Consider the following 71,597-nt stretch of genomic DNA (forward strand, 5'->3'; position numbering starts at 1 on the left):
ATAAGAAGGAAACACATCTCAACTCTCCCTTTTTTTGGCATCCTTTTGAAAGCAATAAACAGCTACTATGCTATTTCCTGTTAATCATAATACAAAGACTGAAAAAGAAACTGCAGTAAACACCCCCATAACATATATTGAGGTTTGTGATTCATTTCAGTTTTAAAGATGACATTTTGTGCTCTGCAACAGAAGGAAGTCACATAAGACTGGGGAGGATCATTTGAGGTGCTTAAATAGGTAGTTTGTTCCTTGGTTCTTGCTGTATTATGTGAGGTGTTGTTAAAAGGAATTTTGCCTGTATCCTTTCCCTCTCTCCCCAAACAGAGTATTTCACTGGTGATTTTTGCCAAGAGCAGGTTTTGTTCAGTGTCCAGGGTCAGCCAGCAAGTTCAGTTGTGGGGGTGAGGGAGGTGATCCTTGTCCTGTGTAGCCGGCTGGAAATCTTGGATGTATTCCTAAACTGGTTCTTTATTGCTACTTTTTATAGATCTTAGAATATTATAACTACATCTCTCAAGAGACTGCATCAAGTAATAGCAAATACTGCAAACTAAGATTAGATGCTAAGGAGAAATTCTTTACTATAGGTTTGGTGAAGGCCTGGCACAGGTTGCCCATGGAGGCTGTGGCTGCCCCATCTCTGCAAGTGTTCAAGGCCAGGTTGGATGTGGCTTGAAGCAACCTGGTGTATTGAAAGGTGACCCTGCCATGGCAGGGGGTGGGACAGGATTATCTTTAAGGTCCCTCCAACCCAAACTATTCTGTGATTCTGTGAAACTTACCTTTTGAAAATTGTCTATTGTTCTGTCTCAGCAAAACGTAATTTTTGCATTAAAATCAGCGTGTTCTGGCCTTGTTTGTGAACTACGTTTGTGTCGCTCCTGCCAGGCTGGACGAACGCTGCACAGCTATGGAGAATGAACCCAACACAACAACATGTTCTGCATCCACAACCACCGTCACCACCACCTCCACCTCCCGCACGCCGCTGCCACAGATCTCTGTCTACAGCGGCTCTGACAGACATGCTGTCCAGGTATTGGGCTCTGGGGTCTTCCTCCCTGTCCTGTACAGAGCTCTAAATACAGGCATTGTGCAGTACTTTACACAGGATTAACTCTTCATTCCTAATTGCTGTTGTCTTTCTCAATAGCTGACTTGCTGGTTTTCAGGAGATGTTTACTGGAGGGTATCAGACCACTGAAGCATAGTCTCCCAAATAAGAGACGGAGAAATGCTATGATAGAAAGTCTGGTTTGTTCACCATTTGCTGAGGGTGTGGATTATTAACATAAACCTTTGCAAAATAAAGCTGTTTTTTTGACCAACTTTGACTACAGGGATCCAAGGTATTTGTGTGGGTTTAAGTGCTATGTGGGATCCAGCCCCCTCTTGCTGTTCTTGAAATTAGGTCTCCTTGAACTCTGTACAGTCCATTCTGTTGTGTTTGATAACTGGATTTCTCACACACTATTCTGATCTCTCAAAAAGCAGAACATGGTGTAGGATGTGTTGACAAGCAGCTGAGAGGCTGGGATGATGTGTTGGGAATGATGCTGTATTGTCAGGCTGTCCTTGAGAATGTGAATATATTGATGTTGACAGTACTCTGTGACTTGGTCAAGAACAGTGAGGGAGCAAGTTCAGTATTTCATAACTGATGTGAAAAAAATTTATTTGGTTTTATTTCCTTGTAAGGGTAAACTTCAACATCATGTCAGCATGGTGTGTGCTTTGTAATTGTAATTAATTACCTACTGATTCATCACAGGTTATTCAGCAGGCCTTGCATCGTCCTCCTAGCTCAGCTGCTCAGTACCTCCAGCAGATGTATGCAGCCCAACAGCAGCATCTAATGCTGCAGACTGCTGCTCTGCAGCAGCAGCACTTAAGCAGTACCCAATTTCAGAGTCTGGCAACTGTTCCACAGGTGAGAGTGAAGATTGCTGAAAAAGAACCGTGTATTATCTAGAGCAGGGCTACAGTCGTTGTCAAACGTAATAACAGCTTAAGTGCCTGAGCTTAGTGCCTCATAATTCACTGTTATATTTTAATGACGTTGTTATTTTAAATTGTATCATCCTCCAAACTGTTGGGAGGATTTTGTCCAGTGGTATAGATGCTCCAATAGGCAACCATTCCATGCTTTATTGCATACATTATAATGCATCATGTAAATCATCAAGCAGTAATAAATATTAAAAATAGACTACTTCAATCTTCATCCCATGATTTTCTCTAAAAGTTGATGGGGGGAGCAATGAATAGCATTGTATCTTAGTGAAATAAAAAATAATGAACATCTGGCATCTTAGTGTTTTGCCTCACATCTGGCTGCATTATAAGTAATGGTAAAATTAAATTTTAACCCTGAGTGTGAAAATGTAGGAGGTAAATGACATTTCATATCTGAAACACAGCTTTTAACATCAGTGATCACTGGAGGAGGCCCATTTTGAATTCAAGCAGTGGCAAGAATTCCTTTGACCTCAACTGGCCTTGGATTGAGAATATGATCTTGCAGAGAGGTGGTTGTTAATGATTTTACACAGGGAAATGCTAAATGGAGTTAAAGACCTCAGGGATATGGCTGTTTGGTGTCAGAGCTGGACTGACTAATTTTTGCTCCTGGCTTTTTCTTCTATACCTTTTTCATTAGGTTGTGGTAATATGTTGATTTGTCTTTTTTGTTGTGATGGATTTCTATATGGACATATAGCTACTGAGACAGAGCAAAGAAAATCAGATTGGGAAAGTTTTGGTTCTGTTCATACATAAACCTAAATCACTGTCCTTGTTGTTCATCTGAAGGGCTGGAATAGAATCCAGTGGTAGATGCTAGATGTGCATACATAAGTTACCATTCCAGAATATGAGGCTGTTCTCTACAGCATTTATAAAGTTTGCTTCGTTTTAGACTATTCTAATCACAATAAAATTATGATGTGAGTTTTAATACTAACATTTCTTAATGATATTGCATTTTAAGTTCTAAGCACCATAGGCAGGGAGGTGATCACTTAGCTACATCATTAGCAGTTTGGCAGACTTTACCTCTGATTGTTTTTCTTCAAGTCTTGATCTGAAAGAATTATATGCCTGAAATTTGGTAGGACTTCAAGGAATTTTGCACCTTGCAGGTAGCATCCCATAGTGCAGAGTGCACTTTGCTGAAAACTATTTCCACCAAGTAAAGCATTCTTATTGTTAACTCAGAGAAAATGTGAAGGTAGAGAGGGCTGTTTCTCATGGTTTATACAATAAAATGAACATCACTTAAGCACTTTCTGATTTCATTATTTGACACATATTCTTGCTATTTAGGCAAGCCTGTCAGGTGGGAGGCAATGTACTTCCCCCACTGGGAGTGTCACTCAGCAGTCAAGCATGTCGCAGACCTCGGTACGTAACTGCACCAAGCCCTCCCTCCATTCCCAACCCCGCTTGGTTCTTATATGGCTGCAGGGAAAAGCAGAAAGTATTTTAGCATTTCAGCTTGTGTTGTTAAAATCAGTACTACAGACACAGTGAACAGAAGTATGATGACTCTGAAATAAGTGTCGGGTGCTGTGTGTGACTGTTGCTGGCCGCTGTTGGCTTCCCCAGTCCCAGACCCCTCTTGGTTCTCTCAGGGGCAGCTGCTCACTCCACAAGCACCAGTGGCTGTTCAAACTCCTGTAGAAATCACTCCCTGAGCTCTCATCTCTTACATGATTTCTTACTGGATTTTCTACATTAGTTTTTTATTCAGGGCACTACTGTAGGTGAAAATTGTAACTGTGTATCAGGGATGAAATAGCACTAAATCTAAAGAATCCAAGTCAATGCTCACATATATTTATGAAAGTGATTAAGTGTTTATAGCATTCATTCTTTTATTGATTATCATCTTTTATCATGCATCTTTTTTGCAGTTTCACTTCCCATATTCTAGGCATGTGCTCAGGTTTCAGTTGTGAGTGGCTCTGTGTTCAGTTCATGCTGTATTTCTTTAAGTGCCATTATCAGACATGCACAGTCTCTTCTGTACACTTTTACAGTTGTGTGAAGTAGGATTTTTTAGTCCTACAGACATCCTGCTTATTAATCACACCCTCAAGCTGTTCATGACTCCAGTGCATAGCTTCAGTGATTTAACTGTGTATTTTTTTTAAGCTCTCATAGCTTGGCTTGGCTTACAGTTGTTAGAACTAAAACCATTCATTCATTAAATTTAGGAGGGAAAGTCTATTAAGATGTCTGATGTTAAACTTAACAAAATAATTGGGCTGGGGTTTTTCAAGGAAATCTTTTACGTAAGTGATGAAAAAGAGCTGGGCACTTAACTCTGTTAGACTGGTTAGAAAAAAAAAAGGAAAAGCAAAACCACAACAGCTTCTTTTTTTAAGAAGATGCTAAAGAGTGGTTCTTGAGGAGCATTTAATATGAAATTGGAGAAGGTTTTAGTCTTCAGTCATTTTTTAGTGTGCACATATGAAATGAGGATTGAAAGTCCATACGTGGTGGCACAAATGAGCGTCCTGATCAGGTTGCATAATGGAAGATACCAGTCCAGGCAGTTAATATAAACATTTAAAGATCTTAAATATGAAAGTTCAGGTGTTTTTCTTAAAATGTTGAAAACTCATTCTACATATTCAATAAATGTGTGTTTCTATGAGGCATATTTTACAGACTTCCTATAACTGTTTATATTTGTGACTGCTTATTATTATTTACTGCAAAGTGGTTGCTTGCAGTGTAAGAATAAAAACGTACAGTCTTGCCAGAATCCAATTTTATGATGATTGGCTCAATATATTTTTGATACCTTTACAGTTCAGAGATTCCAACTGCCCCTGCCATTTTTGTCAAAGGCTTTCTGGCTTTAGACCCTAGGGTGACGGAATTTCCATGACAGAAGCAATATTTTTGTTTCCTTAGATTAACCTCTCCACCTCTCCTACACCTGCACAGATAATAAGCCGTTCTCAGACCTCCAACACCACCAGCAGCAGCATCACCCAACAGACGATGTTGCTGGGCAGCACCTCTCCCACCCTGAGTGCAAGTCAGGCCCAAATGTATCTACGAGCTCAGATGGTAAGTTTTGACTGCAGTCCTTACAAAGTTTGGCTTTGGTCTGTCCTTATTGGAAGATCTAAGCTCTCTTTCTTAAATATAATAGATATTGGGCTGTTCTCGTCTTTTTTTCAGTAATTTGTAGTATTGAAGGGAAAGTTCTCTTAAGTGCTTGTATGAAAGATCATAGATGTGTTTATTTATCTCAAAGATTTTTCTCAATATGCAGAACAAATATTATATTTGGTTTACATTATTCTCTTTTAGTTTTGTTTATTTAAATTATCATGATAAATAGTTCTTTAAATAAATTAATCTAGAAGTTAAAAAGTAAATTTTAGAAGCTGTACATCAGTATGTGTAAGTTATGTATCTCTTTAAGATACTGCATTTCTTTCACAGATTTTAAAAATTTCAGTCTGTTACCATGTACCTTTTTTCTTGCTTAACAGCTTATTTTTACTCCTGCAACCACTGTGGCTGCTGTCCAGTCTGACATTCCTGTTGTCTCCTCATCCTCCTCATCTTCCTGTCAGTCTGCAGCTACTCAGGTGAGCTTGTGTAAGCTTACTAAAGGTCCGTCCAGTCGAGTGGGACAAAACTGAGAAGTAAAGAAATATTGCGCTTAAGTTTTTCTAGCTTTACTTGCACCCCAGACCAGAGAGCAGATGAGCTGCTGGGGTGGGTCTGCCAAGCTCCAGCTGAGTCACCTTACCTGTGAAGATGTGCTGAAGGTTGATTTGTCCTCACTGGGACAGAATGGCAGTGAATGCCTCCTGCATGCCAGTGAGGAAACAAGTTGGGTTTGAATGTGCCCTGTGGTGACACATGGAGCAGTGAGAAGTGAAATGTAAACTAGCTGTTCATTACACAGGTACTAACTGCTGAGTGGGGAAGGGATTATGTAATCAAAATAGGGGATGGTGATAACAAGATAACAATTAGTCTTCTTTTTCATGTAAAAGATGATGTGAATTAGTGCTTTGAGGGTAGGCATTATCCTTGAAAATGAAATTTTAGCTCAGCACGTAGGATTGGAGATCTGGGATCGTTATGTACAGAATCTGGGTGTGATATAACAGACTTCAGGGAAAATGATCCTGACTGATTTACATTTCAGAAAACAAAACCTTTTGTTTCATGTGATATTGGAGGTATCATGATGAGAAGGGAGGTTAATATTGGTGTAGAAACAAAGGTCTCCATTTTGTTAACACACAGATAGTAGAGGAGACTCTGGTCCCACTGACCACCCAAGCCTCTAGCTTATGTTGGTGTCTGGAAGCTCACTCACAGACCACTGCACTTCTGCAGTATCTGTGTGAAAATAAAATTGCCTTTGCTTAAGATGCCTTGTGTCACTTACTTTGAAGGCACAATAAAAGAGAAAAATAAAAGTTTTAATTCAAATTAATTAAAAATTTCCATTTCTTTAAAAAATTCAATAAGGGAAAAAAGACTTCTGTATTTATCACTGAAGTAATAAAGATCCCTATCCTTCTCTAAATTTTATGGCTTTAAAGATACTTTGATATGCAGATTTTTAGCTTCTTGTGATCACGTGGGATGAGAAGCATTACAAAATGTAATTTTTTTTGCTGTTTTTGCCTGATATTTGTCATAGGTATTTATAGAGTTTGGGTTTTTTCACGTTTTGCTCATTTCCCAGGTTCAGAACTTGACGTTGCGCAGTCAGAAGCTGGGTGTGTTGTCAAGTTCACAGAATGGCCCACCAAAGAGCAGCAGTCAAACTCAGTCCCTGTGCCCCAGTAAACCTGTCAGCAGTTCCAAGGGCAGCCAGCCAGATCCCTCAGAAAGCAATAGGAAAGGCGAGAGCCCAGCTCCGGAGTGTCGGAGTACGCCGGTCACACGGACATCCAGCATCCACCACTTAATAACACCAGGTGGGATGAAAACAGAGCTATAGGAAAGTTCCTTTACTTAAAACTGATTTGTATATCACAGTTCTGTCAGAGTTCAGTGCTCTCTGGCCATGTTATTATAGATATTCCACATGAACAGAGTTCGAGTTTTCTTAGTAAATTCACTTATTTGTTGGTATTGGATGCTGCACAGGATATTGATTAAGCAGAGGCAGGAATTTTCTTAAATCACAATACAAGCACAATATAGCAACTGCAATATCCTGTTGAGTCACAGCACAGACATGATTCTCATTCCTGGTCTCTGTGTGTTTGTTGTCAGGACATGCCTGACATCTCCGGGCAGCAAAATGTGGGCTGAAACCATCTCAAGCCTCTTGCTCCCATCAAAATCCATTTTGTTGGTGGTTTGGTTTTTCTTTTCTTGTGTCGTTTGTATCATGAGAACGTTCTTATATTGGGTACTTTTATAAACCCATAGGTAACAATGCTCAGAATTTCAGTATTTTGTATTGAGAGAAATCCAAATAACCTGCACTTGGTTAGAGTGGCACTTGCACTGCATGTAGCATATTTGCATCCTAGCTTTCTTATTTTGAAGAAGTGATGGTAGTCTAGACAATTGTTTTGAATTCTGTGGAATGTAGCTTGGCTTAGTGACAGCTTTTAGAGAAAGAGTGGGACTTGGAGGCAGACATTCTGGAGGTATTGAACCCTAATGCTCTCAGAACTCAAATTGGTAAGAAGAAAATCTGTCCTTAGTAGCAGAACAAATAAAAAAACCTACACAAATGAGTCGTTTCTCAAGTGGACAAGACTAAAGCAAGAAGAGATTTGCGTGTGGAAGACAATATATATGTGTGCTGTAAGAAATGACTGGTGAGTCACTGGTTCACTTAAAGGTGATGTGATTTCTCTGGAAGCTGGACTATTTTTAGATTTGTACCTCTCAGTTGCTGTGTTCAAGTTCAGGCAAATGCTTTCAATGGTTTAAATTTATACTGAACTCTTGGAATTTTGTTTGGTATCTTAAAACAGTATTATCTACACTTTAACTTAGCACTTATCTGCAAAACCTGTTGATTGTGATGTGCTTATCATTTCTATTCAAGTCTGTTTCAAAGCAAAAGTTAAATCCATTTAAAATTGCATTAAATTCTTAAATAAGGCTGGATCAGCAATAATCTTAGACCTAGCACCAAAAAGATACGTTTAGATACTTCTTTATAGAAAGTACATATATGTAAAAAGCATGGCCATATTCCTTTATTCATTTATGCATTTTACTTTGGAAATTGATATACTTCCCTGATAAATTGTTCCTGTGTTCTATATGCTGTCAAAGAAGATATTTCTAAACAAATATATTTTTAAAATATTAAATGTTTAAAAAATTGTACTGATCTTTAAAGTGAGAATTTTTGAGGTGTTTTATAATATTTTCAGAACTTGAAGAAATAAATACTAATTGTCACTTTTTTTCCCTTCCCTCACAGCTTCATATTCTCCATTGCAACCTCATTCTCTAGTAAAACATCAGCAGATCCCACTTCATTCGCCAGCTCCAAAGATTTCCCATCATCAGCTGATCCTGCAGCAGCAGCAGCAAGTCCAGCCGATTGCACTTCAGACTCCTCCGGGCCAGGAACCGCCTCCATCCCAGCACTGTCTGCCCCTCCCCAGCCATGCGCTGCCTCCGGCTCCCAGCGGCGTCCAGTCCCACTGCTCCCCTATCCACATCCATCCTCCGCCTCTCACGCTCTCTCCTACCCCATCCCAGTCAGCTCAGCAGTCAGTGGTGGTATCCCCTCCGCCATCGCACTCCCCGAGTCAGTCACCCACCATAATCATTCACCCTCAAGCCCTTATCCAGTCCCAGGCCAGCTCCCTGGTGCCGGCGGCTCTGCAGCCCGAGCCGGCCGCTCCCCAGGCGGCTGCCGCCAACCCCGTGCGACCGTCGCAGCCGCTCAGCCTCCCGCCGCACCTGCCGCTCCCGCCCTCCCCCGCCGTGCACATCGGGGCCGTGGAGCCGCCCAGCTTGGTTTCCCCGGGCCAGCAGCTCGTGTCCTCCACGCCACACCAGCAGTATCCAGCCCTGCAATCCGCTCCCATCCCTCTGGCAGCTCCGCCTCAGCTCTCGGCATCCTCAACCCAGATTCAACCGCTACCCTTGCAGTCTGTGCAGTCTTTACAAGTGCAGCCTGAAATTCTGTCCCAGGGCCAGGTTTTGGTTCAAAACACTCTGGTTTCTGAGGAAGAACTTCCTGCTGCAGAAGCTTTGGTCCAGCTTCCATTTCAAACTCTTCCACCGCCACAGACTGTCGCAGTAAATCTCCAGGTGCAGCCGTCAGTTCCGATTGAAACTCCAGTGGTGAGTGATAACATTGCATCCTTTATTCTTTCCCTGGGCTTCTCCAGAGCTGTGAGTCTGGCTCGTTGACTTAAAAGGGAGCTAAATCAGGTGCTAGACAGAGGACAAGAAACCTGTTGATTACAGAACTGAGTTTTAAAATAGACATTTTTCTTCTGTTTCATGTTTTGATTTGGGTTTTTTTTTGTTGGCTTTTTGTAATGGATCGTCAGTTGAGAATATCAACCAGGAATTGTGAAAGTGCAGATTTAAGATCTAAAATCTTGTTTCTTAATGAAATTACAACGCATTTGAAGTTAAAAAATATAAGTAAATATATGACAATGCTTACATAAAGAATTTGGTAAATGTGACATGGACTGTAAGCTTTTACCTCAATACAAATAGATTTTGATTGGGAGAATCATCTGTATTAGGTGGAAGATGGATAACAGGCTAAGGTGATAGATTTCTGGATAAAATTAATTTTGTACTAACATTAAAAATATCCTCCTCATAAAAGAACAGGGGAATTTTCGTACTGTACCCATCACTGCCATTTAATTTGGTTCAGTGTTTGTCTCAGATGTCTGCAGTTTGTAATTGAAGGTTTTGGCTTCAATCGCTGGATTAAAATACTGTATGGGAAAATAAAGTGATATGCAGATAATGCTGACATTTAAGATGGTGTTGCTGGGCTTTAGCGGTAAAATGCTAATGAGATTAAGTTGAGCAAAAGAATCAGCAGATCTTGTAGGCTTTTTTGAGGCTATCAACAGGTTAAGGAAGGAGGTGTGCTGTTCATCTTTGATTTATTTTAAGAGGGTAATAACCTCAACTGATATTTCATGGAGAAATTGGGCAAAAGAGTAGAAGCCAGGTTTGCTTTTGACAGGGTAGTGTTTTACATTTTAATCTGCTAAACTGGCTGTCAGGAATTTATGTAAATTTATTTCAACACTTTTGAGGAAAAAACCTTAAAATCTCTTGCAACCACTAATGCTTGATAGTCTTGGTGTACTCCTCTGAAATAGTCAGTTTGATTACACTGCTGTATAAGATAGAACAATTTGCAGACTTGTCATTAAACTTGCATTTTGCAGATGTGTTTAAATAACATCAGATGTATGTATAAATAAAAATACAGTAAACGATACACATAAGATACCAAAAAAGTCAAGTTCTCTGATCTATTTGATTGGAGAACTGTGCTTCTTTATATATTGTGGTTTGTAACAAAATATTTTAATTTTACTGTCATAGATACTGTGATGTCCTCAAAGTTCATTGTTTGGTATGGAGTTTGGAAACAAGTATTTTATTAAAAGATTAACATATTTTAACTGGTAATTTATTTTTAAAACTGTATTTATGCAACTCTTTCAAGGTATTAAGATAGAATGGAAATCTCTCTAAAGCAATAGTTTGTTGGATGCAGATTTACCAAGTGGAGAATGTATGTGAAGAGGAGATGCCCGAGGACTCAGATTGCGTCCACATGGCAAGAACACCTACACCACCCACCTTGTCTCCCCCAGCCATAACCTTGGGCAATGGAGAGGCTCTTAATTCAGAAGATCCTTTGTCAGGTGAGGACAAATGCCAGACTCGGGTAGCTTTTGGTTTTATGGTTTGTTTAAGTAAGTAATGGCCAACTGTCCTTGTAGTTAGTAGGTACTGAGTAAAGGAAACTGTTTGTATGAAGAGGGTGTGTTTGTGGAATAGTCTGTCAAGATAAAACATCTTCTTTTAAAAGTGGAATCTATAAAGCCTAGGGAAGAGCCTGCGTTAGGGGTTGATGGATGGAGAGATGGGTCTTGGGGATTTATCACCTCTTACTTCCAGAATTCTGAGCCCATTAGGTTGGATATGAGTGATAAAACATAACATGCTTTGTTATTTTTTGCAGAACACGGGGGACTGCCTTCAGTGACATCATCAGTCAGTGCCTCAGTAATTAAATCTCCATCTGATCCTTCACATGCCTCTATTCCACCACCACCTCTTTTGCTTCCAGCAGCAACGACAAGGAGCAACAGCACATCCATGCCCAATAGCATTCCCAGCCTAGAAAATAAACCTCCACAGGCTATTGTTAAGCCCCAGATCCTGACCCACGTCATCGAAGGCTTTGTGATTCAGGAGGGGTTGGAGCCGTTCCCTGTAAGTCTAAAAGTTGCTAGGAATTTTTTACTACTAACCTTTGAAATAAACTCTTTGTAAGAATGATGTTATTTGTGGCTAGTAGATATTTAGATCTTGAATTATGTTTCAGATGTTGGTTTTGACCTTTTCTCCACTGATTGGTGACTTGAGTAGTAGGCAGTATCTGTAGATAACTACAGAGAATGGTTTTAGGCTACCTTTTGGGATTTTTTTACATTTTTCTGTCTCCTAGATCCCTCAATTAAGTGATACGTTAATTTAATCCTCAGAACTAAGTCTGTGTTAAAATTCTAAAATGCTACAATTTGTTGTTTCAAGCACTGGCAACTTGTAACTGGGCTAGTTGTAATTAGTTCCACGTCTGGTAAGAATTACTGTGGAAAATTTTAAATCACAAACTGACAATTTAAAACTTGTCTTACTAATTTCTTGTGTGTCTCATTTTCCCATTCCTTCATTTCTGTAGATATAATGTGTTTCTTCCTTTGGTAAATGTAATTGCAAACTCTGCAGAACAGGAGTGAGTCTTAATTTGTTTGAGGAATGAGCTTTGGCACGATATAATTACAATTCATTGATATGGAGTAGAACCTGATCATCCTCTTAGTTACAACTGTTAAATCAGAAATACTGTTTTTAATTATTCACTGTTGTGAATAATGTTAGTTACTCACTGTTGCTTTGCTTTTATTGCAATAGGTCAGTCGTTCATCTTTGTTGGTGGAACAGCCTGCAGAGAAGAGATTGCTGGTGGAGGGTCAGATCATGAGTGTGGTGTGTGTTGAATCAGACTTGCAGAACACAAAACATGCAGACAACTCCTCAGACACGGAGATAGAGGATATGATTGCAGAAGGTATGTAGTTTTTGTTTAAATGCTCATTTTTCCCCTCTAGTTCTGTGTGCTATGAAGTGGGAATCAAACTGTGGCCTGGCCCAGAAAAGCCAAATTATTCTGTGAACACACATTTTGTATAAATTCATCTAAGATTTGAAAGTTCAGAATTTTTTAGCCACCTCTGGGTTTTCTTTCCCACAGCTTGTATCCTTACTGCACCAGAGCTGGTTTTGGTGGTCTGTTTAAATGTCTTAATGCAACTCTTTCTTTCATTCTCTTAGAATAGTTCTATTCCCTCTTCCGTACCAAAACCCTTTGCAGCAGTTATTTTGTCCTTAATTTGTTTCACTAGATGTTAATTCAATTTTCTTTTCAGTATTAACAATATACTGTGTCTGAGATTTCAGACAGCTTGTCTGTTTTGTGGAGTTATTCAAATGTTCATGGTTTTTGTTTTAGTTGTGTTCCTGACAGCTGGTGTTAGGTTTATGTAGAGAATTGGTAACTACTCATTGGATAAGCTGGTAGGAAACATCCACATACACAGAAGTTGAGTAGAGGAGATTTTTTGGTAGTAAACCAGGGTATGATTGTGTGTGTGGTAGAAACACCCTTCAAATACCTTTCTCAGTATTTCCAGCTCTTTGCTGCACTAGTGCAGGAAAAGGGCCATCTCACCTCACCAATAACAGAAAAATACTCTGTAACAATAAGCTTCAAATCAGCAGATGCCATAATCCTTTTCTTTATTGTGTGCAGCTTATCTTTTTCATAGATTGAATGTTATATATATGTTCAAGATTCAATGTTTTCCTTGCTTTCACAAGTCCCTTTGGTTGTAACAGCTGCTTATTCAAAGAAAGTACTTTAAAAGGTTAATTCATTATGTCATTACAGGGGAGTTTGCATTTAGACTGTGGAAGGCTTGGTTCTCTTAATGAACTCTTTATAAAGCAATTCATGAGGACTGTAACCCTTCTTCTTAAATTGCTTGCTATGTTTGAGGGCAGACCTGCTCATGGATGGCTTGAAATTCAACAAAAAACTGATTAAGTTCATTGAATAACTTAATTGAAGATTCATTAAGGTTCAGTTTGCTTAAGATCTTTTCTAGACAGAATGAAATCTATGACTTGCTTAGCTTTGCGTAATTGTCTGTTAATCAAAGTATTTAATTGAATGTGTTAAATATTTGAAGATCTTCTGCCTGCTTGAGGTGAGAGATGTGAACATAATTTTGTCATTGAAACTGATTTCTGTATTCCTCATTCCTTTCTTTAGAGGGACTGGATGAAATTGAAAATGATCTTCTGAAGTGTGAATTTTGTGGAAAAATGGGATATCCCAATAAGTTTCTGCGGTCAAAAAGATTCTGCTCCACATCCTGTGCCAAAAGGTAACGCTATGTAATTATTGTTTATCATTATCTGGTTAATGGATTAACCTCTCCTGGTTAAGAGAGCAAGAATTCACAGTCAACATCTGAATGCAAAGTCTTCCATTATTACAGTTGGAAAGTTGATGTTTAATACCATAAGGTTTAGAAATGGGGAATAGCTTTCCATTTCTAGTCACCACTTAGCTCTTTTTTGGCATCAGTGTGTCTGGACATGACCTGTCTCTTATGTCTGCTACATTCCCATTTAAGTAGTGGGAATACATGTTTTTGGTTTGGTACTTCTTGGGACACCACAAGCAAAATTATCTTAAAGGGATTTAGCCCTTTAAACTTAACATGGGATTTTTGCCTCTATCCTCCTTTGATGGGGTATCAGCTAGGTAGTGAAAATGAAAACAGAAAATACAATGTGATTTTAGATTTTCAGTGGACATTTTAGAGCAGAACTGTACTAGGTGATAAAATACAAAGGTATTTCTATCAGAGAAAATTTTTAAGAATCGTAAGGACAGACATCTTCTGGGGTAATCTAGATGTACTTGATCCCACACTGAGATGAGGGTTTTGAGTAAATGGCCTTTGAGATACCTTTCTCTTATATTTTTGTGACAGCTGTTGTTGTAATTAAGCAGCATTTCTACAACACTGTGATTTTATGGTTACTTGATTGAATTCAGTCCAAAAAACTACTAGTGCATTATTGAATATATCTTACTTCTTTAGGCACAGCCTTAGTTGCACTAAGAAATTTGGGCTGTTTCCATCAGACAAGACCAGTCGTTGGAATCGGAAGTCAGATAGCCAAAGTCTTGGGCGACGCGGGCGTCGGCCGAGCGGCCCTGAGGGGGCGTCACGAGATCATTTTCTTAGACAGGTCTGTGGAATATTTGCTTAAAACTATGACATTGCTTTGGGAATTGCAAATATAGCCTAATACTGTAGTGTATTTGTACTGCATTTTCCAGCTTCCAATTACTTATCCATCTGCAGAAGAAGATCTGGCTCCTCATGAAGATGCTGTTCCAACAGCCATGACCACGCGCCTACGGAGGCAGAGTGAGAGGGAGAGGGAGCGGGAGCTTCGGGAGCTGAGGATGCGGAAAATGCCGGAGAGCATTGACCTCTTACCAGTGGTGCAAACTGACCCCTCAGTATGGACTGTCGATGAAGTTTGGGCCTTTATACATTCTCTGCCTGGTATGGAATGGACAATAACTTGTTCTCTTGGTGTTAGCAATGAAGTTCCTTGCTTTATAGCAGCATTGTGATGAGGAGGTGGTGTGGCAACAGCAGCAGTGTTAGCTGGTGATAGAGACTGGAATGTGATTTGTTTCCTCTTGCTTGTTCCTTCAGCACAAATCCCATGTTGATAGAACTAGTCCCACTTCTGCTGTTGCATCCCAGCTGATGGAGATTAGAGCTGTTCCTTCCTTCAGTCTGACTTCTCTCAAGAGGTCAGTAGAGAGATCAGACACACTTCCTTCCTGTTACACTGCTTTCTTCTCTTCCCTCCTCCCTTACTGCTTATTCAGTAGAAAAAGCAAGAGCAGTGTTACTTCCCTTGATACAACTGTAAAGTTTGAAAGACCTGTCACGATACAAGTCATTAAAAAAGAATAAGCAAGTTTCTGCTATAAAGTTAAACTTTATTTTGCATAGCTTTGCTCAGAGATCTTCTCCCTAGAGACTCTGCATACTGCTAGTCACAGTTTGTTCTCAGAAAAAAATAATCTGGTTTCTCCTTGTTCACAAACTTTTTCTGTAGCTTGATATTCACAGTTACCTTTTTGTCATCTTCAGGTTATTTGACATTTACCATTTCCTAACTATCATAACCTTTAAAGCTTCACTCCCCACCTTTTCCCAAGGATGTCATTTTATCTGATCAGACACTATAATCCCTACAGATAACAAGGCAGATCTCCACAGTAGCAGTCATACCAGAATTTTTGTTGCTTACCTATTAAAACCCAGGCTACATTTGTTCCTAATTTTCTACTTTTTCCGGAATGCTATACCCTTTTTTTGTGACTCCCATTTGACTAATAGCCTGTAAGGAGTAGATCTTCATTGCTAAGTTATACACATGCATTATGACAGTCTTTTGTAGCAAGTCAGGCAAAGAATTGAGTAAGAGATGTCTAAAATTGGCAAAAGACATCCTTGAAGTACCTTTCTTCTGCTAGTTTATTGCAATTCAGTAACAGTATCTGCTTCTGGGAACCTGCAGTGATGTCTGTAGAAACAAGCAAAGCTCCTTAGGTTTAGGATGTGGTCATTCCTGTTTCTGTACTTGAGCTGTGTTATGGAGTGTAGCTATATCACTGCTGTTTTCAGTTACTGTTTTTATAGATTTGAGGCACTAGTTAATTCAATAACTGATTCTAGGCTCTCAATAAACGGTAGCTCCTGTGCTAGAATAATTGAAGTGCCGCATAAACCCAATTCACTTCCAAGTATAAAACCAAAAATCTTATTCTTAAAATGTGGTTTCTGTTTTGAAACCATTACTTTTACAATATTTCACCAGCTGCTGGATCTGGTTTAGTTTTTTGTATTCTATAAATAAGGTGATCTTTGATTTTAAACAAACTTTATATTTGTCTGTTTTTAATGAAAATTTATTATAATTACTCATTCCTATCCATATGAATGCCTAGTTTCTCAAATACTTTTTTTTTTAAGTTCAATAGATATTTAAAGTTATATTCACAACCTGCCAGAATTTTTATTGCTACGTTGCTGCATTTGGGTTTTTTGGTAATTTTGGGGTTTCTTCTTTTCAGTAAATTCCCAAGTCCCTCTCTTGTAAAAATATTTTATCATATAGATTGATTAATACAGGAAATAATATAGATGATTTTCATTATGGCATTTTATATTATATATCTATTTGGTGCAGTCTGTGCAGACCATCTGCTGTTTTATAGGAGATGGTGATTCATCACTTTTCCATAAAGATTAGGGACATCTGTTTTTGTTTCTGCACAATCTGTAGCTGAAATGGACTCGTGTCCTTGTCAGGCTTTTCCTGAGTTCCTCTGGAGCCTTTTGGAGAAGTCAGTGTCCAGGACACTTGCACTGTTAGCTGCTTCTTCTGGGGGAAGAGACAGAATGGCTTAAGCTGAGCAGAATTGTTCTCCTTTCACTCTTCAGTTGAAAGATAAATGACCTTTTACCCACTCCCCACCTTTTTTTTTTTTTTTATTGCACAACAAACAATTGCAGAAGTGCTTAAGAATACACCCAGATGTGCTTGGATGAGGGAGCTGCAGTACCTTCAACTTCCATCCACTGCTTTTCCAAAAATGACTTTGATAAAAAGTATTTTAAGAAGTTGAATGGATATTCTTCATGTCCTGCTTAAAGGAAAAAGCTGGCAACAACAAACATCCAGTTTCCTATTTCAATAGGACCAGTTTTTTTCTTAAATGTAAGAACTTCTCTTCATCTCTCAGATTGTTTGTAAATAGTGTGGTCTGACAATCACAACATTCAGGTCTCCAATCAGACATGCCATGATACCTTTCCCAGAAATACTCAATACTTGACTTACAGATGTTTTATCTGTTGCCAGCACTTCAATAAGAAAACCTTTATGATGATGTCAGAGCTAACTGTTGTGCAAGGTCTGTTTAACAAATCATTAAGGAAAAAACAGTGCTTTATTCTTTGTGAAAAGCTAACTTTTTCCAACCTTGAATGTTACAACCTTCACACAGTAATAATTCAAATGAATTCAGGTTTGGATGTTGGTACTTCCTTCCACATTTCCTTTCCATTTGCCTTGTACACATTTGTAAATCCATCAGGAAATTAGACTATCAATTCTTTATAGAGTTTAAATCTGAACACACAAGAGAATATGAAATTAGTTGATGTCATCTAGGTAGAAAAGCGCTTCACAGCAATTTTGTATCTCTGTAATAGCGTACTTTTAAAAAGGGAAAATGTAAAAATGCCAAAAAATAAGCTTACTTGAGGAATAATCGAAGTCAGGAATGGAAGATGGGGCACAAATTCAAGTGTGTCTGAAAGTCTCAGACAGATGGAGAGACTGCTGGATTGAGAACACAAATGTATTAAAAACCCCCATTAAAAACATGGCTGGGAGAAAGAAGCTTCGAATAAACAACTGACAGTGAGTGCTCTCATGGACATTGTTAGAAGACATCTATCCATCTAACAGAGCTGCCACAGAGCAAGGCATAACTGGATGATTCTGCTCAACACATGTCCAGAACATCTTTGGAGAAACCTTCATTTCCACAGTGTTCTTCAGTGGAAAGGATCCCTCAGTTAGCTGGGATAGTCCAACCCATGTAGTCTTTTTTTATGTTGTAAGCTTTAGTAACCTGAGACTGGTATTTCACATTGAGAAAAGGAGTTTAACATGGAAAAAAGATCCAACCAGTTTAAATTTGCGCTTTTGAAGTGAATTACTGCTGTGTGTAGAATATTCATTTTGATAACTAACGATAAATATCTTCATGAGATGGTTGTGCCAAAGCCCATACATCAAAACTTTGTTTCCTTAACCCAGTGGTGTAATACACAGATGGAATTAACTCCTTTTGGAAATTGTAGCTATGTGAATGTTCTCATTGACTTGCACGTAGCAGTGTAATATAGTTATTTTTTATAGAATTAGATAATAGTATCTTTTTATTGCTGGAAAGAACCCACTTGAATTATGTTTCTGATTGCTATTTCAGTGCTGTTTTCCCAGTCTCTTCTAATGATGAGAGGTTGTTCCTCTTAATGAAATGAAAATTCTGTCTTTGCTGGGACTTGAAATTCCCGATGAGTAGTTCTCCAATAAATACAGTGTAATTAGAGGCTGTAGTAAAAATTACTTTCAGATTATTTCAGAATTCCCATCATAATATTGTACTCTTGCATGTAATTTAGGTTCAACAAGCTGAAGGGATGAGCACTGGAAAATGTGTAGCTGAAAAGCTCTAGTGTGGATAAAATCATTGGATCTAAGAATGGACATTTCTAAACCAGTAATCATATTTTTTATTGCCTTTAGGTTGTCAAGATATTGCGGATGAATTTAGAGCACAAGAAATTGATGGACAAGCTCTCCTCTTGTTGAAGGAGGATCACCTTATGAGTGCAATGAATATTAAGCTTGGACCTGCACTGAAAATCTGTGCACGTATCAATTCCTTGAAAGAATCCTAGGAGGTGAACACGAAGGTTTAAACAACAGTTTCTCAATGACAGAACCGACAGTAATATGCCAACATCTTCACTGTGGCATGTGTTACTGTGATGTTTTGTTAAATAGGTGGGGTTCTCCCCACATAAAGACTTTAAAATGTTCCTTTGATTATACCAGGAGTCCTCTGTGGTTTTCAACAACTAATAGGTTTATGGTAAAGCCTGAGTAATGCTTTGAGTTGAAATTTTTCATGGAAAAACATGAAGTGAAATATGCTGTGATAGGTTAAATATTCCCCAACATGTACTTCATTTTATGAGTTATGATTAACACCCCAGTCCCCACCCCAATCTAGACACCATTTAAATTGTGTTGCTGTATTCTGAAAGATTTTTCCCACATACAGCAGTGCTTTGACTGAACTAACAGAAGTGTCCACAGGCCCTGTGGAAGCACTAGTACCAGTAAAATGCTATGCATTTAGTTGTGCTCTCTGAGTTTGTTTTAGTCTTGAGCAAATTGTTTGTAAGGGGTAGGTTGGCAGCTGGTTTTCCTCATGTAGGTTTACCCTCATCTCTGCCACTATAGTATTTTCTTGAAGTCTATAAAATACTATAAACCATGTAGATGTCTCATCAAAATCCTCATGATCAGGCTACTGACACTCCTGCCAGAGGTAACTGAAGCACATGTTACTTTACTCTTTGAATGCTGCTATGCACTAAGGGGGCATTAAGTGTTAGGTTTGTAGTTTCACATGCTGCTAGTTAAGCTAGACCAGCAGTTCTCAAATGAGGGTTCAGAGTGGACCCTGAGGAGGTGTCTGAGCACTCAGGGCTCAGGTTCCCAAATGCCTGGGTGTGAGGAGCTGAAAACTGCAGCCAGGACCGGCTTGTGTTGAGACAAGTTACTTTAGAGACTGGGGGTAGAGAAGGGACAGCATAGCTCAGATATTCTTTATCTCAATACTTCTTCTAACATGTCTTTCCCTGGAGTGCATTCCCATTGCCCCACTGGATATTTCCAGGCACCTTTTACTTGTCCAGTGGCCAGTGTGAGCTGTGCTTGCAGTACTCTGAGAAAGGAGCAGTGAGGCCCCCTCAGAGCTTGTGCAGGAGCAGCTGCTGCTGCCATGAGGGAGCCTGGAGCTGCAGGTCAGCAGGGAGAATACCAACGTTGGCAACGCTGGGATAAATATCCAGGGGCCCTGCTTTGTCCCTCTGGCCGGAGATTTTGTCTTGGATGCTGCAGGTGGTAGGATTTTAGTGCCCCCTCCATCTTCCCTCTCTCACACTCTGTGGAACAAATACATTTCCCCAGTTACTGATGCTCTTGGCAGCTGCCTGGGCTCTGAGGCAGCAGCACCTTCTTGGCCTTTGCTTCCCCACCACCTGTGCACGGATGCTCATGGATGTATTCTGTACCTCTGTTCCCTCCCTTTTGCAGCTCCACTCCCCTTATGTACAGACCTGGATCCCTAAGCTCTTGTCTAGGGAAAGAAGGGTACGTGTGCTGATAGTCATTGTGTATATTTGAATTAAATATGTGTACGTGTCTGCAAATAATGTATTTTTTTGTATTTTATGCAAATTAATGCATAATATATGATTGTGTAGGGAAGTATTGAGGGGGACTGTACAGTATTCCTGAAGAGAGGAGGAACTGACCTAAAGTTTGAGAACTGCTGCCCTAGATCAAAAGGAGTCAATGCACATACACTGGCTAAAAGGCAGGTTTGTGACAGACAGATTAATATGTATATTATTTAACTGATGACCTTAAAGAGTAAATTTGGATTACAGAAAAATCTGTGCTTCATTTTCCTTTACTTAGACTATTGCTTTGTTTCCACTAACAGACTTTTCTACCATTACCTTCTGGAGATCAATATTAGAATCATTGTTCTTACTTACAACTGTTTGAGCTTGCTAATAGCAGATGTTATTAATGTTTTTATTAACCACTGAAGCTGCGAGTTAGGACTACACATTACAGCTACATGCTGGTATGTGGTGAGAGCCCTTATCCAAACGGCACCAAAGCTTTAGAGGATGAATTGATGCCTGGATTTATTTTGGAGGGAAGTTGCTAAGCACTTTCTAATTTGGTTTTTTTTTTCTGTTTTCAGTTACTGTTGTAAAATAAACTTCTTAGTTGAAGTTCCAACATTTGCTAATGTTCATTTGAAAGACATTCAAATGATGGAGACAGTGGGTTCCCATTTGTAGCATTTCTGTAAGATACACAGTGTAGCATAGCTGTAACATATGTTCTAAAGGATATGTTCTGTTTTGATGAGCTAACTGAAGACTAAAGATATCTTAGATATTTATCCTTTGGCTTTTGTCTTAAAGTTTTATTATTTTTATACAGAAATCTCACTGGCTAATTTTTAATCTGTCTTCTGATTGTACTGTTCTTAGGCAATGTAAAAAGTAGGGATACATAAATGTGGTTTGATAATGGCTTAAGGTGTACTAGAAAATGTGGACTTAGGGGTCTTATTTAGACCTGTAGTTAATCAGTGTTACCTGCATGAGAATTTCATGGCTGCTTTAATTTTGCTTTACTAGACAGCTTTGAGGAGAGCTTCTCCAGCTAGTGTTTGTGTCCAGCTCAGCCATAATCACTGCCAGGTGCTGGGAGCTCAGAGCAGACCCCAGTAAGGCACATCTGGTCCTGTTCTTCTGGTATGTAACATTCCCTGTGGGTTTGGGAGAACTGCAGATAATGAATTATGCTTTAAATATTCATGAATGCAACAACTTAGAATGTGGGCCTTCAGCATATTAAAAGTTTTTCTTCTTCTTCAGTGATTTTGGCAATTAACTGGAACTTAAAAGCAGACACAGCTATACCAACCTGTACTGATAGAAGTGCACTTGTATGGGAGTGTTTGCCAGTGTAGCCATGTCAATAAAATAAATTTTTAAGAAATTCACACTTGTATGTGAAAGTAGGCTGGAAAATTTCCAAGTGCAGCTGAAGTCTACTTGGGAAGTTTATGAATTTGCTCAAAAAACAATATAATACTTAGGGTAACAGTCCTCCAGAACCATTTTACGTACCAGCCTCTTGCTGTTCAGATAGGTGATGTTTTCCCAGGCTTATACTACCATTTCCCATGGCTTTCCCACACATTAGGTAGTACCCTCTTGCAAAAGAAGTAGTATTGAAGATTTTAACTAGTTTTTAACACTTGTTCCCACAGGATGCATCTACAAGAAACCTTTTTTATTAGCTTTATTTCCTGGGATTTTGCTTTCTGTATTCAGCCTTCTGGTGTTGCAGGCTACCCCTCACAGTAATGCTTGCAGTATTTCAGTTTCCATAGAAAGGAATGTAGGATGCCCCAGGATCTTAGCTGAGAAGGGAGATACATTCCATGGCTTTTCCCCTTCCTTTTTCTCTACCAGTCTCCGTCCTACCCTACTCCTTAATGGAAACTGCAGCGTTAGCTCAGGGCAAGGCCCTTTTGCAGAGCACTGGGCTGAAGGTAGCTTTCAAGGTTTCATCCAATAGAATTAAGAACTATTACACTTGTCTCAGTTTCAGGATTGGTTTGGGGTTTTAAAAATTGTACATGAATGATCTAATGGGTGTGCAGCCTCCCCTGATCCATCTGGCTCATGTCACTCAGCATCCCTGCCTTGCAGCAGGAGCAGGGCACTCCCCTGAGGAAGCTTGGCTACCTCCACTGACTTGAAGTGCCAGCTGTTTTGGATAACCAGAGAGTGTTTGAAGGGTTTTTAAACAGGCTGCATTGTAAGTCCATTCTTTACCCATTAACCTATCATATTTTTTCCAGAATCGAAGTTCCTGAGGGAGGGTAAAGCCTTTGCTAGATTTTTGTCAACAAGACATTTCAAATAGAAGATTTGTGTCCCACAAGCATCCATTTCCTCATTTCTTTCCCATGAAAACATGTTTTTTACCTCCTGACTTCCACTTGTGCTTTGTCCAAAAAGGAATCCAACCTTCTGGATAGAACAGATGGAGTCCTTTGTAACTGCAGATGTGGCAGGAAAAGGATGGGATAAAACCAAGTGTTTGGGCAGGTTTGTGATAGCTGTTGCATCATTTCTGTATCTCGAGCTGTAAGGCAATACTCAGGTACAAAACCAGTGAAGTGTGGTTTGAATGGAAGTTCATCATGAGACTGGGCTGGGTGTGGTGTGTCACTGCCTGGCATGGCAGCTAAAACTAATGCCAATTTCAGATGGATGTTTTCATTCTAATATCACAATATCCACGCAGAAACTTCCACCTCAATAGCTCAACAGATTTCTTACTAAGTGACAAATGTACAGCTCTGAGTGATCAAAGAATTCAGTGACAGCTGTGTTGAGTCCTGATTTTGCAAATAATTACATTTATAACATGAGTAGTTCTTCTGATTGTACTGAGACTGCTCATATTAAAATTCAGCATGTATAAAAGCTTGCAGGGTTATTTTCTCACCAGTATTGTATAGAGATGTCCTGTTAGCATATATTTAGAAATATAGTTGTCATCATTAACCAGACATTTACTCATTGATTGTTCTAGGCTGCAGATAATGACTGTGCAAAACAATCAGTCCAGGATACTTTTCTAATATTCACCTGAATTAGTTTATTAGAGATAGAGAGAAGCTAATATTTTAGAGTATTTTGTTTTAAATATGCTGTTTCTATTCAATGCTGAGTGGAACAGGTATGAGCAGAGCTATCAATGAATAATTTCAGTGTAAAGTGTTAGTTGCTTATAGTGAATTAATTTTCAAGTCATTCTTGCATAGTGACCTGTAGTTTCAGACAGGAAATATTGTTAGAAGAAAGAAATTTTAAATTCATTTAATGCTTAGTTCATTTAGGATGAGCCTAAATTAAACTATTTTAAAAAGAATTTGCCTTTAGTCATGCGAATTTATTTAGGCCTGAAAGGTTCTATGTAGTTACATCCCCTGGATGGCTTTGAAAATAGTGGCATTTGAAAAAGAGATGGTAGTGATGGTCCAGACAAGTGCCAGCTGTGTGGGTTTTTCAGGAAGCTTTTTCGGGAAGCTGTCCCTGGTCTGAGCTGGTGGAGTCAGGGCCTGGGACACAGACTGAGCACCAAGACAGTGAGCATGCATTACCCTAATCCATGGGAATCAGCCTGATTTGGTTTTACCATCTTCATCTCTTTGGAACTCTGACATTTCCTTCCCCACTCAATCTCTGAGTGTGGCATTTTGCTCTCTTGGGTGTCAGCTCTGTGGGCTGGGGCATTTTGTGTCCTGCTTTATCCCATGGGTCTTGTTGCCAGCACTTCCACGTGTGCTCAAGGCCCCATCCTAAGCTGCTGTGTAGGTTTGTGTAACCTCTGCATTAAAACACACTCCTGCTCATTCACTTGAAGGTTGCATAGTATTTTCTGATCTCTTATAGCAAAGTGGAAGGGAAAAATCAAAGTTCAAATGTATGAATATGCTGGTAATTGCAGGTATGTAGTAAGCTCATAGTCCAGCTTTTGTAGCCATGGATTTAACTTTTCTGAAGCACAGTTCTGGGAGCCAGTGTTACGAACAGATTTCAAGTTAAAATTTTTTAAACTTCCAGCATGTATTCCTGCTGAATTATCCAAATGACTCTGAACAGTAAGGAACTAGAAAAATGAGATTTAAGAAGATTTTTTCCACCTAGATGTAATTGTAACTTGAGCACAATTGTGCATTCATAGAATGGTGATCATAAACGCTGTTTACGTGCAAAATGTAACACTGAAGGAGCATTCTAATTGTGTCTATGAAGCACTGCTTTGGTACATAGGGTTGTTGACAGGCTTGTAGTGTTGTTGCTAGGTAATAAGCAGGGTATCTGTGGTGATTATGGGATTAGGCTCAAAGCACAAATGTCTTTGATTCATGAGGTAGATCTGCTTTGTGGGTGAAGCCTGGACAGCCTGTGGAAGGCTTGTGTTGTCCTCCACTACCCAGCCAGGATGTTTTCATCCTCTGGCAGCTTTTTGCAAATTCATTTTTGGAAAGAACAGTGAAGGATTCTGCACACCCAACTTCCTTTCCAAGTAGACTTTGTGTTATAGAATGAATGAGCCAGTACTGACCAGGAAAGATGTGTATAAATATGAAGGGTTTTATCATTGAGTGCCAAATACTCTGTTTTTGAAAACACATAGAATATCTCATTAAAATCAATGTTGATTTGTAAGAGATTCTTTAAATGAGAAAAGTACAGAAGTTTCCCATAAGGGGTTAACACTTTAGCTGTTGTTAGCATTAATATCAAATAATCCTGTAAGAGTTAAGGACAGTAAGGTATTTGAATGGTGTAAGGCACAAGAAGTGATGCACAGAGGAGAGGTAGCAGTGGTTATCTGTAGTTCTTCTATTTCAGATATTACCACCTTCCTGGCATAGCTTCTGGCCTCTTTGGCAGTGAAACTGTCACCCTGTTCTAGAGAGGGATGGTCCAGGGCTGCGTGGCTGGACCCAAGCACGAGCGTTGGGACTGCCCAGAAGCACCAGGTAAAAAAAGAAATGCACAGAGGAAAAGACATAATTGTAAGGAATGCAATAGGATGGAGATCACTGCACAGCTGGTGTCTCCCTCCATGAATGCCAAGGGTAAAAGTGGGCTTGCAAAGAGAGTTACCACTAATATGTTTTAAAACAGTCACTTGGCAGGCTGAGGCACCACAGTTGGATGTTGGTGGAGACCTGCAGTGCCACTGTTGCCTCCTCGATGGAGGTGACAGCCTAAAGGTTGATGCTCTTTGGCACTTTTCCACAAAAAGGAAGAATAATCTGACAAGTAATACAGTGATGTAACATCAATCCATTAATATTTGCTTTGGCTGCATGTTGTGGATTCCCTGTAAAAAATGTTAAAAACTTCAAGTGGCTTTAGGAGCACTGCAGCAGCTACAGGAATTCTGGCACGTTAGGGCAGACGGGGTTGTGTAAACTTTAATTAGGGCTTGGGAAGCTGAACCACACTGATAAATAAAACATGTCAGCAGCCTCACCCAACTGGTTGCAGTTCCAGTTCTGTGCATGTTGGTGATTCAGAAGTGTGAGACTTACCATGCAAAACACACCTGAAACAAGCTTGAAACCAGCTTTGCCTTCATCTGGTGTTGAATGAACTTTAAAAGAGGAATTTCCCCCTGCCTGCTGAGTCTGTAGGGATTAGTTATTTCATGATTCTGAAATGCCTGGTGCATTCCTATATTTGAGGTATTTGCTGATTTTTAAATGGAATTAGGTTTTGTAAATATTTTGTCAGCCCCATTTCAGTGGGTGTCCAGTTTCTATAGAACCTGAAGAAATGCTGTGTCAAACCCCTGTGTTTAGCCATGGTTTATCCTATAGCATCTCCAGCACTTACTAACAGCAATTACAGTTTGAGAGAGCAGGGAGTGATTGCTTAAGGTTGTTTTTCCAGTTAACATTGCATGTGCTTTCCTACTTTTAACATGGAAATAGAATTTCCTCCAAGTACATTTTCCAGCATAAAAAATGAAATAATTTGTGGTGCCAAACACTTCAAACTATGTTGCTAAACATTGCCTCCTCTTATTGCACTAGTTTTAAAATTCAGTTTTTGATCATTTACTGTCCTTTTGATGGCCTTCTTAACAGATTTTCCCCCAAAACCACTTTCTAGTGCTGAAAAATGCTTGGCCCCTTTTGATTACATCACAGAAATCTCAAAGAAATTTACCACAGACTGTGGGTGAAAGAAGCACTATGTGAGGTGAAGTAATAAATCAAAATAATCGGAGTTTTATATGTTTCAGAAATCAAAAGATTAATTTATGATTGAGATGTGATTGTGTATTCTTATGGAGTGAAATACTGGAGTATTCTTTTATAAGAAAACTTAACCCATATAGTATTAAATTCTGCAATTAAATCTATCTCTATAATTGATATATAATAATGTAAACTGTTACCCAGAATTTAAATTTTACAGTTGAAGAGCACACAATGAACTATATAAAGTATGATCTTTACTTTGTGAATCATTTTTTTTAAGAAGCACTTTCCTATTACCAACTAGCATGTGAATGAATTTTAGATTCTCTCATTTGTTATGATCTGTAAAAGTGAAATTTCTTCAGTCTGTTAATGGGTAAAATCCATCCTACAAACGCTGAAACAAAGCACCTTAAACTATGCTGCTTAAACTTGCTTGTAATTGCACCTTTGTTATCTGCAGAGTTTTCTTAATGAGTATTCTTGTGTGAAATCATTGTTCCCTGTGGGTCTGGGGGACGATTCACCAACCTACAGCATCATTTACTTAGTTTCTCTTTCAATACAACCTTGTATTGTGAGTTTAGTGCTTCAGAAATAAATGCTAATTTCATTTGTCTGCTTTGGTTGTGTATCATTTATTTCTCGTATACAAAATCAAATCAAGTCCATCATAAAACTGGAAGAATTTGAAAATTAGGAATATTTTTTCTAGAAGCCTGACTAATTCTTTCCCTGCTAAAGTAGTCCCACTTCATATTTAACTATTTTAAAGTAATTTTGGCTTAAAAATAAACTATATTTTAATTTAAACCATTCTTTAACCTTGGACATGTGTTTATGTATAATGCTTGTTGCTCTAATTATTTAATGTTTAATTTGTACATATACCTTTGAGGAGCAGCAGCAAAGAAACAATGAAACAGCACTTCTCCCGTGGCTGGGGAAGTTGCACATCTTGCACTGGTTTTGTACTGTGTAAACAAAGCTTCTATTTCTGTAAGAGTTGTAACTTTAACTAAAACCAGTTATTTCTTGTTAAACAGACAGCAACCCTTGCCTTCCATCAAGCTGACAAAAATCCACATTTTAACAACAAAATACACTTCAAAAAATCATTTGAACCTTAGATCAGCATCTGTATGTAACTCCAGCCTTGAAGACTTTATTGCATTTTGTACTGTAAAACCTGAGGTAATTCCATTTAAAGGAAGTGTAAAATTCTAGTAAGGAACATGAGGTTTAACTGGAACCTTGTCCTATATAAGCAGTGGTCTTTTAAACATGTAATTTGAAGTTGAATTCCCTGGACTGGCAGTGCTTGCTGCTCACTGGGCCTCGGTGTCCTGCACTCCAGTGCAATATTCACTACAGTTTTGCTGGGCACTGGAGATGTTTCCTTGTGTTGTCCATAAGGACCCAGCCACAGAACATCAGAGTTCTGCTTATTTGCAGCCTTTTCAGTCGGCAGCTCATTAACAGATGATGATTCCTGTGTCTGGCTTATCAGCTGGCTCTGTGCTTTCATTGTTGAATGGCATAAAGCAAAATTTCCAGCTGACAAATGGGTCTGTGCACCACCCCTCCTCTGTCAGCTCCACATCGTGGCACCGACACCAGTAGGCTGCTGCCAGCAGGAAGCTGTTGATGAAGTACAACCAGGGCACGTTCATCTCCACGTAGGCCGGGATCTGCACACCCAGCAGCAGAACCACGGCCTGGAGAACAACAAACGGTGCCCAAGTGCCAAGGAAACACAGGAGGAGCCTGCTCAGGAGCTGCCACTTAAAGCAAGTGGTGTTGTTGTTAGGCACATAGGAGAACATCAGAACAGGCTGGCTGGAAAAGGAGAGGAGCCTGGCAGACAGCAGCATGGTCGTCACCTCCTTCCAGCGAGCCAGGAGAGCCGTGCCCAGCAGCAGCACCATGGCACACGACACTGAGTAGCTCTGCAGGCTGCCAGAGAGAGGGCACTGCAAAGGGGAAACACTGTTCTGCATTTCTGGCTCTTCAGCGACAGCAGGAGCTTCAAGAGTGGAAAAAAACCCTGAAATCCATATGACCGCCACAGCAAAGACATAAAGTAACTTCCGAGCTCTTTTAGGGAACTGAGATGTTTGGGAGACGGTGGTGTAATAATCCAGAGCAGCCACAAGATACACTGGGTAATGCAAAATTCCATAGGTCAGAGAAGTGATCTGAGTGAGGAGGCAGATGTGGTACTTTGTGAATCGCGTGCCCCACAGTGCAAAGTCCTCAAAACAGAAAATGAAGCAGATACTCAGCAGCAGTGTGAAATCAAGAAGTGCCACTGAAACGCAAAAGCATGCCATAAAACTGGTTTTCACGGGTTTTGGCTTAATTTGCAACATGAAGAAATCAAGGAAGACTTTTCCAAGCATAATCAGGACTAACATGTAGTTGATATCAAGAGGTTGGCTGGTGTGGGTGCAGTGGTACTGGCCAGAACCGTTTTCACAGTGTCTGGCAGCCATCCTCCAGTGGTGAAAACAGCAAAAATAAATATCACAAGGCACAGTGCTTCATCTCCGAAAAGAAAAAAAATAAACTTCTAAAAATTCATTTCTGTGTCCCTCTACCAATTAGTTAATTCTCCATCACAGCAACTACCCAATTTGTCTGATATTTTTCAGGCTCCTTAATGAAGAGTAAAGAGTTTCACTAACTCATCATTAAATTATCAACAACTGCCTAAATGTTATTTTCTTTGAATTACGTTCTTGAGTGTTAAAAGGTCAACATAATTTACTTTTCTAGCTACTGACCCAAGGAAAGGTTTAGGAAATAAGGTTGACTGTGTTCCTTTCCTTTAGAAAGCATGGAGAGGTCTTTCTGTCCAGCTGGGCAGAGGGATGGAAGTTTCAGAACACCTACGTATTTTGAAGAAATTACAGGACAAAAATCACACAAGACACTGAGGAAATGCTACAGCACAGCCTCACAGTTCATTATGCTCATAGAATCTTTAGGAAGTCAAGACTGCAGAAATATCTTGAAAGCAGAAAAAGCATCAAGCATCACCTCCTTTTTTGGTGCAAAAAATCCTGGAACTCCGAGGCAATCCAAAGCACAAGGGCTTCATTCAGTGAATTGGGCTTTTTTGTTCATCTCGAAGTACTACAATGACAGAGACCTCAGAACAGCTGGTTTTCCTTTCAGACTTCCACAAGTTTGTTTGTGATAACTCTTTGCCAAGTGTTAATTCCTAAGGAAAATGAACATAGAGTGGCTCTGTGTATGTCAGCAAAACAGCACGGACAGCTTTGTCGAATTTCTTCTCTCTTTCCTTAAAGAAGCAGGATGGTGTCAGTGATCTCAGTGAGAGCAAAGACGAGCTGAGGAGCCAAGGCAGTTGTAAAAAGGAACTGACTCGTAGGCTCTGTGTTAACAGCAAAGCGCTTCGATTTAAACAAACACCTGCACTTTGTGACCGGTTTGCCAGACAGTCAATGTTGTGTTAGTGCACATTTGAGTTTGTGTGTCCTGAGAGCAGAGTTACAGCAGAGTTAGAGCAGAGCAACTAGAGGTCCTTGGCAGCGCAACTTGAGAAGCATGCATGGAGTTTGTTTACAAGCCTACCTGGGCTCACCGCTTCACTCTTCATCTGCTCAAGTGCATCCTCTGAAACCTGGTCTGGATTTACAGTACGACTTAACTCCGGTGTGCTTCGTCTTCGTGTACCGGACGCTGCACTTGCGTACGCAGAAAGGAGGGAACCTGCGCGCCAACAGGGTCCCGTTCGGTAAGATAATAATAATAATAATAATAATAATAATAATAATAATAATAATAATAGTAGTAATAAAAAGAATAAATATTGTAACGTGGAGTCACCTGTCCTGGGCCGTGCGGGCACAGCCCCCATCCTGCGCACAGAGGACCCCGCGGCTGCCGGCGCCTCCCGCTCCTCGTCCCGGACGCTCCCGTACGGGCTCCGCCGCTGCCCCCGGCCCTGCCGGCGGGCTCCTGCTCCTTTCCGGAGCCACAGGGAGGGAGGCGGCCCGGAGGGCTCCGAAGGGACGCCCGGGCTCCCCCCGGCCGGCCCGGCACCCACCTGCGGCCGCCGCTCCGCGCTCCCGCCCGGCGGAGCCGCCACCCCCGCCCGCCCCGGCGCGGCGACCGGGCGGGACCAGGCGGGCGGGGAGCGGCGGTGCGGGCTCGTGTCCGGGAAAACAGGGCATAACACAGGTAATACATAACATATATAACACATATAGCACATATAACACAGGTAACTCATATATATATAACACATATTGCACATATAACACATGTAACAGAACATATATAACATAACAGCTGGAACATGTAGCACACATGACATGTAACATATAACACAACACACAGCAGACATAACACATAGCACACATAACACATAATATTTAGCACACGTAACAAACATAAATAACACATATAACACACATAGCACATATAGCACACATAGCACATATATCACAACCACCCTGAGGAACAGGTTCAGTGTGTTGTGTTTGATCCCCTGGCAGTGGGAGGTGAAGCAGCCTCATGGTGCCCCAGAACCGAGTGCAGCATGGTGGGATGCCAAGATCCTCATAAAAGTGGCAGATAAATATTTTGGGTTCTAAATGTGTGAGGTGTGTGTGGAGAAAAGGCAATGGTGGGGCATGAGGAGCCCTTGGGTCCTCCTGCATGGCAGGGAGCACAGGATGCTCCCTTTGGAAAGCTCTGTGCCCACACGGTGGGTATTGTTTGCTGTATCTCTGTGTACAAAAGTATCAAGTAGCTGGCAGGACTTCTGAAAGCAACTAACTCTCTGGAATTAAATCCAGATGTAAGTTGTGATTCCCCCCCCTCTATTTTTGCTTGCCCCTCTCCTCCCCCCTTCCTTCTTCTCCTTCCATGGGTCATCTTAAGGATTAAAAAAACCTGAGGGGGAAAAAAGTTCTGAGGTTTGTTTGGTTTGGGATTTTTTGTGGAAAAACAAGATGATCAGTACTCTGTACAACCAGACAGCTTAAAGTAATCTTCAGCAACGTTCATGCAGACCATAGTTACTTATCCACGCAGTGTTTACTAGCACTGTTGCACAAATTGTAGTATAATAAGAAAATGTTTACACCTGAGAGGGGTATTGCACCTTCTGAGCACCCAGTCCACCTACAGGTATGTGAATACTGATGATTTCATAGTCATTTTCTGTTTAGTTCTAACCCAGGGCAAAGCAGTGAAAGTGATTTTCCCAGTGGGAACAAATGAACTGTTTGTATGTCTGGGTTTGTTTCTGTTCATGTCTCTCTTTTGGACTGCAGAAACTTCTGCACAGGCCTGTGTGAGGAGATGTGTGGATGGTGGAAATGAGGAACCAGGAGGGGCCAGGGACAGTTTAGACATATTTTTTCTGCTGATAAAAATCTCAGTGAGTGTGTGACCTCCAGACTGTGTCGGCTCTGTGCTCAGTGAGCCTTCTGGGGAAGTTCCTCAGGGTGGCCCACAGGGCACAGTTCTGCCTGCATTACATCCCCTATTGGTGTTGTGGCACTTCGCAGCTTCCCTTTCCCTCCACCACCTTGTGCTTGTTTGGAAGCTTGCTTTGTACTCACTGATTACTCTTGTTTTCTGCTCCTGAGTGCTGCATCTCACCTTCCATCCCAGAGAAATGATGGTGCAAGATGGGATGTCTGGAAATCAAATGCAGGGCTTGGTGCTGGCAGGTCCTTCTTGCTGTCAGGAGCTGCTCCCTCCATGTCGGATAAGGGCTGCCTCTTCCTTCACAGGAAAACTTGCAGGTACTTGACAAGCACCATGGGCTGAATAATGGCTTGAACCCATCCTGCTTAGTTAAAGAGGCTGCATTTATGTCCATGAGCAGCAATAGAAAGGTTTAAGAAATTTGTTTATATTTGCATGAAGGCAGCTGTATGTGAAAACAAGACAGGAGACTCCTCCTCGAGGAGGAGAGTACCTGAAATAATACAGAAAATCTCTTGTAAAAGCTGTGTATTAAAAGCTCATGTAGTGGTTCTGTGTCGTCTGAGATATTTGCATAGAGGCTTCCTTCCTTCTTCGGGGCTGTTTCCTGTTGCTGGTTGCTCATATTTTGGGTTCTGTTGTTCAACTTAACCTTAACAATAGGATTTTAGGACAAAGGGGAAAGCAACAAGAAAAAGGACCAGCTCTAATTTCAAATCTAACTGGATCATTTCTGAAAGAAGCAGTGACTGAACAAACTGTCCCACCAAACAGGTGTTGGGCTCGACCCTCTCCTCCCTGCTGTGCTGGAACTCAACACTGCAGCCCCATGGGTCACTGCAGCCTCTGAAGTCACTTAGGAAGAGCAGTATGGACCAGGAGAGTCCCTGCATGCTGCTGCTGCCTGATTTAGGGCAGGAGGTTTCCTTCAGACAGGGGCAGGTGCAGATAATGAATACAACTCCTGTACACAGAGGAGTGTGGGCTGTGCTTCCTGTGCAGCTAGAGCTGAGTCTTTACTTTCCCCCTGCTCTTCCTGTTGGAGATGTGCTGTGCTTTAGAAGCTCATTGCAACCTGTCCCTCTACTGTGTTGAGCAGGGGAGTAAATTTAAATCTCACCTCTGTGTATTTCAAGCAATCTTATGTTGGCATCTTGGACACCTCAAGCCATGTGGGCAAAGACAGGGAGATCAAATGAATTTCTATGCATTTTGGTGTCATATGTGGGGGAAGCTGCACACTGTGAACTCCTGCACAAATGATTATGAACGTTCCCTCTCCTGAGCAGCAAGAGGCTGGGGGTGACTCGCTTTGGAGGTGGATGGTCCCCCCAGCCAGGGGCAAAGGACCATGGTCCTTGTGGAATGTTCTCTGGAATACATTTGTCTGTGGGGTGAGTGCCAGTCTGACAGCCTTGCCTGCATCCTCTCCTTTTCCCTGGATGTGCCTTTAACTGGGTGTAGCCCAGCTGAACCTGTTTAATGCCCTGACAGAGCTTGTGCCTTATCAGCACTGGATTAGCAACCCGAGTTTTGCAATGGCAAGTGGTTGTGGAGCTGCTGGTCCTGAAAGGTTGCGTGGCTCAGAGAGAGAGTTTATGAAGATTTTATAATTTTAATTGAATATTTAACTAATAGAATATGTAACCAGTAAACTATTTAACCAAACTGATTTTTAACTAACTTTACTTTTAAAGAAGAAAATGCTTGACTGATGTCCCATTTGCAAGATGTTTTATTTTTCAAGAACCTTTTAAAAGAAGCACAGACAGTATGTGGTAGATCTTCATTTAGAGCACTTGAGGTGCTCAAAAGTAACAAGTTCATTCTTAGGAAGATCTTATTGAGAAGAAACACATTTTCATAGTATTTTTAATTTGAAGGCATTTTTAAATAGAATTCTAATTCTGCTTATTCAGTGAAAATCCAGAAAATGCAGTACAGAGCTGGTGTCAGCCTTGCTGGATTTGCAGGAATGGTGTTTCCTTGGTTTGTGTCCCTGCTGTGTGCTATCACTACACAAGATGTAACCTTTCCTAGTGCTCAAGATGTCACTGCAGTGTTGGTGGGTTTTTGTCTTGTCTTTGACACAAATAATTTTTCAGGGAACCTGGAAGAAAGATGGTACGAGCAAAGCCCTAAAAACTACATTACACATACCAGTAATTTAAAAACCCAGTTTGTGGTTTACTGGTCACTGTAACACAAAACTAAAATTAAGACTGAAGCCAACATGGAGTGCAGGGTGTGATCAAACTCTCTTTGTGTTTCTCACAAACATCAAAGCAGAGCTCAAAATCTTTTGCAACCTTTTAGTATATTAGTACTTCTTGGTAGACTTCAATTTTAACCGCTGTTGTGGCACTTTAATTTAAAAGGAGGCTAAAAAGGGGGAAATGCAATTTCAATCCCACCCTCAGTGTGAAGAATTCAAAACTCCATCTTCTGACTCCCAACAAACAGCCTAATTACTGGTTGAACACTCACATGCCAGAAAGAGAAAGTAAGAATTTACTGTGAAGGCCAGTGAGAGTCACTTCAGGCTCTGCTCTGTGTTTTTATTGATTAGCAATGATAAACTGCCAGTGTCTCTCTCCTAAGCACCTCCATCCTTCACTGGATCCACGCTACAGGGGACTTTCAGGGATCACAAGCTGAGCCTTTCCTGTGTTTGCCTTCTGTTGTACATGATGAGGATTAATGGTTGTTACCACCTGCAGAAAGTCTTTGACCTTTATCTAAAGCAGGATCAGTGTTTAACTGACTAACCCAGTATTGTTAGTTCCCTCTTTACTTCAACTTGCACTGAAACTGTTTGCACAGTGCTGTTGCTAACTCTAAAGTAATTCCTCTCTCAGAAGTCTTTTATCACAAAACAATTTTTTTCTGTGATTTTCACATACCAAAAAAAAAAAAAAAAAAAAAAAAAAAATTACACATGGCAAAGCGAATGCCTCTGTGTCAGCCAGCCAGTAATGGACTCTTTGTGGGCACTATCAGGAAATGTGCCTTTTGTTTTCCTGCACCTGTTGCTGAATTACAAATAAAATAATCCAATGCTTTATTAAATAAAATGAGAAGCCCTAATGAAATTGTACCAGCCATTACCAGGAAGTCCATTGAAAACATTCAGCAGCTGCTTCAGTCTCAGTTCACTTACACTGATAGGATTGTTTCACCCTTCTCCTTGTGCTCTGAGAAGGGCACAGTGCCTTGGACCATCTCACACCACTCTCCTCTCTCTCCCTGGGGAAGATTTGGTCAGAATTAGTAATCAGTGATGCTCAGTAATTAAGTACCTTGGACTTGTAGAAGTTTGTTAGAAACCAGTGTCCCAGGCCTTGCATCTGAGTGTTTTGCAAACATCAGCTTATCCTGACAGTGATAAAACAGGTAAAAATTGCCTCTTTGATTCTGATTCTATAGAGAGGGGTTGATCAGAAAGGTCGAGAATTGAATCAGTGAGTCTTTCTCATTAGACAAAATACCTCAGCAGCCTGAGGAATGCGCTGGAGTGAGCTGGGAGTCAGCCTTGCTCAACAGAGTTAAATGTCACCACTCCTTCGTTATAGGTCTCCAAGAGAATTGATCCATCTCTGCTGTACTTAAAAGTCAACACATCTATCACAGCAGTGCTGGCAAGTAGGTGGAGACTCTTTCCCAGGACAGACTAATTCTTAACAAGAGCAGCCTCATTTTAAAGAAAAGGTGAGTCCAGCACTATTGTCCATGCTAAGCCCTGCATGAAAACCACTGAGAAACTGCAGCTCAACTGCTTTGGATCTTGGGAAATGTTTGATACAGACTTTCTTGTACAAATAGTGTAATAAAGAATGGTGTTCAAACTTGCATGATTCAAGGTTTGGTTTTAAAAATGTATGAGAAGTAGCTGGATGAGATGTCAGCCAAGGAGTAAGTGATACAGCCCTCTCTTCCCACAGCAGCTGGGAAAGGGTAGAAGGAGCAGTGGGAGGACATGCAGGTCCTGAGCATCTCCTTTGTGACCACTGTGTGAGAGCAGGAAATTATCTCCAGAATCTGTCTCCTGCTCTGGTTTTGTGGTGGCTCTAATTTGTGGATCTACTCTGAATTTGTCCCAGTACAACTCCTTGAAGAATTTAGACTCGAATATAAGGAAGTAAGGCTAACACAAGCTTTCTAGAACTCAAGGAAATAATACATGTAGAATTTTCTGTTGGAAACTTTGATCTAGGTCAGGATAAGGCAGATTTTGGGGACAAGAGGGAGGGGAAGGATAGGTCCCTGTTACAAACAGCTGGGCTGTGTCATCTACAGTCAGGCCCATCAGGACCAAGAGCTCATTTAGGCTCTGGGACACCCAGTGAAGGTGAAGCCAGTCTTTGTCCTCACCATGGCCCCTCCAGGGGGAAAACAGGTATGCACATACTGAGACTTAAATTTTCCAGGTGCTTTTAGGTGTATTTTATTGTGTAAATTGCTTATGTTTGTGGCTGGGATAGAAATTTTGGCATGGACACTGCAAGGGGTACCCAGCTCAACAGCTCAACAGAGGGAGGCACAGGGCAGGGCACAGAGAGGAAATGTTCTGTAAGCTGAGCTCCCTTGAACTGATTCTGCCAACAAATCCAGGGGGCATTCTGGCAGGACTTCCAACTGCTGCCAGTCAATCACCTCAGCTGGAAGAGGATGTTTCTCTGTTGCCCAGGGCTTTTGATGCCAGCTGTGAGGCAGGAATATTGCTCTGCTGTCACTGTGAGACCCTGTTAGGAAAGAATTACATCCTCAGAGGAGCTGCAGGGAACCTGACAAGGCTCTGAGGGCTCAGCGCCACGGTGAGAACTGCCAGGGGTTGCAGGAAGGAACATAAAAGCTAAGCCTGGCAGGTGTTTTCCATTTCTACAGTTCATGTTTACATTGTCTACACTTAGTGTTTACATGGGGCAGATGCTTCTGCCACCACACTCCTGAGCCCTGGGAAAGTGTAATGAGAGTGAACTGAGGAACTGAGACATTCTCCAGTTTTCTTTACCTGCCTCTGTTTAAGGACCCCAGAACACGACAGGTGAGCTGAGGTTACTGTATCTGTACCAGAGCAGAGCACACTGGGGTGTAGCATCTCTGCTAAACACTGATCTGCATTAATACTTCTTTGTGTTTTATCAATAATTATTTAATTTTAAATATGTAGAAATAATCATATATTCTTGCAAAGAAAAAAAAATCAGAAAATTATACTGGGAGGAATATCAGTAAGACCAGTATAAAATTTTATTGCAGGAAGGACATTTTAGTAGTGTAGTTATTTGAATAACTTTCCACTAAATATCTGTGTATTTGTTCTCATGAGGTCACCCTAGACTCTACAAGTCAAAAATCGAAATCATTAAGAAGAATGTTGAAATGCCTGATATAAAAATCTAAAGGTGGCCAAGATTTCCTCTTTGAACTGGAAGTTTTTGGTCATGATACCTTAAGACCACTCATAATTTTGCTGTTACTGGCATGCTGTAACCACTTCTTTTTCATTATCTTATTCCAAAATACTTCAGAAGTATTTGGGGGATATTTCTGGGAAAACTACCTTACAGTAATGAGTCATGAAGTTCTTTCCTTAACCACTGACCAACTCTTTCTTACCCCACCTCAGAGATCAGAGCTGTTCACAGCAGATCAAGTGAGGAGTTTAAGGCCAGTTCCATTTCTAGGCTGCAGGAGCCCAGAACTCTGTCAAGGTGACGTGTCTGATGGTTAATTCTGAGACCCAGACCCGTCCCCAGGTGGGCAGTGCTGGCACGTGGCACACGGCCCCTGAACAGGGAGCAGATGGCAACATCAGTTTTTATTTGACCATTGTCACTTGATTTGCTCAGCAAGGCCCTGAAGGTGTTATTTCACTTGGAGGAGGAAATGTACTTGAAGTAACTAAAACCCACTGCATTAACTTCTTGGAACCCTGTCCAGAGCTTGGCTGCCCTGTGATGCCCCAGTGCAGGCGCTGCTCTCCCCGTCACATTGTGCACACCCCACTCAGGTATAACAGGACTTTGTTAGCTCTTTTAATCAGTGATAACACACAAGTGGCCAGGAGTCAATCTGTTTAGTTAATGGGTCCTTTAATTTTTTGCTATATTAATAAAAAAAATGATCCAATTGATCTGTTTCCTTATGGAGTAACTATTCAGGATTTAAGAAGCAAATACACCATATTCATGAATTGTTTATCAACACACCCATGATGATGTATATATTTGCACAATCTGAAAAATTAGTATCTTCATCCAAAATGTGGACGCTGGAAGGATGGGAAGCAATTTTGGATAGGAAAAAAAATTCTCTTACCCTCATCTTCTCTGAGTGGGCTGGGGAGACAATCAAATCTATAAAGTCCTTGAGAGGAAAGAGGCCGAGTTGTAACTTCTTCCATGCTCAGTCAGCCAGAACCTCCAGTCCATCCTCCACAGAGCCAGTGGGAAGGGATGTGCAGGAGACACCGCACCGGCTCCTCCGGGGGATTTACAAACAAGTTATTAATGGTCATCTCACATCAGCTCTGAGTCACCCAGCCTTGGGAGCACACCAACACTCTCCTGCCTCTTCAGCTTAAAACTACTCCAGTTCCAGAGTACAGAGAGGTTTAACATTAAGGCATCCATACAGCTCTGGTGTTTGCTTTCATTTAATAAAGATCAATTTACTCAAATACATGGAATGTTGGCACAAAACTAAAGCTTCTGTGGAACAGCTACCAATCATACACAAATACTCTGTGAGGTCCTCTCGACTTGCATTTCTCTGATAGATACACCACAACATGGCTTCAATAATACAAACTGAATGCTGGATCAAATCTCTAAATAATAAGTAGCAGTTAAAGTAAATGGTTTGCTTTATTCGTAAATTATGTACAGAATACATTTTTTTTTTAATTATGATGGAGCAGGAGAAAGAAAACAGCCATCATTTCCAAACCATGCTGCTTCCTTCACCTGCTGGAGATGACATCTCTTCTCTGCACCGGATGCACAAAACCAGTTTGGATTTCCTCAGTTGCTGGCACACAGGCTGGAGAAACAGAGAACACTGCAGCCAAATTCAGCACTACCAGCTCCTCTACTGTCAGCAAAATACTTCTGCTAAAACTAGTTTTCTCAGGAAAGTTCTCACAATGTTTTGAAAACAAAATCAAGAAAAATATCAAGAAGGCTGTGGGCTAAGAAGGGCTTTACCTAACTATCAGATGAGTATAACTAGGAATAATCTGAGATTTGGTCATTCAACTTTTATCTGGTTTACAAAAGCAAGTTTGAGAAGCTAAACTAATTCACCAGTTATGCAAGTACCAGAAAATGATGTTTTTCAGTATGTTTGAGGACAATCTGGGCAATCTATCAATCAATAGAAAACTTGTCAAATTGATAAAACTTCCGTAAATGGATATTAATGATTAACATAGTATCAAGTAATCAAGTTAATGGTTAAAAAAAAATGTAGGAACTAGATATAAAACTGTTTGGTAACACAGATATTTCAGCAAACGAAGATGCTACTGTATGGTCTATGTTTTGGTGATCAGCCAACAAAGAAAATCCCAACCATTTGCACATACTTAGTCCCAAACCACAGTGAGTTATGATTTTCCATGTGAAGGCCCACTTTCGGTATCTTCCTCCTCTTCCTCCTCACAATCCCCTTCATCTGTTTGCTGTTCCAGTTCCTCTTTTGTGATCATTTCAAAGTCGTTTCCATTGCCACTACTGTGCTGGGACCTGTCATCTTCGCGCCTGTCACTGTCAGTGTCTGAATGTCGCTCTCCTCCTGAGCCGTCTGTTCCCGAGTTCCTCGTGGCTTCTGTTTTTCCATCCTCCTCTTCCTTCTTCTCACTATCTGATTTCTCCTCGCTGTCGTATTTTTGCTGCTTTTTGGATTCTGATTTTTCCTCTTTCTTTAAGTCTGCTTTTGGTCCTTTGTATTCATGTGTGTACAGAGGCCTGAAGGAGTCAATGAATCCCACATCTGCTGTAAGGTTTGGCAAGAACCAGAAGTGATGCCTTCCTCCAGTGATGAGCCAGATGATAAGGAAAAGGATGCAGCGAGCTGTGTGAAAACAAGGGAAATTTTGGATTTTGTCGTAGACACACAGAGTGTACAACCACGGTGTAAGAGATGTTCACTGCTAATTCCCACCCCCAACCAGGGACTGGGGGCTGTTGGGGGGAAACTTCTCACTCCACAATAGCTGTGTGGAGTAGTTTGTTCTTACCACGTCTTCCCCACCCCACTAACCAGGGATCTTATCTCTGATTTAGCTCTTAACCTCTCCGCTACAGAAAGCTTTAAAATCCTGGTGACACCATTCTCACCTCTAAATCTGTTTGTATGTGCCGTTCCGAGTTTGTTCTACACTTTTTTGTTTAACCAGAGGCAGCAAACAGATCTGCACTACACAGAAAACACCAACAGGCGACACGAGCCTGAGCTCTCTCTCTTCCCGTGGCACAACTGTGACACCCGCTGGCCGGAGGGAAGCGCACACAGGATCCGCCCGGCTGCGGCTGAACAACGTCCCGGGAAGCGGCACCGCCCAGCTCCGAGCTCGGGAAAGAGCCGGGCTACGCCTCCGCCCTCTCAGACCCCGCCTGCCGATACTCACCGACGGCAAGGAGCAGAATACTGGCGACAAAGCAGCCGGCGCCCACGCTGAGGTAATAAACACCGACACGCATCTCGGCTGGCCAGAGCGGGAACAGGGTGGCGGCTATAACGGCAATCACTGGGCAGGGAGGGCAGGAGAGAGGCACGAGAAGCATCATTAGCTTTTCCTGGTACATGTACAGAGGTTCCAGGCTTACTGCTCATTCAAAGTAGCGCCTTAGACTCAGTTAACATCTATACTATTTCAGATTAAAAAAATAAAATTAGCTGATTTGTCTTATCCTACACAAATACAAGTTCTAGGGTCAGAAATCTATCATTCATAACATATGTCATATTTTTACATAACCCACATTTGCCCACTGGACAACTCACTGGTTGGCTTCAGGCAACAAATAAACAACTTGTGTCGACTCTGACTTACCAAGTACAAGTCCCATGGCAAAAGTTTTAAAGTGAACGGGGTCATAGATCCACACATACACCTACAACAGAAATGATCTGGTTTACACTCAGAAAACAAGCTCTCTGATAAACACCTCATGTATTCCCTCACCCAAACACTCACTGCCAGGCTGCAATGCTTGGTGCTGAGCAAAAGGCCTTCTGGTCAGCACCCGGGCAGGGCAAGGGGTCGTGATTCCTAGGAAGGGTAACTGACAGGTGATGTAATCCTGAGGAAAACAATCAGACAGCAGAACTGACGGGAAAACGAAAGATTCAGAAGTATCACTGAATCAAGATTTGGTTGTATCTTTATTCATTAACGTTGTTCAGCATGAAGCAAAAAAGAACTTCTGCAAAAAATAAAAAGTTTCCCAAGTCCACCAAGTAGAAACAAGAAGTCCTGTGAACTTCAAAGAGAAAACACCCAGACTGAACACGGGGAACAAAGGATGCAGCTGGAACGCTCACTGCAGGCCCTGTGCTAGGCTCACATCAGTGTCACTGTACCCTCTGTCCCACAGCACTTTTACCTCAATGTCTACAGTTGCAACACTCAGAGCCAATGTTTGTGTGAGAACTGTGGGTCCATTCGAATCTGAGCTCATCATCCATCAACTAGAAACTTCTGGGTAAAGTGCAGGATTTTCTGAACTAGAAAAATCTTCATTTTTTTCTTGGCAAGCTAAACAGTTTGAATCTGAGCTTCTAACTGAAAAGAAGCTGCTGGTTACTAGAAACCAGCAACCTTCATTGCAGATGTGTCAATACCAACTACTGGAAGGACATGTGGGAGGCAGCGGTGATTCCGTGTGATGCAATAAATATTTAACACTCTGCTTCTCACAGGATGCCACAGTTGGCTGTATTCAGGTGTAGCTGCTGCCAGTCAGCTGCTCTGTGAGCCCATGCAAGCTGAAGATGGTGACTGGGCAATAAGTGGGGGATATCCAGTGTTTCTAAGTGCAAAATAATGAAGACAAGGGAAAAACCCAGCTCTAAGGCAAATACACAAGGACTGGCTGTAAATTAGCAACTACTTAAAAAAAGCTCTTGTGAGTTGCAGTTGTTAAAAAATGTCAGCTCATTAATAACCAGAGGAGTAAGTGATGTTAAGACAAGCAGTAAATATTGTGATATTGCAAATATTGTGCTGCAGCCTCATTTGGAATGGGCACTTCATGTAAAGACGACAGGGAGGATCAGAGCTGGGTGTGATTCCACATGAGATAGGATGAAACAGAGCAAAGCACATGTAGAAGAACTGAGAAAAGTAAAATCAAATACAAATAGGAAGCATATTTTCTGCATAAGTGATTTATTTACAGAATTTGCTGCCATGTATATTTTATAACCAAAGGAATACAAGAATCCTGGGGGAGATTCCAGTACAGCCACACAGCACAGCACAGTAAAACTTACCACTTATCCCAAACTTGAGAAACACAAATGTGACTCTGTACATTACAGAGCTGGTAAATAATTAAATTCTTTGTCTTCCAGAACAGCAAAGCAGAGAGAAGAATTCAGGGCCACAATTTCAGTGCTAAAGCCAGGATGAGCATTCAGGAATGCCAAAGGGTCACCTGTCTGCTCGGATCACAAAGCCAGGCAGGTATTTTTTACTTCCCCTCCTGCAACTGAACACGGTGTCCTGGAAGGCTTGTTTGGTTTAGAACAACTTTGGCATGGCAGTGGCTATGGGATAAACTGAGCTGGAGGAACCTCAGGAGTTTCTGTCCCACCCTCCTGTCGCAAGCAGGATCAGCTCCACCAGCCCCTGAATCCACCCTGAGGACAAACATTTCACCTCACGGCCACCAACACCTCAACTACTGGTAAGGAAGTTTTCTTTGGGATTTTTTTGGAGTTACTGTCCTATATTTACCTGTCTTTAACCTCCTTGCAAATATCTGAAAATCTGGTTTTACGATCAGACAGCACATTGCCATTAATTTTTCTTTCAACATGTCACGAAGGAGTTTGCAGAAATCTAGTAAATTAAGCTATTGTCTGACAATAGCATGGTGACACCCAAAGTTGAAAAGCACCTATAAATCTTACCTCATTTCCATCCAAGAAAACTTGGTCTTCATGTGGCTCAAGTTTAAATTTCCTCTTAGTTTCCTTTTTCTTGGGTGTTCCTGGGGTGTCATCCTGAGGACAAACAAGTGTTTTATCTATATCTAATATATTATATATATAAATTTTAATATATATAAAAATACATATGCAAATAATTATATATATAAATTACAAAAAATTAAGATTTTTTAATTTCTATATTTAATATTGTGTATTGTTTTTATGATATATTTTTATTTAATTTATAGTATCTGTTAATATATTTAATCTGATAACTGTTCACAAACTTAAGATCATGTTCACACTTTTTTTTTTAACTAAAGATACTTTATTTCCTCCTGTTCTTATTTATTACCAACTGGGTACCTCAAAAATCAAGGAAAATTGTAAGCAAATAGAAATTTCTTAGTTAGTGTCTAAGGACTAGACTATGACTTCAGGATTACACTGTGCTGTCAAATGCCTAGCAAAGCTGGGCTGATACTAACAGGAAGTCTGTAGAGGGATCGTGAACAGGGAACAACACTTCACCATCACTGACTTTGTTAGAATTATTTGTTACTTAAGTGCAGTATTTACCAAACGGGCATCCTGGCAGAATCAGTTTCTGCCCATTTATTCTTTGTCCTCCTCAATCTCTTTTTGGATCTTGTGCTTCCTCTTCTGTCTCCTGTTTCCTTCTCTCTGCTTATTTCGTTGTGAGAAATTAACTTTGTGATTTTGGTCCTGTGTTTCGTTCAAGTTCCTACCCACTGGCTTATATAATCCACTAAATATCTGTTCAATAAATAATGATTAGTTTAAAAATTAACATACATTTAATAATGCACCTCCCCTGATGACAGTGGATTGGAGGAGTTTGTTACTTTCATACTCAGCATTTTGCAGTACCTCAAGAGTTGGGTAATCTTACACTGTGTTGGGACTGCAATGGGAATGTTCTGTTTATAATTCTTTTATTTGCCATTTAGGTTTCTTCTGACACCCAAACCTTTGTAGACAGACTATAACTCTCACTAGATGTGCCATTGTATCACTTAGGAATGCCTGAATGGGAATAACTTTGGAGCACTATCCTACAAACTCTCACTGATTCAGACCACTGTGTATAGAAGAAACACCACATTCACTCATCAAGTTTCCCCTGCAGTTTCCCAACGTTTTAATTTAGAAATTCTCTTCTGCTAATAATAAGTAAGTAATAAAACCAATCAGGAGTGAAAACAAACTTACATTAAAACCCATACAGCAGTAGTAGTTTAAACTTGGAGATAAGTGAAAGGAGGCAGGATGCAGCTCAGTCACGGAGCTGTGACACAACACGGCTGCTGTTCCACAGCCAGTTACAGGCCCCACACACCAAATGTGACATTCCAAACATTCTTGTTACCAAACACCGAAAAACTGTGCTTCACTCACGCAGCTGCACTGGTTTGGATGTTTGGTCACATGCACATGTGTTATTCTATGGTAACTGATGTACACAGCCTCCCTGCCTGCTGCCACTGGAGAGAAACAGGTTTTGATTAACTCAGCCCACATTAAAAGATGATGAGGTACATAAAAGCCAACTGAAGCCTATCTTTTGATCTAGACCAAAATAAGGCCAATTGAAAAGGTAACAAAAAAATCCAGCATATTTCAGAGATGAAAGCAGGAAAAAAAAGCAAGGCATATTTTAGAATAACCAATGTTTGAGCCAGTGCAATCTAAACAATCAGTCGATGTATTTGTTACAGGTTTGTCTCTTCTCTTACACACACAGTACTTACCTTCTTACACTCATCTTTCTCACCATCCTTTTTCTTTTCCTTTTCTTTCTCCTTCTTAGTTTTTTCATCTTTGCCACTTTCCTTCTTGCTCTTTTTCTCCTCTTCTTTCCCACTTTCAGCCTTTCCTTTTTCCTTTTCTTTCTTTGTATCCTTGTCAGGTTTCATTTTCATCACTTTCAATGCTCGATGAAAGAACTGTTTTTTCAGGAGTCTTAAAACAAAAGAAGTTAAATGATTCATTGAAGTGCAGCTGTGAGAACAACATTTTACACTCAATTATGTTATTAGACACCATTCTAGATCATCTCTCTAACATAATCATGACCAGCATGACTGAAAGGCAAGGTCACCATCATCTGCTCTATTTACAGCTACATACACTAGACCTAATTATCTCGTATCTTGCCTGTTGCATTGCTTTTTTTGGTTCATCTGTTCAAAACTGGGTAAAAACTGTACTTTTCTGTGGCAGCATTTTGCAGGTATAAATGAACACATAAGATGTAGGATGCAGAAAGCCACCAGATCCATTCAATTATCTTTCCCATTAATGCAATTTCTGCAATAATTATTTTCAAGTTCATGTCAACATATTTCATAGCCAAAATAAGGAAGTGGACATAGAGCTCATCAAGATCATTGGTAAGTGATGCACAATGAACAGAACCGCTCTGTTAAAACTATAGTACATATGCAAGTATTCCCTTTCTGTCAGCTACAAACAGACCTTACTGCAAGTGCATATATTATTTATATATGTATGTGGATATAAAGATAAAAATGCATGGCCAGCAGGGCACCAGGATGTAGTACTTGGTATTCTTAAGGTCATCACCAACAAGAAACATCCTTGAAAGGAGCACAGCTGAATTCCCAACAGGAAGAGCAGTACAGAATCCTGCTCCTCAGACAGCAAGGACAGAGAGATTTGAGAGCTCTGACCCTACTAACTTCAAATATTGTCAAAATTCCAGAAATTCATTTGGTTCATCTTGCTGCCCCAAGCAGTACAGTGAAAGCCTGAGAGAGTTTTGGGAACAAAAATAATAAAACGACACCATTTTCACACTCAAACACAGCAATAAAAATACAATCATTATTTTTGCATATAAACAACCACCGAAGTTTTAGGATGCACAAAGCCCAAGTTACATTGGTTCTTAAATAACTGTGATGTCTGGACAACTACAGTCATTAATGACACTGATGAAGTAGTCTGGGTCATACCTGTTGCAGTAATCAACTACAGACTCTCGGGTTGTAAAGAGAGCCTCCTCCCCTTTCTTGGCCTTTGCCCATTTAGAATCCAGGAGGCAATCCACAGCTTTTGAGGCTAGAAGAAAAAATGGAATTTAAAGTGTGTTAAAATTATTTTCAACATTTAGTCTATGTTCCTTGAACCACAATGACCAGTCTGTTCTGATGATGTTCCACATCCTTTCAATCTTTCAAGTAAGACTACTCAATATTCTGAAATATATTCCTCTTGACAAAACACACCTTTAAATCACAGAGTGAAAAGTTTATTGCATTTACTCCAGGCTAGTGAGATTAATTTTATGACTTCCTAATACCTTGATAAGTTTTCAAAACCAAACTCTAAGATCAGTACTTATTAGATAAAGTACTATTAATAAAAATAAAACAGCCTCTCCCACCCTCCAAGTACAATATTTGAAGAAACCTTAATTCTCTAGTAAAAAGCAACCCTACCAATAAAATAATCAACTCGGTGGCCCATCATGTTGGTGGATTTTGTTGGACAGTTGAATCTCAAGTATTTAGCAACAGCCTTCTCCTCCTTGAATGGCTCACCAACTTCCTACAGTGGGAAAAGTCAAAAATTATAAATACAGTTTTAAACATATAAGAAAATCACTCATTTGGGCTTTAAAAACCAGGTATTGCAAAGTCTTCATTATTTCACAGCAATATATAAATAACAAATAAAATATAAAGGATGTGAAAATAGGTCAAGTCATTATTTCTGAGAACTTTCTTGTCTACATGAAGCAAAAAGCAGGAAATCTTAGTCAGATGAACTGAAGGTAAGGAGTACAAACTCCTTTAGCAGATATGTAGAAAGAGCAAACTAAAGGAAGACCTAAGAGGAAAGCAGCACATGGGAAGCTGCTTAAGGCACAGAGCTGGGAGGGAAAAACCGTTGTGAAGCTGGGAATAAAGAAAAAACAGAGTGAGGAATGAGTGTGTATGAAATGACAGCACTGTACGCACTCTGACGGAACACAGAACAGCCCAGATTTCACATGAAAAGGAGAAAACCATGTTGAAAAGAAGCTGAAAGATTTGGCTAGAAAAGTTCTTTGCTGCTGCATGACTACAGAATGAGACTTTAGAGTACCCTTGAGGAGATTCTTCCAATCTACAGAGTAGAACACCAGGATAAAAGCAAAGCAGGATTAAATATGAACATCAAAACCAGTGTTTTATTGACAGGGAGCCCTTAGTCTGCACACATTCAGAAATTCTGTGCTTTTACCACCTTGCAGAGAGGTAACAAAACTCTGAGATGTGTAAGGCAGAAGGATGGAGATGGGCATTTTCAGGTATGTAAAATTAAGATCAAATATTTGCAAAAAGGGAATGGAAGAACTTTCTAATGCTCCTGCTTCACAATAACGTATCTGAAAAAACCATAGGTTGGGATATTAAACTGACTTATGCTAACTTCCTCAAAATTCTTTTCCATAAGGTTTAATTCTCCAACCCCCCCTGCTACTTGTGGATCAGTAACACAGAAACACTGGGATAGCTTTCCACACTGCAGGGCCTTTTCTGTACCTGTTCCTCTCATGTTGCCTGAAGAAACAGATTATATAAGCCACAAACCAGATTGGTCATTTACAGGAATAAAAGTTTCAGAGTCTATTTAAAGACCTAATTTTCCTAAAGGTCAATAGACATATACAAGCTCCATTACTGCTTTTAAGATGTATAATCATAATCTCACAAGCAGCATGTTAAATGGAAATGCAAGGTCAAATAGATGTGGTTACACCAGAACAAAAGCTTCAGATGGTAAGAGTTGTTAATTTTCAACAGTTTGAACAGCTAACTTTCAAAACCAACTGGTTAATGAGTATCCTTCTAGAGGAGATTGTTGCTTTTCCTATCTGAGAATTTTGAAGAGAATAATACAGACACAAGGTATCCAAGTGACCACAAGACTCTATAGTTGTTAGCTCTGAGACTTTTTAAAAAAGTCTAAATCCTCCATATGAAAGCAGAAATATGCTCACTCACCAGTTAGTTTCAAAAACATGTGCCCAAGTTAGGCCAGATGATCCTAACAGGCCTCAAATGGATATTACCTCCTTCTGCCTGCTCAATCCTTTTTTTTATCTTTAAATTTTAAAAATCCGTATTGAACATCAGATAAAGAAACTATTCCCTGACAGTACGTGTATGCACACAATTTATGTTTGGTGGTTTCAGGTCCTCTCATACAGTACAGTTGTACCAGTAACTGCAAATCAAACTAAACCACCGAACTTGGTACCAGAGTTAATTTAACAGCAACAAAAGGAGCTCCAATGCACTGAAATAAAACGAGTGACTGCGTCCCATCATTACCACATGGGCTAAGGCACCAGGAAACTGGGGAGCGCAGGCAGCAGCTGTGTGTGAAACGCTGCTTTTCTAGGCATTCCTATCAGCAAATGAAATTTGGAACAACTCACAGGGCAAATGTTCTTCACAGCACAGACAGTAAAACAGTCAGAGAAGCTGCAGATATTCACATTAGTGTTAATTCCTCTGCTAAGGTGGTTTCCCTTTCTTCCTAAAATATTTATGATCCTGCTGGGTCATGTGATGCACTACACAGGCAGGGGCTGGCACCAGGAGATTTTTTTATTGCTCCTTTCTCTCTATTGCTTTGTCCACGAGGGATAGTTTCATAACAGCCCAAACAAAAAAAGCTTCCCTGGGAGTGAGACTGCCACAGTTTAACTGAGCTCATTCTGAGAAAGCATCCCCTGCGATTTAATTCCCATTTTTCATCTTATTTTCATCCCTTTGTTTGCAGAGCCAGGCTTCTGATAAAATATGAAAATAGATGACTGACAGAAAATAGCACTATATTCCATCAATAAATGAAATCAACAAAAATACTGGCAAGTTCATTACCCTGGGCACAACTTTCAAAAGTTGCAGTTCAATCAAATTTTGTGTTCAGTTGTAAAAATAGCCCAAACCCAGGCACCTGAAGCCTCCTTAGACATTTAGGAAAAGATTACACAAATTAATCAAGGGATAGTTCTGAAAAATTACAAAGCTTTAAACCAAGTAACAAAGTCTTAAGAAGAGTATGAAAATTCCCTGCTATTTAAAGTTTGCTTTTATAGAAAGGACAGAAAGATTCAACATCTTGTGTAATCTATTTCTAGAATGCTGTAGAATGTTAAAATTCTATGATTAAACTATTATAAAATAATAAAAAAATAAGGTAGTGCCAAATACTTCTTCTCTATATTTAGTTTTAGACTCTTAGATCTACTTTAGTTTTGTATACTGAAAAATGCATGTTGTCACTAGACAGCATGTAAAATTTAGAGATTTACAATCCCTGGTAACTTACAAACTCTGGCCATTAAAAATAAAATCAAATTTCTTACTTGTCTAGACAGAAGAACTCCACCTACTGACAGGAAAAGTAGTGCTCAGCCTAGTGACTTGCTAGAAATGTAAAGACATTTTAAATTTTTAAGAATAATTCTCAATCACAGTTCTGCCCTGTATGAATTTATAAAAGGACATTGAGATTTTTCAAACCCAGGGACCTTCCAGACCCACTGAAGTTAAGGAAAAATCCTCATCAAATTTACCATTATCTCCCAAATCAAAGTACAGCACAGTTCTTTCTGGACTTCAATACATGGATGTAGTTCCCAGTTAATTCAACCCCCAGCTGGGACTGCAGCACCAGAGGGGCCTGAACACATCACAAATAACATCTGAACGGAGCTATTGAAACCAGTGTGCTCATGAGCTTCCTTCTCCCCCTCAGCTCTACCCAAGCATGATTTATTCAGGTTTTCCTACTCCTGGAACACTTAATGGATGACAAAAGGGCAGAGCACATTTCTGGTTTGAAAACTGCACTCATTTTATTCCCTGTTTGCATCACAGTTGCAAGAAGACAAGTATGACCCAAGACAGGACAATTTCCTTCCACAACCTGGTAACATACAGGGCTTCTGGAAAATCAGAAGAGAGTTAATGATGAGTGTCACAAGCAAGACAAGTTATTCTGTGTGCAGACAAATGCATTACAAGGATTTATGCTCTTCTGTTTCAAAGGGGTCATCAAAATTCTTTTATTTCAATGAAACAAGTATCTAGTTGATTTCTTTGCTCTTAGATTTTCAGAACACCATGACTCAAAGCAGACTGCTGAAGCCTAATAGTTTACACAGTTTTCAGATAAGGAAAAGAAAAATTTAAGCACATTTATCATGTGGTGCCTGTTTTTCAAGCTGAGAGGCTACATCAAAAATGACACTCTGTCAGCCCAGGTTCCATTCCACACACTTCTCATTATGAAGACACCACAACTGCATTAGCCTACTCTTCTCTTCTCTGAAAGTGCTGAGCACATCACAGCTTGGGCTGAACTGCAGGATTATCTTTTTCCCTTCCCTGTTGACTGTCAGGACCTCAGAGTGGATGTTCTGTGGCAGGGGAATGGGTGATGCTGAGGTATTTGTACTTTGCCTAAAAGAAACCAGCATGCCATTGATAAAGAAAAAGCACACAAATTGGCATGACTGGAGTGGGTTGGGGGGAAACAAACACACCAGGGTGTTAGGACTTGCTCTTAGGACTCCATCTCTATTTTCTTCAGTGACTAACAAACATAAACTTGCCCAGCTTCTGCACTGATGACCAGTATAAGGACTGCCCCAGGTCTCTTAAAAGAAACTCTGGCAGAGCCATGTGGAGAAACCAGTTCTTCTGGATTACCATGGCCATGTGCTGGCCACAAAACATTAACTTTTCTTCACAGAAAAAGATCAGCAGATGATTTTCAGTGCAGTACGTATCCTATGAAAACAAAAGTATCTGTTTTCTTCCCTCTTTCTTTTCAACCACTGCTAATTTTTTTGCGCAAAAGCTGTAAACATACAGGGTTCTAAAACAGATCCAAGGAGCAATGTACAGTATTTTGAAGCCAAAACATGCCAGCTTCAGTCCCCTTCCAACCCCAGGCCAGCTGTTTTGACTTTTTCCCTTCCCACCTCCAAAAATGTAACTCAAGATTTCCAAAACTGATTCTTGTTTTAATGACAACTCAGGCTGCTACTTTTAATTCCCATTTTTCTACTTCTTTTTGCCCCCTTGATCTTTGTTTCTTCCTCCTCTGTGAGCTGATACCACTCAGCTTTCGAAGATGTAATTTAACCATTCTCCCTAGTTATCATCCCACTCATCTTTACTACAATTTATGAAGAAAATAAAGCCAAATGGGCAATCTGGACTACAATATGCATTATTGGAAAACCATTCCATTGCCCTTTCTGCAGATCCTTTTCAGAGTCATTCACACACAACTGCAGCACAGGAGCAGCAATGCAGTTGTTGCATTTTCCTTGCAGCAGAACCCAAATCATGACAGGACACAACTGTAGGCTACAACAGTTAATGATTAGTAGATGTCCTTCATCAGGAGAATCTCAGAGGTTGAATCAAAGGAAAAAAGTCAACAAGGAAAGTACCTGTCATTAATGGCGCTGATGCCACCTCAGCCATCAATTTGCAGTGAGACACTGACACCCAAACTGCCCAGAAGCTGTTTTCTCTGGTTTTAGGAGCAGTATTCACGTGCATTAACATTTCTGGAGTGCAGGACACAGCACCAAGGGGCGACGCAAGTGCTGTTAATCCTAACGCAAAGATCAGCCCAAAACCTGACACGGGCAGACTAAAACTGTGCACGTGGAACACAGCCAAGGTAATGAAAACGTAATGCCTATTTAACAGTCAAACTGCAGAGCTGCCAGCACAGTGCCACGTGTTACCCGGCCCAACGCCTGTCAAAGGAACCAATGCTCAACATTTTGTGGTTAAGTGAATATTTCAGGACACAATATGGAAAAAAATACAGTTCCAAGACATGAAATAGCTTTGATCAGGTTGCTGGAGTAACAGGCATTCAAAGCTATCTCCCATCTTTTGAGCTGTATTTTGTCTAAAATAAAAAGCTTAAACTAGCCATTAGACAACATATGTTGTTTTTCTTTCAGTAAATCCTTTATACACAGCAAGCATTCTTGATTTCAGACATCTGAATCACATGGGAGCCACTGGGTAAGCAATCTGCATCCTACAGACCAGCCGCCTTTCACTACTGCATGTCTGAATTAATCTCCGTGTTGATTACAGTTAAATTACCATCAGGAATGACACTTAAGAGAATTTTACCTCTAAAATATCTTTGTTCAAACTTCTGAAGTTAAAATTTTTGCAACTTCTGCAACTTTCAGAGGAAGAGTCTAAGCTATGCAACACACATTGGGCAACATGTCTTTTGATGAAAATGCATTCCATAAAACACATCCTTCCTGTGACTGCTTCCAATGGGAAACACAGAGTAGGCTACACAGAACTTTGAACTATTTTTTGAGCCTTTTCTCATGTCTAGCTTTCTGACCTAACTACCACAGTTCTAATCTTGATGGCAGGCATGAAATCCTGTAAAATTCATTCCAAACCCAGGTTCTGTGCCCGTGTTTTTCTAATTGAACTCCATTACATCAGCCTGTTCCACAGCTAACTACGCCAACTTCTCCCAAGAACCTCACTCCTGTCAAGAAATACAGCTCTGTTTAATGACAGCAGGGTATTCAGATGTCAGACTTGCATGCAGTGCAATAAATAATCTCTTTAGGGGGCCAATATCACCTTAAATTAAGTACACACTGCTGAAACACTTGAAGCACCTATGAATAAAAATCCCACACTTCATTTTAAAAGAAGACACTTGCAGCATGAGCCTAAAAACGTGATAATCATACTGCAAATATGCCAGTAAAGTTCAAAAAGCTTAAGAAAAACGAAACCCAAAACCAACTACCAAGAAAAATATGAGTTGTTTTATTCACTGACCAATTAAGATCACCCCTTGAGCATTCACCAGTATTCTTTGTTCACTGTCTTGTCTTCCCATTGTTGTTGACCTACACTGGGAACGTATGAAGATACACATTTATTTACATAATTATGTCACAAATTTAGGCCACGACCTTAAGTGTTAAAACCCAGACATCGATTTAATTACTAATGATCTGGGAAATACTTTTACTGCTAACAGCCTGGAAATTCAGTATGTGCTTAACTGCCTGCAAGACCACAGCCTTGGGTGTTATACAAACACTAAATTACATTTAAATTTGGTTTGATGGATGCTTTATTGAGCTATCATCATCCTTGGAAAAGGACAACCTATAAAAACCTTAAAAAGAGAATAATTCTGCGATGTTTTACAATAACTCATTGAACGCTGTGATGGACAGGGCTCGTTCAACAAGATTTTGATTAATTACTCCTTGTATTTCTCCCCCTGCCTCGCTAATTTGAATTACAGGGGAAATAAAAGGAACCTTTACAAGTACAGGCAGATCTCCATCTTCTTGGGGGAAGGGAAAGTGGGCTGGGAAAGGGAAGGATGAGAAAGGAGAGAGGGCAACCAAGCAGAAGGGTGACATATGAAGCATGCATTGCTGAATGGCTCTGTGATCTCTCTCGTGAATATTATCTGCTCTTACAGTACAGTAATAAACCCCAAACAAACACTATTTAGGCTGAGTGTTGATAACACATAACAGTAACGAGTGTTATGGTCACTGATACTGCAAGTACGCCCAAAACACGCACAAAAAACTCGGTAAAACTCCCTGTAAAAATTGCGCCCTGGCGTATCAGACTCCCAGGTAAATGAAAACACCGAGGCAGCCCTCAGTTTGCCTCTCAGTGCCACCACACAATTATCACTACATTTTAACACGACCTCAAAGCTGATTAGGTCTATTTTTAGGAGTGCCTGTTTGTTTATGTTCTCCAGACACAAATTTCCTTTCCTTCCCGCATCATTTCCTGGTTGGGACACATTTGCTTTTAAGATGCTTTTACCATCTGTCCCACGTTTTTTGCTTACGATCCCTGGGCCGGACAGGCTTGGTGAAGGTGCAGCTCCCGGGTGTTTTGGTGTTACCCACACTAAGCTATTGTTCGACACTGATAACTGGGAAGATTCTGAGTGTAACACGGCGATTAAAAATAGGGAACAGCTCCAAATCTCATTTTTTGGTCATGGAGAGACGAAGAACTTCTGAGGGCGCAGAGCCCATGGGGATGAAGCGGGGGCGCCTCTAATGTGCCGAGGGGCCCCGCCAGCCGCCCCTCAGCCCCGAAACGCTCCTACCTGAGCTCCCCCGCTCTGTTCTCACAGCGTTTACCACTTTGCTAGAAAATTCTGAGGAAAACCTGCCAGCCCGGGCTCCCGCCCCGGCCTGAGGGGCTCCCGGTGCCCCGAGACCGGGGCGCTCTCCTCCCTCACCGCGGGCCGCCCGCAGCCGCCGCCTCGCAACAGCGTCGAGCGGGAACGCCGCGGGGGAAGCCGCTCTGAGGACGGGGAGGGAGAGCCGCTGGGCGGGGAGGGAGGGATGGAGAAGGGGGAGTCTCGGGTACCTGGACGCGCTTCCTATGCCGCCGCCGCTCCGCCATGTTGTCCCCGTCCGCTCCGCCGGTGACGCGCGCGGGGCGGGCGGCGGCCTCGCGAGAGGCGGCGGGAGCGGGCGGAGGGGCGGGAGGGGGCGCGCCCGCAGCGCCTCCGCCCATCACCGCCCCCCCGCCCCTCAGCGCCTCAGCGCCTCAGTTAGCTGTGTGGGTCCCTCACCGCAGCTCTCCCGTACCTCAGCGCCTCAGCGACCCGCCTCGGTCCCTCACCGACCCATCTTGGTTCCTCACCGTCTCCTCTCCCCCCTTCAACGCCTCATCCCATCCCGGTCCCTCAGCACCTCACCCCGCCTCAGAGCCTCGGTCCATCACCGCCCCGCAGCGCCTTGACTCGGTCCCTCAATCCGCCTCATCCCGCCTCAGCCCCTCATCCCGCCTCGGTCCCTCATTCTCTTCATCCCGCCTCAACCCCTCACCACCTCCCTCAGCTCTCACCACCACACCTCGGCCCCTCAGCTCCTCACCGCCCTCTCTTCACCAGCCCCCCGTCACAGAATCACAGAATCACAGAATCACAGAATCACAGAACTGTTAGAGCCGGGAGGGAGCTCTGGAGATCATCCAGTCCAACTCCCCTGCCAAGGCACGGTCACCCAGAGCAGGTGACACAGGAACGCGTCCAGGTGAGTTTGGAATGTCTCCACAGAGGGAGAGTCCACAAACTCCCTGGACAGTCTGTTCCAGCGCTGTGCCACCCTCACTGTGAAGAAATTAATCCTCATGTTGAGGTGGAAGTTCTTGTGTTTTAGTTTATGGCCATTGCTCCTTGTCCTGTCACTGGGCACCACTGAAAAGAACCCCTCAGCCCCTCTCCCCCCTCAGGCCTTGACCAGCCCTTGACCTTGCTCCAGCTCTTACCGTAAAAATCTATGTTAAATTTTGATACACCGAAATAGGGTGTAAGGCCTTAAAGATGCTCAATACAGCGTCTTTGTTAGCTGGTACATTTTTAAACAGACTCATTGCTCAGACCTCTTCACATACTTACAGAATTAGATTCAGAAAGCAACCTATATAAAGCAGAAGGGCCTTTTGCCAGAGGTTGTCCCACATACTTGTGCTATGAGGTCACTGGAGTTAGCAAAGCGTATAATCATTTATCCCAGCTCTGTGTTTCCAAACCACACCCTGACACTTTGGGGTGGAAAAGTATGTGCAGTGCTGCATCGCCTTGTCCAGTCCCCCCAAATCGTGTTGCACCTTCCTGTTCCTATGATTTGAAACCTCTCAGGTTGGAAATTGGGCAATTAAGAAACTAAAAACGCTTCCAGCAATGTATTTGCCCCTCAGTTTCAGTGCCAGGTTTTGTGCTCTTTCTGGTACGACATCTTCTTCTGTTGAATGTTTTTCTTTTGCTGTTGCTGGGCAGAAAATCTATACAAGTTACAAATTAAGCTGACTGACTGCAGAGTGAGTGAACTAGAAAAGTGTAATTCAAAAGATGAACTTCTAGGTAGAGGGAATGCAAGTTTTTATGGTTACAATAAAACAATGCCTCGTAAAAAGTAGGCAGACTGCATTTATTAAAAAATACGTGCTTTAAGTTGGCAATAATTTTAACTGTTATTTCATGTGCTTGACTTAGAGTAACATAAAAGTACATCTGACACGGAGGCTTTCTTGCAGAAGAAGTTTCAGCCATCTGTAACTTACAGATTGCTAGTAATAAACGATGGCTGCAGTAAGGGGTTTGGCGCAGCGTAGCTCTGACCCCTCTGCTCTCCCTGCACTGGCACAAACTGAGCTTCAGCTGTGAAACTCTCTCTGCTCCATGGGAGATGCACTCTGGCTTCTTCCTGAAGGGTGCAATCACCTCCTGGTGGGTCATCATCCCTCATACTTCTACTTTCAGGATCTTTTAAGATCTTACTCCTCTATGCCCTCTGTCTCTTTGAATCTATTGCTGATTCACAAACCCACCTTTAATGCTTAGCTCTTCATTTTGCAGGTTTTTTTGGCATGGTGTGTTATCTGCAGTACCTCAAGCTGTTTGCTGCCAGAAAAGCACCTTGGATATCTGGTTAATCTCTTTTTTTTTTTCCTACAAAAATTTTTATTCATCTTTGAGAAACACTTAATTGCAGGAGCTCTTCCCAGGACAGCTGGGCATGGAGCAGCACAGGGAACAAACCCACCACTTCAAGCAGATGTCTAAGAAAGGACTGAGGGATGGAAAATGGACAAGGAAATGTGTAAGGCACTGGATGGTGAGTTCCTACTACTCTGGAGCAAAGAGCAGATCATGACTGAGTTGCACATAGAACAAGTTTATTCTCAGTCATAGGTATGGCAGAGCAGGAGAGAAGCAAGTGGCTGAATTCCAAGTAAGCCATGGAGTGGAAATGAAGGTTCAAACAGCTTGTGTTTAAGGTTAGTGTCTGTCAGCTGTGGGGCAGGCTGCAGAAAGAAGCATTTCAGAAGCAGGCAGTGAAGTCACAGCCCCTAAAGGGCCAACTGCCATTGTGATTAGAGTAGATTCAGAACTACTGTTGAGAAGGATGTTGCATACTGGTGGAGTGGTTTCCTCTTTCAACTGAAGCCAAACCAACAGCATTTCATTAACTTCTTTTCCCTCTTCTTTACCCTAGCTGTGTGATCTAATACAGCACTATGGATGCTGGAAGCTTGGCTCAAAAAACAGCTGGATACATTGATGGAACAATAATGCATCATGAGCTACTATTAAATATAGACATCACCTCTCTTTGTCTGTTTGACCCTGGAAATGAAGGAATTATCCTGAATTTGTTATTGCTTTGTTCCTATGCTCTGCTTTAGGTCTCATCTTTTGGGCCCCAGGACAGGACCCTGAGTTAGGTAGTGTTTTACTCTGTGGTACATATTTTCTTATACCCTTGTATTCACTTATTCCTGTCAATTTATTGTCCTTTGTGCTATGTCTGATTGCTTTGGGTTCAATCATTCTGGATCCATAAAATGATGTGGGGTTACCACAACTACAGGCACACCAGAAAGAAAAGGCCACATGCTGGCAATGGAATTACGGGCAAGCATGTCACTAATTACCTGGGGAGTCACACAGCCTTCTGCAAAACAGCTGGAGAGACACTTGAAGTCAAAGCAAGTGTCAGTTCTGAACAAATGAACTTGCAAGCAGCTTTTCCTCTGGACCCACACATAATCCTTCTGGATTTGGGGGGAAGGAAGGAAGGAAGGAAGGAAGAAAGGAAGGAAGGAAGGAAGGAAGGAAGGAAGGAAATAAATTCTGTTAGGAGCCATTTCCTAGATTATTTACAGATGGTAGCACACTGCAGGCTCTGGAGTGACCTCCCTTTTCATCCAGTCAGCTTCAACACTGAATGGGCTCAGAATATAAACAATATGGGCCTTGTGCTGCACAGCATCACATACTGTCAAGGAAGGTTCAGATAAAATCCACCCACAAATACATGAGTCATAACTCAGAAACATATTCCAATGTAGACATATCCTGAGTCACTTCCATCTCAAAAGCTTATAAATATTTAGTTAGCCACTTAGCTTTTAATTTAGCAGAACAACAAAGGTTTATTAGACAAATCTCCATAATTATCTTTCACGAAGAAAGTTCTTAAATACTTCCACTCTTGAAAGTTCCTTTTCATTTCTACACAACCCAGAATTATTTGGTACATATAACTGACAAAAATCCAATTGAACTAAAACCTAATTTCTCTGGTTCTTCTGTAATTAATTGTACCTATTTCTAATACCAGCTTTGTTCATTGAAAGAATATATTTTCATTTAAGCAATAACTTGTGAGCCCGAGTAAGGATATGTCTCTCCTGACATGGGATGGCACATCAGCTCTTTCTAAAGACCACTGTCAATCAGACCATGCTGGAGTCAGTGAGGATGTACATGGACACATAAAAGAAAAATACATCAATGCATTTTCTGGAAGAACCAGCTGAGGTTTTGGGTTATCTCTTTTTGCCAGTGGCAGGAGGGGAGGATAAGAATTATAATATTTAAGGTATAGCCTTAGAAAAAACTACCTGTCATTGTTTTAGCAGATCAGATTTTTTGTTATGAGTACAAGTGTTTGAGTTAAAAATACTTTTTATACAAGGATGCAAGTCTTGAGTTTGCATCCTTCCATTTAACAGGCTGAACTAGAAGCCAGTGAGTGCTTTACAAACCGTCTTCCAGTGCAGAGTGTTCAGAGACTGCTGGAGTCCCATGAATCCCAGCTGCACAGTGCTCCTTTAGCAGAGCTGTTGGAACCTTGGAACTGAAAGGTAATCAGTAAAGATTGGTTAATGAGCCAAGGCTGCAGCAAAGGACCAGGTTGGTTTGATGCTTTCTCTTTTCCCATGGTCAGTGGTGCTTTTTCTATTTTGCCATTTTGGTTGGTTGATCTTTATGTCAATAATTCACACACAGAGATGTGGTTTTAAATTTTGATGAATCAAAATGTCTATTCATGTCTTTGCTGTACTATAGGGAAAAATACAGCATCATTCTCTATACTACATAGACAACAGGTTCTTTTTTCTCTGGGCTGAATTAAAGATTTGCCTCCTCACCAACAGGGAAATTGGTGGTTCAAGAAGAGCATGGGGATAGTAGCAGAATTAATGTCTGTCTGGGAAAAAACAGACTTGGATTATCTTGGGAATGGGACAAAGGAAAGGACAGCATAAGGACCGAGTCAACAGAGTAATTGTTGTGGCCTCAGTACAGGTGATAGGAGGAGCAAAGCCTTCCCAAAGAATGAAAGGAGCCTGGAAACTGCAAAACCCCCCCAAAGCCTAAACAAATGAGAAAGGAGAGGTGAGCTTTTCTCTTAATATAACATGTATTATTATACTGAAATTGCCATAGCAATAAAACTACAGCTATTTATTATAGCATGAAGAGCTAATCAAAACCAACCATCAGAGGCAACAGAACCCTGATGAACACAGGGATTTGGAACTGGATGATCTCTAAGGTCCCTTTCAACTCAAACAATTCTGTAATTCTATGAACATTCAGCCTCATAAAGTAGACTTGTTATTTTCCAGTGAATAATAAAGGGCTTAGGTAGAACATTACCATGGCAAGGTACCAAAACAAGAGTTATATCTAGTTTTGGATGCTTTTCTGAAAAGTTTCTGATGTTGAAGGTGACTCAAAACACTTCACAACCAATCAACTTTGTATGAGGGTATTTGGAAAGTCAAAAATACAAGACATTTCTAGAGAGTTTAAAACTAGAGGTGATTTTAAAAACCAGAGGGGGGTATTTTTTCTGTTTCACACTCAAAGGATAATTTAACATTCTAAAAACTGTTTTGTGGCAGATTCACAGTTGTATAAAGTCTTAGAAGATAAAGTTTTATAAAGTAGCTGGTGGCACAGGTATGGGTCAGTTAGAAATACCATCACCTTATGGACCTACTTGTCTGTTCTTGTGTTTGTGTGCTGGATTAGAGTGACTGCCTGGCTTGGACCAGATGGGAATTCTGCATGACTTTGGTATGTTCATAGCACTTTTTATAGATTTTTTCACCTGGGGAATTGATCAGAGGTCAATCTGTTTAGGTCCATGTGAGTTTGTATTCCACATCATCATCATCTGCAGCCTACATGAGGCCAGAAACCCAGATTGTTGTAGGAAAGACATTTCTTCCTCTTCAGGACTTTCCTAAATCTGTTATTTATGGTACAGGACCATTTTGTTATATGTTTGTTGTACCTTTTTATTAATCTTGTCTTTAACCTTGGCCCTATTAAAAAAAAAATTAAAAATTGGAAATCTCTGTCCCTAGGAGCCCACACATTTAGTGGAAGTACAGACAAAATCAGGAACTTCTACAACACCTTGCAGAAAACATTCTCTTCTTCATTAACTGCATCACTACTATGGACTAATGCAGCAATAGATGTTAAATGAAACATTTCTAATGATGCAACTCGTATTAAAACACATAATCTGCATCCCATTGGATTTTAGTTGCACTGCAGAAAAAATGAATGCAATCGTGGCACAGGCACCAGAAAGTCATTAGGAAGCAGAGTTCTGCCAGTTTTCTTAGGGACCTGTGATTGCTACCTGAACCCCTTTGCAGCTGGAATAAACAATAAATGTCAAAAAAGAACATGAGAGTCAATAAAACCTCAGTGTTTACACATAAACACAATTCCTGAAAACACATCAAAGTCTGGAAATACTGGTCTGTCTACTGATTCTATGTACTTTTTTATTATTTTTACCTTTTATTTTCATTTTCTCTGAAGTGTTTGTAGGAGAGGAAACATTCATTACCAGTGGTATTTCCTCCATTAGAAATAGGATCTATTATGTCTGTTTAGGTAAATTCCTTTCCTTCCTATTTCATTTCACAGCTGTTTACAGTTCAGGGCTTATTGCGTTTTGGCTGCGCCAGCACATCTGCCCCCAGTACAGGAAGCTATAAAGTAATTCCTTTTGTCATTTTGGGAAGAAGAGCCCAGTATGTGCAAAGGATTGTATGTTTGGTGGAGTTTTTTTTAATTGCAGAAGTAATACAAGACTGCAAACTTTGCATCCCAACTTTCTCAGCTTTTGGCATTGTTCATGTCTGACCCATTTACAAAAATAATCACACTCTTCAGAACCACGTTTCAATCCTTCCTCCCTGGCATATGGGACTTCAAGTCAAGATTTTCTGCTGTTGCTTTAGAAAAACAAGTTCAGTTTCTTCATATCGTTGCCCTTAATATGCCCCCGGTCCTTCAGATGTGCTGCGTTTCCCTCCGGAGGGGCAGCAGGTGACCTCGAATAGCTTTGCAGCGACATCTCGTGGCCTGACTCCCCTGGAACAGTGTCACAGATTCCTCTTCCAGGGTGGAGAAGGTCTCATGTGGATTGAGTCGAATATTTCACACAGAGAGGAGGTAGGATGCCATTGGAAAACCAAGTCATTAACTGTTTTAATTAGATAAGTGACGCTGTCAACATGATTGTCAATTGTACAAAAAATAAGTTAGAAACTGTTTCACGTGCTAAAAAGAATACAGATAATTGCCATTTTTCCAAAGGCTGCAAAGTTTGGACAGTATGGTAAGATGGGCACCTGAGTTGCTGTTGCAAATATCTAATCCCATATTATCTAGTGCACAAATATAACAAAGATATAAAACAATTTATCTCTGGCTAAAGTAAAATAATAGAATATGGAAATACTTCCCCTCCTCGTGTGTTTAGCCACTCACCATCTAAACAACTTCATACTTCTTGGGGTTTAAGTACTTGAGGCCACTCAAACTAAACTAAGGGGAGAGAATCTAAAGTAGCAACATACAGCAGGTCCACAGTCTATCAGCCCTCAATTTACAGAACTTGATTTTGTCAAAGATATTTGTGTGTCTTTTGGAGTAAAGAAGAGTTCTTGCAAGGAAGAGACTGGAAGTGTACTGACTTCCAAAGTCTATGTGGAAAACCAGTGTAGGACCAAACCCCTAAAAAGGGAACAAGGATAAGTCACACAGGAATCACAGTAAATGCTGGGGATTTGTCCTTAGCTAAAAGCTCTATTTCTTGTTCTTGTGTGCTGTGAGATAATGACTGTCACATCAGTGGCAGAAGTGAGGGGAAACCATATTTTTCCAGAGAAAAGGGAGCTTTCAGGCCAAGATGATGGCCTTTTCCAAAGTAAAGAACACTAAACGTGCTGCTGAGGGAAGGGCTTTCCATGGCTTGTCCGGGTGAGCTGATGGGAAGGGCATTCTGGCAGAGGCTGGCAGGAACCAGGTGGCTTTGAGCCTGCTGCCTGCAGGGAATGTCATTGTCCCAGTGACTGGCCTTCATGGCCACAACTTCATTCATGGTGACTCATCTCATCTTGCAGTCACGCAAAGCAAATTCCAGCCCTGGTGATAAGAATGCCTTGGAATAATTAAAACTGCTGTCAAACATGGTATTTTCCTGTTCAATCTGTGTATCTTTATAAGCTGTATACCTTTGCCAGGCACTTAGAAAGGCTTTGTTCTGGAGTAGCAATGGATTAACTCAAATTGCTGGGTCTGGGATGTATTTCTCTATATTCTGCAGGCAATTCCATACTCTCCCAATGAATTCCATATGAATGTTCGGTATAAATTTTGTTCAACAGAAGCAGAAGTCAGCTATGTTTGGAAGCTGTGACTTTTCCATGTAGTTTCTCAGCAGCCCACTGGAACACACTGTAAGACACAGAGTGCACTCTGAGTCTCTGGTAGCTTTCAGTGATGACCCTGGACTTCAATGAAAAATTCAATTTACCTGTTAACCCTACTGGTATTGTTTCCAATGAATTGCACTTGAAAGTAATTGCACTAACGTGTAGCTGCATTTTTTAATGCCTTTCAGATACAACACTTCCTCATGCTGCATTGGCAGCTTACTTCCTTCAGCCACGGCCTTACAGAGGTTTCAGGCTATAGCTTCTTCTCAAACACTTTTGTAACTAGAGGTTCCTGTATTATTAAAAACACATTGTGTCCTGGACTTAGCTCAACTTTTCTGGAAAGCAATCATCTGGAAGTCAGCCTGAGTTCCAGCTGTGTCACATGGATTTTCCCTGCTTTCTGAAACGATCTGTTCCACTGCTTGGGAGGTTTCTGGGTCCTGGGAGCAGGGACTGTCCAGTGTGTCACCACTGCTGTTGCAGTGCAGAGGGGAGGCCATGTCAGAGGGCTGCTCTGAGGCTTTCCCTGGAGCAGGAGGCAGGGGCACGGACAGAGGGACATTCATCATGTAGAACACGTTGCCCAGACGTCGGGACACCTGTAAAGACAAAGGCACAATTGCAGCAATTACTTCTTGCTGTTAAAGCCATTAAACATCAAGCCTGACTCTGGTGCAGCAATGCCAGGGACATCCCAGTCATCTCAAAGGGTTAGCAGATTCTTGTGAAAAAAGTCTCTTCCATTTTCTCTCTCTCCTATTTTTCTAGGCCTGGGTTGTGGAAGGAGCTTGTCAATACTCATCTTAGGATGGCTGGGCCTGACAGCAGGATCCTCCTGCTCCTGAAGTGCAGAGGGGAGGCAAACTGCCAGCCAGGAGTGGGGAAGGTGGTTGGAATGAGAGAAGAGTGAGAGAGTACAAGGGATTAGAGAAAAGGAAAAGAACCAGACAACAACAGAAACACACACAGGGTTGATATTAATGGATGAAATTAAAGGAAGAAAACTGCAAACAGCGAGGAACAGTCTGTTCCTGAAAAATGTACAGTCATATTTCTTAGTGTGTCCCTGTGTGCTGTGGTAATATATAGAGAAGTAAAGCAAACTTTGCTGGAGTAATTTCTTTTCTCCCAATATTATGGCAGTTACCTTACAAGTGAAAAAAAAGTGCTTTAATTTGGAAAAATTCCCTCCTATCAGCTTCTGGCTCTTTCATGTCTCTGTGACTCACCATCTTGGCACATATTTAATGGTCATACCTGAGAGCGGATTTTTAATGCTGGTCCAAGTTTTAATCCCATTGTATCCAGGAGATGTTCCTCTGTTAGCAGTGGAAGTGTTTCTCCATCAATAGCATGGTCTTTAAATATCTGGGGAAATAATAAAACACATCATAGTGTGATAAAATAGACTTCGTTATTTTTCATGCTTAACTCTGAGGATTAAACAATAAAAAGAAGAAATAATAATTTTACCGTTTTATCTTTGTATTTATCTCCTGACTGCACAATGAACACTACTATTATATTTGCAACTTTGGGACAATCAACTACCCGCTCACATTTACATTTGTTTGCTGACATTTAAATCCCAATAGTCCTAAAGACCTGAAAATGTAGTGAATGTTTATAATCACCTGGGCATAATCTGAGCAGCCTGGGAGGCTGACGATGAAGTTGTGCACATCATCAACTGTCCACTTGCGAATGTCTTCGATGGAAGAAATGTCTTCTCCATTCAGGATAAGGCCATGAGTTCCTTTGAGGAGGAAACACAGAAGTTATGTTGGTAGAATTTTGCTGGCAAATCAGGAGGAAATTATTGTTATCACGAGAATTTTTACACCTTTTCAGACCCTAATATATTAACAACAGGGTGTAGTAACAGGCAGATACAGGAATCCTAGATGTAAAATCACTGGGTAATGAGCAGAACCTGGTTCTGAAGGTTTGTTTTTTGGTGGTTTTTTTTGGTGGCTTCTTTTGTTTACTGCTGGCATTGTACCTACCAGTCACTACACATATAAATTATGCTGCAGGACTTCCTCTGATGAGTACATTATCCAATGCTTTTTCTTCTTTAGACTTTACTGTTACTTTGATTTGACTAATATTTCAGTAGAACAGATCCAAGCCTTTGCTAGTCCATACTGCCTACTGTGAGTTAGGACATATAGAAAAATTGTGGGCTGAAGAGAGAGGCTAATTCACAACTTCATTCAGCAATTTTCTTTATTTTAATTGAAATTCCTTTTTAAAACAGGAACTGAATATAGATATTACTGTTTGCAGCATTGGAATTCTACTTTTAGTTGCAATGACTCTACCATACCAAAAATTCACTTAAATCAGAGGGAATAATTGAGAGACCAAATCAATAGCAGATTATATCAACATGCCACTGTAACTGTAATCTGGAGATCTGACAAACCTGAAGGTAGCAATGGGTTGTTGGGCACTGGAAATCCATATGGTAATGCTGAGAATGGGATTGCAGAAGGGTACAGGTACTTGTCATCAAAAGCAGCACAGGAGCTGTTGGCTTCCTTCTCATTTGTGTTGCTGCAGCTGGTGGTTTCAGTAGGAATTTCATGAGTAGCACAGTTTTTTCTCAAGCCTTGTTCAAACTCTTTACAGTTTTTGGCAACTGCAGATGGCTCAGTCTGGGTTTTGATCTGCTCATGTTTGTTTGGTGTCTCCACCTCTACTTCTTTCTTGTCTTCTTTCTCATCATCCACTGCAGCTGAGGCAGTGTCTGTGGATTTGTCATCTGCCTGGTTCTTTGTGCCATTGGCGCTGCCCTCGGCAGTTTTGTGATTTCCAGCTCTTCTCCCTGGCCGGCGTCCCCTCTCCCTTTGCAGTGTGGTGACTGGCGGGTATGGGCTGGTTGCCATGAGCATGGTGTTGCCGTGGATTTCATCCAGGGTGGTACGATGAACATACAGGTCATTGGGAAGGTGCCCTTCAGGTAGTCTGTGCCTGCCACGGAAAGCAATGGGACTCGCTGGCATCCCGTGGTACAGGAAAGGAGCTTCCAGGCCCAGGAGTCCTTTCCGGTGGGCTTTCTCCATTTCCTTTTGCTGAAAAATAGCACTCATCTCCATTTCCATTCTAAGAGACACACAGAGCACGAGCAGTTAGGGCAGCTCAGTTCCTTCATCACCTTTTTTTTTCAGCAGCAGATTAAAACTCAGATAAAGGAATATGCAAGAGTACTGTTTGTTTTGTCTCTCCCCTACATTGCTGTGTGTGAGAGGGCACAAATTGCAGATGGAATGGCAAACCTGGCTGTATTTAATGTGCTGTCAGATACACAGAGTGAGTTAAAAGAAGGGGAAAGCATATCTTCTGTGTGATGGCTCTAGAAAATACTTCAGACAGAAAAAGTGTTATTTGTGTATTGCCGTTCCAGGCATGGTGATTATATTCACTTGGGATTTGGAAAATTGTTTCCCAGGTCATAAGTGTTGAAAACTAAAGAAAATAATTGATTTACATTATCAGTCAGAAATTTGTACTGAAAACTGCAAAATTCCAGTGATACTGTAAATGATAAAGAACTAGAATGATTTAATCTATCAAACCTGTGCATCCATTCAGAATAAGCTAAAGCTAAGTCTCTTGAGTAACTCTCCACCATGCCTGGCACCTGAGTATGACTCTGAGGGTGTGAAAGGGTGAGATCCTGGTGGGAAATATTCAACTGATCTCCTTCCTTGTGGATAAATGCTCCAGAGTGTGTGCCAGCTTCCTGCTCCTGGCATAGTAGGTAGGAGGGCTTACCAGTGGGATACAGAGAATACAAGTAGTAGTATTTGTCTTTGCTGTACCAACCTTTGCTGGCATCAGCTTTCTCTGGAGCCAGGCCAGCGATCAAACAGAAAGCTAGAGCTCCTAGAGGAGCTTTGAGGAGCTTTCATTGGGATTTCTGCATCTTTGGAAAAGAGCCTGTGAAGTAAAGCACTTTAAAGTGCACCAAGATAGCTTTCTTAAAGCTGCAATGAGGATAACAGGTCAGAGAGAGTCTGACTTTTAGGAGAGTGTAAAATTGTCAGGAAAATAATTTGGGCAAAAGCAGGTTTTTGTTTTGAGGAGGAATTATTTGATCACTTCATTCAGGGCTTTTTCTCTGTCTTCTTTTCATCTTTGAAACAACATCCAAGTTATTGATTTTCTGCTCTCAGAGATACAAAGGAAGTGTTTTGTCTGTGTACCATGTCCTTGTACGTTTGCCTGATTGTCACTACTCCCACTCAGCTCTTGAGGTGCAGATAAACAGCAGAAAGCATTACATTCCTGCCTACTCCTCCAGCTGAGATAGTCTGTTCCTGCCAGGACCAGCAGACAGAGCCTTGGGATGAGGCAGAGTTCCTTGGAGAACAAGGATTTGGGCCCAGGTGCTCAGCAGCACAGCTGCACCAAGTGCAGGAGATTGTCAACACCTGACTTCTGGAATAGCTGAAAGGAGGAAGTGCAGCCCTAAAGATGACCTGTGCTGCAGAAAGCTATGTGAACAGAGTAGAAATTGCCAGGGTGGCAAAAAAATGGGGGTTAAAAGTTTTTTAAGGTTTAGGTGAGCTGTTTTGTGTTGGAGTTTTGCTGTTTGGTGGGCTGAGGGAAGAGCCTGAACAGGTAGGACCAGCTCTGATGTGGCTGTGGGTATATGAGATGGCCATGTTTGCCGCTTGTTATTTCACTTGTTTTTTCTCAGGGTTTTTGCCATGTGGCAAGAGCTATAGGAAACACATTGCTGATGCACATCTTGTGCTTGGAGGAGTTCAGTAATCGAGCTTTGCTGACTGAAAAATGCAAAACACTTCTGTCATAATTCTTTTCAGATGTACATAAAGAACTTCTCTGTTCTTTGCTCTTAGTCTCACTGTGTGAGGGACACTACCACTGAGTACTGTGCTACAGCCCAGTGTGGGAGCGGCTGAGGGTAGAGTTCCTCTGTGGAAATGGTGTGGCTATGAGGGAGGGCACTGGTGGTTTCTTAACCAGCTGCTGACTACACTGAAACTGGTACAAATAACTGGACTTCCTACAGTCATTCTGATATTCCAACTATTTGGTTGAACTAGGAAAGCTGCCCACCCTGGTAGGGTGGAGACACAGCTGCTCATCCCAAGGGCCCAGCTGCAGAGGCTTAAAGTGTTGTGTGTGATATCACACAGCTGTAAAGTTTGAATTTGTTTCTGAACTTTTGTAACTTCAGGGTGTTTGGATCCACAGTTCAAGGGCTGTAGCTTTTTTTTTTCCTTAACCAAGCTAAGGGGTTTATTTATTTTTGTTGTATCATTTTAAGAATAAAAGCACAATAGGGCAAGCAGAAAGTCAGTAGCTTCAGGCCTTAATTGATACTCAAGGACCCTGTGCTTCTCTGGGTGACTTGAAAAAAATCCCAATCACTTTGCTGTTTTAATCATGGCATGCATCTCAGAGTAAAGCTTGCTATTAATTACCTGGCAATATTTTGCTTTTGAACCAGTTCTTGTCTTCTGGCCACAGCTTCCATGGATTCTGGTTGTAGAAAGCTGTATCCTTAAAGGAAAGGGGAAACATTTTTTTTTTTTAATTCACTTGTTTCCTCATGCAAATGCACAAACCCCAAAGCAATGCAGACACTTTAAAAAGCTTTGTAAGTTTTCAGCGGTGGGCTTCACCAGGAAGGTGACAGGATTTCAAGTTAAATCCTAATTGTAGTCGTTGTTTTGGTGGGAATTTGTAGAAGGAACATGAAGTACAGCATCAGGTGTTTTCAGGAGCAGACTGGTAATTAGGAATACCTGCCACTAACCATAAATGAAGGAGACAGCAGGGTGGTTTTATTTGGTGACTTACAACTTTGAAGTACATATAACTGCTCAGAAAATAATAGCCATCAGTTGAGCAAAGCAAACCTGCTCCTTCAAGACTGCTTTAAGCCTGGAGGCTGAGTAATTTTAAATGATATTTCCTCTTGAGGGAATCTCTTATTTGAGATCCATGTTAAGGGGGGAAAAAAAGCTAAAGTCAGACATTTTTCTTGGTAGATTAATGTGGCATTGAAAATTCATTCACTCATCTCAAATAAAGAATCTTAAGCTCACTTTGCATAAAGTAATATGTAAATTTGTGTGCAGTATGACATGAGTGCCATAGTTGTGATGTCCAGCCTTCCCCTTGGAGCTGTGCCCTGTAATTTTGAGCCTTTATTAAAAAGGACATGTATTTGCCGTACATGAATTAAGTGGCATGGGATATTATCATTAGAGAATATGATCAGTATTAAAGCAGCCAAAGCTCATATAAGAGCAAGGATAAAATGTAGTGTAAAAGTGTTGTTGAGAAGCTCTTTTTTAGCTATAGCCCTTTTTTGGGGTGTGAAAATGCAAAAAGAAAAGGAGTGAACAAAAACATGCAAAAGACTCTGAAAACAGTATATTTAACAAAAGCTAGGATGGACATGCTTAGACCTAAACTGGCACAGTTTAGAATCTCTGATGAGCAGGCTGCCTCTTCTTACTGAGACTGTTTTTCTAAATAAAATTAACTGTTACTGACACTACCACTAAATCTATGGAAAACTAGTGTGTGCAGTTTGCTTTCTGATCCACACGCTCCCACTTCTCAGAATGCTGGGGGTGCTTTGTTACCTGGGCCTTGGTAGACACGGTTGGCCAATAGGTTTGGCATGTTTGGGTGCTGTGGGACTGTGGGTCCCAGGTGGGATGCTATGTGGATTTGTCTGGGATCAGCTGAGGCCATCATTTCAGTTGAAGGTAGCAGATCTCTGAGAGGAAAAAAAAAAAAAATACATTCAGATATGCAGAGGATATTGTTTAGTTAAGAATAACCAAAGGTCTTTACAACCTCAGGGACAGCACACACAGAGTCGTGATTAACTGCAGTGCTGGTACAGACAAACAGTGCCCGGTACCTGTCGACCAATCGCGGCTCAAACTGGGTGGGGATCGCCTGCATCCTCTGCGGGCCCGGCCCCATCAGCTGCGGGTTTACTGCCATCAGCTGGTTCCTCATTAGCATCTCCTGCCGCTGCCGCAGTTCTGACACAGAGCACACACAGTTCTGCTGTCAGTGGGGTAAGTTAGGAAGTGGTTCTGGCTGCAGTATAACTTTACCAGAAAAAAAAGATTTTGTTTTGTTTCCTCAAGTGAAAATCACACCCCTTTTTTTTTTAACAGCAGCAATTAAAAACATGTTTTCACTGCCACCTGAACTACTTCGTTTAAATAACGTAGATTTATGCAATTGAACTGCAGTAAAAATAAACAGGATGTGCTCAGTCAAGTGTACCAAAGGACAAATTACAATGAATAATAATTCACATAACACTATGAAAGAGAAGAAAATAGCCATGCATGTTAAGTTCTCTGCTTGAGAGGGTTTTCCTTTCTAATGCAGTTTCATTTTTAGAAAAATCGTACTAGGTGGAACCGACATTGTCATGAAAAAAGAGCCTACAATGGTGAGCCAGAACATCATAATGTCCAGCTGTGGCTTTTGTTCAGAGTTCTTGTGTGACATTCACTTGTCTTCCAGATGCTCAGCATCTCTTAATCAAACACTGAATTCCAGGAGTCCTCTGTGTTAACTTTTTAATGACTTTAAAAGAAGTGTTTCTGCAGTTAATAAGATAAATTTGAAACACTTTTTAAAGACACCAAACCTGGTGCTGGCTGTTTCTTGCAGCTTGTACAGATATCAGCAGTCCTACAACCACGTGTGCAGGTGGGTTCCTTGCTGCTCACCTCCTGCTGCCATGCCGCCTGCCAGTCGGTACAGGTGCTTTTCCTCCAGTGTTCCCTGTTCCCCCAGGATGGACATCTTCCTCATGTGCTCCCGGGGAGTCATGCTGCAGGGAGAAAGCAACAACTTTGCTGATGTAAAGAACTGAAGCAGCTGCACCAAAGAGAGGAATAAGGCATTCAACAACGAGAAACAGAGCAGGTTATGCAGGTTGTTTCTCAGATAAGCAGCTGGTCCTGCCGGTCACAGCCGTACCCTTCACTGCTCGTGGGTTGTAGTGTTTTCCATATAGAAACTTCCAGTTTTCAGGACAATGCAAATGTTGCCCTTGTATACACTGAGTTGTTCAGTGTTCTTGGATCTTATTATGCAAGGAAAATCAGGATGCTGGAAATAACACCTGCTTAAAAGGATGTGATTGAGCCCAAGCCTTTTCCTTTAGCCCCCGGTGTCCCACAGCAGCTCTGAGAGCAGTGATGTGCTCATACTTAGGAAGGCAGTTATCTTTGGTTTAATTTCAGAATTGTAATAGTTTGGAGCCCTGTCTACTGTAAACTAAGTGAAGCAGATGGAAAAAAATGGTAGAAATTATCTGTTCCAAATGACATCAGCCCCTTAAGGCTGCCAAATGAAGTAAAAATATAGAAGAACATGTTTTGTAGTGATAAAACCAGTAAGACTCAGATTAATTGTAAATTTATATATATAATTAATATATACCATTTATATATAATTAATAATTATAAAGGAAGCAAGTCCTGTAACCCAGAGCCTGGATGTTAAAAAACTATCCTGTATGGAATGCTTTGAGTTGAGTAGTTGGCAGAGGGAGCAGGCTGGCTCCAAAGGCAGCAGCAGGAGCATCTGTACATTCATCTCACACTAGACTTGCACAGCAAATGACTGGATTTTAAAAACTTTTTTTGAGTGAGGAGTTAAATTCC

General features: G+C 41.0%; 4 protein-coding genes across 5 annotated transcripts; 1 reads left to right on the plus strand and 3 right to left on the minus strand.

Moving 5' to 3' along the window:
- Positions 1–889: 889 nt before the first annotated feature.
- On the plus strand, positions 890–27,230 carry PHC3 (polyhomeotic homolog 3; the record flags this gene model as incomplete). Of its 2 annotated transcripts, XM_082288136.1 has the most annotated exons (14): positions 890–1,039; positions 1,775–1,933; positions 3,328–3,405; positions 4,960–5,085; positions 5,517–5,615; positions 6,734–6,968; positions 8,444–9,318; positions 10,736–10,886; positions 11,207–11,460; positions 12,163–12,319; positions 13,583–13,697; positions 14,424–14,574; positions 14,666–14,897; positions 18,736–27,230. In XM_082288136.1, 14 exons carry the CDS (start codon positions 914–916, stop codon positions 18,888–18,890), a joined length of 2,913 nt encoding a protein of 970 aa, XP_082144262.1. In that variant the 3' UTR covers positions 18,891–27,230. The 2 variants fall into 2 exon arrangements, with proteins under 2 accessions (XP_082144262.1, XP_082144261.1); XM_082288135.1 differs by lacking the exons at positions 14,424–14,574; positions 18,736–27,230 and having other exon boundaries at positions 914–1,039; positions 14,666–14,853.
- An 856-nt stretch (positions 27,231–28,086) lies between these two features.
- GPR160 (G protein-coupled receptor 160) lies at positions 28,087–29,106 on the minus strand (the record flags this gene model as incomplete). The annotated part of the gene is made up of 1 exon (XM_082288411.1): positions 28,087–29,106. The coding sequence occupies one exon, from the start codon at positions 29,104–29,106 to the stop codon at positions 28,087–28,089; it is 1,020 nt and encodes a 339-aa protein (XP_082144537.1).
- Positions 29,107–38,722: 9,616 nt separating this feature from the next.
- On the minus strand, positions 38,723–54,801 carry SEC62 (SEC62 homolog, preprotein translocation factor). The gene is made up of 8 exons (XM_082288103.1): positions 54,724–54,801; positions 46,729–46,837; positions 46,243–46,348; positions 45,016–45,226; positions 43,223–43,315; positions 41,139–41,199; positions 40,713–40,832; positions 38,723–40,156 (listed from the first exon to the last, which is right to left on the minus strand). The coding sequence occupies exons 1-8, from the start codon at positions 54,757–54,759 to the stop codon at positions 39,690–39,692; spliced, it is 1,203 nt and encodes a 400-aa protein (XP_082144229.1). The 5' UTR covers positions 54,760–54,801; the 3' UTR covers positions 38,723–39,689.
- An 8,432-nt stretch (positions 54,802–63,233) lies between these two features.
- On the minus strand, positions 63,234–70,758 carry SAMD7 (sterile alpha motif domain containing 7; the record flags this gene model as incomplete). The annotated part of the gene is made up of 8 exons (XM_082288414.1): positions 63,234–63,506; positions 64,165–64,275; positions 64,542–64,663; positions 65,336–66,015; positions 68,367–68,445; positions 69,540–69,676; positions 69,824–69,950; positions 70,656–70,758. 8 exons carry the CDS (start codon positions 70,756–70,758, stop codon positions 63,234–63,236), a joined length of 1,632 nt encoding a protein of 543 aa, XP_082144540.1.
- Between the last annotated feature and the right edge of the window lie 839 nt (positions 70,759–71,597).

The sequence above is a fragment of the Coloeus monedula genome (genome assembly GCF_965178545.1).
Source record: "Coloeus monedula genome assembly, chromosome: 10".
Classification (NCBI taxonomy): Eukaryota; Metazoa; Chordata; class Aves; order Passeriformes; family Corvidae; genus Coloeus; species Coloeus monedula.

Coding starts and splice junctions, on each gene's coding strand:
- SEC62 (XM_082288103.1), bottom strand. CDS start 54,759: ATGGCGGAGCGGCGGCGGCATAGGAAGCGCGTCCAG. Junction 41,200..43,222: donor TTTTCTTGGATGGAAATGAG/GTAAGATTTATA, acceptor TTTCTGTTGTAG/GTGTATGTGTGGATCTATGA. Junction 40,833..41,138: donor TGCCATGGGACTTGTACTTG/GTAAGTCAGAGT, acceptor CTCCCTGCCCAG/TGATTGCCGTTATAGCCGCC.